At 39.4% G+C, this 71,718-nt stretch overlaps 3 protein-coding genes across 8 annotated transcripts; all 3 read left to right on the top strand.

Moving 5' to 3' along the window:
• The first annotated feature begins 31,588 nt into the window (after nt 1-31,588).
• LOC147556579 (uncharacterized) lies at nt 31,589-33,605 on the top strand. The gene is made up of 4 exons (XM_086664298.1): nt 31,589-32,186; nt 32,270-32,407; nt 32,491-32,846; nt 32,939-33,605. The coding sequence occupies exons 1-4, from the start codon at nt 31,589-31,591 to the stop codon at nt 33,362-33,364; spliced, it is 1,518 nt and encodes a 505-aa protein (XP_086520424.1). The 3' UTR covers nt 33,365-33,605.
• A 12,049-nt stretch (nt 33,606-45,654) lies between these two features.
• Nucleotides 45,655-49,765, top strand: LOC147556578 (putative xyloglucan glycosyltransferase 5). Of its 4 annotated transcripts, none has more exons than XM_086657473.1 (6): nt 45,655-45,697; nt 46,509-47,244; nt 47,500-47,808; nt 47,898-48,188; nt 48,266-48,379; nt 48,598-49,765. In XM_086657473.1, the coding sequence occupies exons 2-6, from the start codon at nt 46,522-46,524 to the stop codon at nt 49,246-49,248; spliced, it is 2,088 nt and encodes a 695-aa protein (XP_086513599.1). In that variant the 5' UTR covers nt 45,655-45,697; nt 46,509-46,521; the 3' UTR covers nt 49,249-49,765. The 4 variants fall into 4 exon arrangements, with proteins under 4 accessions (XP_086513599.1, XP_086513598.1, XP_086513600.1 ...); XM_086657472.1 differs by having other exon boundaries at nt 46,493-47,244; XM_086657474.1 differs by having other exon boundaries at nt 45,655-45,727.
• Nucleotides 49,766-61,911: 12,146 nt separating this feature from the next.
• Nucleotides 61,912-71,063, top strand: LOC147556577 (WD repeat protein). 3 transcript variants are annotated; one of them, XR_015233467.1, is made up of 10 exons: nt 61,912-62,490; nt 63,125-63,369; nt 64,550-64,612; nt 64,755-64,891; nt 66,342-66,379; nt 66,485-66,586; nt 66,651-68,611; nt 68,660-69,596; nt 70,028-70,192; nt 70,822-71,063. XR_015233467.1 is itself a non-coding variant. In XM_086657470.1 (8 exons), the coding sequence occupies exons 1-8, from the start codon at nt 62,212-62,214 to the stop codon at nt 70,974-70,976; spliced, it is 1,128 nt and encodes a 375-aa protein (XP_086513596.1). In that variant the 5' UTR covers nt 61,912-62,211; the 3' UTR covers nt 70,977-71,063. The 3 variants fall into 3 exon arrangements, 1 of the variants encoding a protein (XP_086513596.1); XR_015233466.1 differs by having other exon boundaries at nt 66,651-69,596; XM_086657470.1 differs by lacking the exons at nt 66,651-68,611; nt 68,660-69,596 and having other exon boundaries at nt 66,485-66,530.
• Nucleotides 71,064-71,718: the final 655 nt, after the last annotated feature.

Below are 71,718 nucleotides of genomic sequence, written 5' to 3'. Positions count from 1 at the left end.
AAATACCCTCCATGTCCCTCGTCTAAAAAATCCGGGGTTGTTAAATTTCGGAATGAATCCGGAAAGTTTCCCAAACCTAGGGGCGTGATTTGGGGGAGATATTTAGGTTACAAACTGAAAAGATTTAATAGGAAATAACGGATCAAGGATATTTTCCAAAACAGATTTTTCATAACAGATTTGGAAAACGAATATTTTCCAAAACAGATTTTCTCTCTCATCCTTTCAAATTTGGAAACAAAATCTATATATCACTTTCTCTCACTTAATTTTCAGATTTGGAAAGAGTATATTTTCTGAGATCAATTAGCGTGATTTGGGGGTTAATATTCAAAACATATATATCAACTTTCTCTCACTTAACTTTCATTTTTTACTCATACATAAACACAAATAGAATACAAATTATGAAACAAGTTCGTAAATTATGTGTTATTTATGACGAGGAAACCATCATTTGTCATGTATACAACGTAATTTATCATATGCGTGTGTGTCATCCATTATGTACCAGTGGCGGACCCAGAAAAATTTCTTTGTGGGGGCACTTTTATTTATAATAAACAATTGTAAAATATTCGAAAATCTTGGTATGACGTTCAAGCAAGTGACTTATATATCGTAGCTACATTCTCAACCAACGCGACTGTTACTAACTTGTGAGTTGTACTGACTGTAGTGTCAATAAAAATAATTAGTTTTATACACGTTCGAATTATATAAAAACGAGGGTATAAGCCGTGTTTCGGTGTTGGATGGGCACAACTATAATCTCAACTCGTAAAGATAAATTTAGGAGGCGTAATCTTTACAACTAAAAATAAGTTTGACAGTCATTTATGTCTTGAAAATGATCAATTTACTATGTTACAAAACTTAGGAAAAGAGAGAGATGAAACAACTTTTAGAAAAAATAGTAAAATGTATATATGTATATATATAATATAATATGTGTGCAATAAAAAGAAGGAATAACAAATAATATGGACACAAATAGTTGTAAAGAAGTTTACGGGAGTCAAACATAGAATTTATAGAGAAAGAAACAGCGAAGAAAAGGCATGAAAAAGATAAACATAGGACTAAAATGATAATTCATTAAAAACAAATATGCCCTTATAGTTGAAAAGAAAGTGGTTGAGGTTTGAGGGAGTCGAACCCATAACCTTCCGCTACCTCAATTAATCCTCTCTCGGTCTCCCCACTGGGCCAAAGTTAATAACATGACAATTTTCCCTTGTTTCTATTTATATAGGTTCTCCACTTGTATTTGGGTAATGGACTCAAATTTGGGCCGTGGGGGCACGTGACCCCACGGGCCCCAACGTGGGTCCGCCCCTGTTATGTACCATTGAATACTTAGATTATTTTCTGACATAAATTACTTGTTTTTTATGTCATGTTAGGAAATGTACCATTGAATCCATTATGTACCATTGAATCCATTATGTACCATTGAATACTTAGATTATCCATTATGTACCATAAATTATAGTAACTTGTTAGGAAATGTAAATCTGAAATCATGTTTTTTGTTATAAAGTATGTGATTTATCATAAATTATGTATACTGTATAGTAAATAACACAACCTTTTGTACGACTGAAAGGAAATTTTATTGAACAATAATCTGTGTTTTATTGTAAATGAAAAGAACATAGTAGACTATGTAACTTAAAAACAAACTCCGTCAGAATGTTGCCCGAGCTCTCGATCCTTACTGTCTTTGGTCTTCCAGGTTTACTGCGAATCAAACATGGTAGTGTTTTTGACTCTTCATTAAATGTACATGGTTCATCGAAGTTAGGGGCAGGGTTTATATGTTCCTTGTAAGTCTTCACGTAAGACTCCGTTGTCCAAACAGGATCATAGAAACAATCTTCTTTATCGTAATTTATACTTCTATAGTTTATGTGATGATTCTGTAAGAAATTCCATCAGTGCTGGTTTACTACAAGAAAAAAAAAACATATGTATTAGTTAAAAAAAATTATAATCAAATTTACATACATTAATAATGAAACATTTAATAAAAAACAAATGAGATGGATCATAAATAACAGGTACAGATTAATAAATTATGTATAATGTATGGAAAAGTACAATTGTTTATTAGGTTAAGAGAAGTTTTATATGCTTGTCATGGCCACTGTTCTGGTAAAAAAAGGACGTGTAATGTTGGATAAATTTTTCATACTTTACGAACCTTTGATCATTAATACGATCATCTTACATGAAATGTATGCAAATTGTATCAGAAAGTATGGTAATTTATCGTAAAGTAACTGTAATTTTTATTCTGTTACAAGAATCAGAAAGGATAAACATCAAGACATTATTAGCAAATTTTATCAGAAAACATGGAAAGTTATCGTAAAGTACCTGTACTTTATATTCTGTTATAGGAATAATTGTGGATAATCACAAAGATCAAGAACTGTACAGACAGATGATTCTGATCTGCAAAAAAAAACAAAAAAAGAAGAGGATTTAACGTAGATCTGAAGAAATATACAATGAACATTGGAAGGAGAAATAACATACTAACATTGAAAAAATCATTAAATAAGAAATAAACATCAAAGATCTTAAAGAGTTATGAAAGTTTTAGAGAGAGAAAATATAAATCTTCCATTCGAAGGTAGTTAAGATTACAACAAAACAGATTCAAAGTTATTGAAATGGAAAACAAGAAAAGAAAAACCTAAATCAAGATTTGATCTTTTAAATGATTCTATATGAATCTTTAACCTATAAGGCAATAAAGATGGGATTTTAAACCCGAATAACAATGGCTAAAATAAAGAGATAAACAGTATAAAACCTAAATAACAATGGAGGTTTTGATGAAAGCTCTTGATTGAATATTAAACAATGGAATTTTTAACAGCTGGTGGTGAGTTTAATTTATGTTTAATGAAGATTTCGTTTTTAGAGAGAGAGATGGAAAGTTACCGGATTTCAGTTACGGAATATTATCAACATAGTAGTTAGTTACAATTCAAACGTGATTGGAGAGAGAAAGTTGAGATAAAAATGGAAAAAATATCTTTAACAGTTTAGAATGTAAATCACGTTTTGATATTAAAGAAGGTTAATATAGGTATTAAATCTTTAATATGTATTATATGGATTTGTGTTTTCTCTCTAGATGAGACGAAAAGGACTAGATATCCATTTAAATTTTTATTTAGGTTTTGAAATCCTTTTTAGGATTATAGAGGACTATATCTCCTATTAGGACCCTATTTTTGGTCTATAAACTCAAAAATTATTTTAGAATCTCATTTTTCGTGCGAGCCATTTTACCTTGTTAATAGTTTGAGGTTAAAGTAGGGGACAAAATGGTATCTTCAAATATAACTACATAATTAGGCACTAAGATTACCATAGAAAGGTCTTAAATTTGAACTATTGTCTATTCGAGCCTCCTCAAAATCCATATCATGTATCTTCCATTGTTCTGTTTTTTGAAACAAGAAACTTTATTTCATTCATGCATTATCATTTTGGATACAAGATACAATACAATTAGGAATACTAAACCTATTCCAAACACCATAGACATTGTTGTGTATAGCTAATGCTGCTAATTCATGTGCCGCCTTATTGCAAACCCTCAGACAGTAGCAGAACTGAACTAATTCGAATGTAGCTTCCAGATATCGTATATCACTGAATATTGGTCGAAGTTGCCAAGGGATTAGTGTGTCTTCTTAGAGCAAGTCATTTATGAGCGATTGCGAGTCACTTTCTATAATGATCTTCGAATAATGCATGGTTCTTGCAAATTCCATACCTAGCAGAATAACACTCCCCTCTGCTTCAATAGGACTTTGACTAGAAAGACATTTCGAACCTCCTCCCTGGAAGATACCTCGACAATTTCTTGCCACAGTAGCACAGCTTGCCCTGTTGTTTGAGAATGCTCCATCGACGTTCAGTTTAATGAAAGATTCTATGGATGGAACCCACTACAGTTGGGGAGAATTCAGGTCGTGACTTGTAGGAGAGCCCTGAGTCTAATAATTTGGTAAGTACGCCAAATCCATTTTGATTCTGTGTATCACTTGATCGACATTGAAAGAAGTGGACTATACCAACTTTATCTTTCTCACTTATCCAAATTTATATATCTCATTCTCTAGAATCATGGCATCCTCCTCCCATACTATCCCTGATTCCGATGATGGAATTCTTTAACAACTAGCTACAGTTTCAACTAGGGGTGGGAATTCTACCCGAAAGCCCGATACCCGTCACGTTTACCCGCGCCCGACAATGTCCATGGATGCCCGCGCCCGAAGATGGGTACTACCCGCCCAGCCCGATGATTTTTCGTGGGAGGGTTCGGGTGAAAAGCTCTGCCCGCCACCCCGCCCATACCCGAGCCCGATATGCTCACCCGACGGGTGCCTATAGATGCCAATCACTTTGAGTGTCGATTATACTTCACTATATAGGCCAAAGTAGATTTAAGGTTTCTCCCAAGATATATAAACTACACATTGAAGCAACCCTAATAGTTTACCACATTGAATCTGAAATATTCGGTAGCATAGAGAGAGAAAAATAATCTACGTTATCTCTCTAGCCGTTTCTCTCTTATTTACTAGACCTTCTTGTGCCAACCTTCTTCTCTATTAAATAAGTTATTGGGATCATCTTCCATCTCTATGTAGTGGTCAAATTTTAAGATTATTTTGATGTGAAGGAAGAACTAATGAAACATACAAAGACAAGAAAAAAAGTGGAAGATAACCAAGTATCATGTTTGCATATATAGATTTATATCAGTTGTTGATTTCTTATGTCACGGAATCTGAGTATTTCTTTCATTCTTGATTTATAAGTTTTGTAAAGATTTGGTATCAATTTGTTTAGAGAAGCTTATTTGAACAATATCAAATTTCTAGAGTTTCCTGATCTGGTAGAAAAATATCAGATAAAGAGACCCGATGCCCGATTTGCCCGAAGCCTGACTTGCCCGATGCTTTAGTGGGCTTGGGCGGGCTTTGATCATAGGAGATTTCAGAAAAGCCCGCCCGAATCCGCCCGAGAACCCGAGTGGGCAGAGGAGAAACTTACCCGACCCGCCCGAGCCCGACTTAGAATTACCCGCGGGTGCCCATACCCGCCCGATTCCCACCCCTAGTTTCAACCCATAATACCCCCACCAACATTTTTGATGTCACTTCGGCAACAACTTTAATCTCTGATCACCGTAAATGTTGTAAGGTGAAATTTCTTTGTTTCAAGCCACTGTCAATAACGGTGCTTCGCGATAAATTAGTCAATACTTGGCGAACTCCACACAAGTTCTTCATTTAAAAAATCTCTGAGAACACTTCATTGGTTCGATTCAAAACTTTGGGGGAACTCGAACTAGTTTTGGAAGGTCAACCGTGAAGATCTTGTACTCATTGAACGATTTGAAGCAGACAAAGCACCGGAAGATTATGTATTTACTCATTGTTGGTTTTGGGTGCAGTTTCATGGTCTCCTAATTCAACATCGTAACATTAAATCGGTGCATCGGTTAGCATCATCAATTGGAAACTACCAACTTATTTCGATTGAGGAAGATAAAAAATGGAGTAGTTACTGCAGAGTTAAAATTGAATTTGACATAACAAAACCTCTCCCCCCTTATATCATCCTCAAATACTCGATGAGAACCAACGTCAAGGTCCTTATACGGTTCGAGAATTTACCGAGGTTCTGTTTTAAATGCGGTATTATTGGTCATTCACTGAAATTTTGCTCTGTCCGTTTGAAAATTAAGGATTTGTTGTCTGAAGTTGTTTTCGATGAGACTAAGGCCAAAATTAAAAATGCCCTTAAGCCAAAATACAGTGAAGATATCAAAGTTGTTTGTAATTATTTTTCATCGTCCTCGGGTCTAAATAATAATACGATCCATTAAGTTTCTGCAGGTCAGTGTTATATCCCACAGACTCTTTACCAAAGCCTTCCATAGCGACAACGACGATTTCTCTTGAGGCGGTTTCTGGCGATTGTCTAACAGGTGGAACAAGACAAGCAGCTGAAGCGGTTACTCTCCTTAATCAGACACCGGTAACCGAATATCAGTTAGAGGGAGAAATAATTAGTATAACTACAACATATTTTGATTTTCAAAAGTCAAAAAAAGTTTGCATGGGTCCAGAGATCGATGATCCAATTCAGATTCCTACTCATGGAATTGATGTTGAAAGTATCACCATCAAACTCTCCTTCATCTTCTAGAAGGTTCTTTCTAGAGAATTCTTTCTCTAGAATTATCCTTAACTATAAAAATATCTAGTATCTAGATTATTATTTTATTAGTGTATTCTAGAAAACTACTTCTAGAATAATGGTTCTACAACTTTCTAGAGAAACTTCTAGAAAATATCTTACATACTCTAGAAATATCCTAGGACTAGTATAAATACCTATGTAACCCTTCTCATTTGATCACCACAAGATCAAGCAACTTGAGAGGTTGTGTATAAGTGAGAGTATATAAAGAGTGAGTGTGGGTGTAGTTAAAAAGAGTGTTTGAGTTGCGAGTCATAAGTCTATAAAGCAAAGTGTTTGTAATTATCTTTGAGAAATAAAAGTATACATTTCAAAGATAAAGTTCTCATCTCAAAGACATTATTTTCAACAATCTGGTATCAGAGCTAGACGATCAAGGATCGTTCTTTATCCGTTAAGGCTCGCTAAGTGTTATTCAACGTTTATAGAACAGTCTAGGACTGTGAAGAAAATTGGTCTGGGACCAAGTTTGGTAATTTTGCATCATCAAAGCAATGGCGGATCTTGCTAGCTCAACTGGTGGACTCACTAAACTCAACAACAGTAACTACAGATATTGGCAGACACGTATCAAGTCTTACTTGGAAGGACAAGACTTGTGGGAGGTGGTTGGTGGTATCGAAACTACTCCACCAAAAGATAATATTAATGAACTTAGAAAATGGCGAATCAAAGCTAGAAAAGCATTATATGTGCTGAAGACTACAATCGAGGATGAACTACTTGAGCATATTGAAGACGCGGATACACCTAAGGTAGCATGGGACAGGTTTGCATCCCTTTTCTCTAAAACTAACTTAGCTCGTCTCCAACTCTTAGAAAATGAGTTGATGAGTACCACGCAAGGCAAAATGTCGATCAATCAATATTTTCTTAAAATAAGAAATATTTGTCGAGAGATTAATGAGTTAGATCCAAAGGCAAAAATCGACGAAGATCGGATGAAAAGATTGATTGTTCGGGGTTTGAAACCTGAATACAAGCAAACAATCACAGCAGTTCGTGGCTGGGCCACTCAACCATCTCTACTAGAGTTAGAGAACCTATTAGCTGAAGAGGAGACATTGTCCAAACAAGAATTTGGAGTCTCATCAAGGAATGAAGAGGAGGCACTCTTCAACAACAAGAGTAAAGGAAAATATGGAAGGAAAAACTTTACAAAATATGAAAGAAAGACAGAGAAGTCACATGATACGAGTTTAAGATCAAAGGGAACTCAAATTCCCAAGGAAAAATATCAGTCTACTAAGGGAGATCAAAGACGCAACAATGAATGTTTCAATTGCGGAAAAAATGGTCATTTTGCTAGAGATTGTTGGTACAAAAAGAAACCATTCGAAGGCAATGTAGTAACTTCGAGTGGTCAAAAAGATAGTAGTGAAGATGAATGGGACTTCCATGCTACTGTGGCAGTAACTGGGTCCGCCCAAGAATCGAGTGCTGGAGAGAAGATAAATCCAAGTACAAATGAAGAAGAGATAGCAGTAGTTGCAGCATCTGACCCTAAAAGAGTAAATTATGATGAAGATTGGATCGTTGATTCTGGGTGCTCCAATCATATGACCGGTGACAAGAAGAAGCTGTCAAATATGTGTGAGTACACAGGAGGCAGAGTGGTACTTACAGCCAGTAACTCAAGATTGCCAATTGCACATGTAGGAAAGTCAATAGTAAGTTCACGTCTCAGTCCTCAGCAAGTGCAGTTACAAAACGTCTTCCATGTTCTAGGAATGAAGAAGAACTTAGTATCAGTGTCACAAATGACATCATCAGGTAACTATGTATTGTTTGGTCCTGAAGATGTAAAGGTATATCACGACCTTAAAATTTCAGGGACACCAATAATGAAGGGGCAACGACTAGAATCTATTTACGTATTCTCAGCAGAATCAGCATACGTAGATAAGACACGAAAGAATGAGACTGCAGACTTATGGCATGCACGATTAGGACATGTGAGCTATCAAAAGCTGAAGATAATGATGGAAAAAATCAGTGTTGAAAGGTCTCCCACAATTAGATATTCGAGGTGATACCATCTGTGCGGGGTGCCAATATGGTAAAGCACATCAACTACCATACAAAGAATCAAAGTTCAGGGCTAAGGAGCCTCTGGAGCTAGTTCATTCAGATGTGTTTGGAAAAGTGAAGCAAGCATCCATCAGTGGGAAACAATACATGGTGACCTTCATCGACGATTACTCAAGGTATGTATGGGTATATTTCTTAAAAAATAAGTCTGATGTCTTCGGCATATTTAAGGAGTTTCGAGAAAAGATTGAAAACGAAGTAGGAAAGACAATCAAGTGCTTACGCACAGATAATGGGGGAGAATATACCTCCGAAGAGTTCTCAAACTACCTTAAAGAATGTCACATTCGAAGACAACTAACTTGCTCAAATACCCTACAACAAAATGGTGTGGCAGAGAGGAAAAATAGGCACCTTGCAGAAATATGTCGAAGCATGTTACATGCCAAAAATGTTCCTAGTCGTTTTTGGGCAGAGTGCATGAAAACAACTGCAGATATAATAAATAGACTTCCACAAGCAAAGTTAGGGTTTGTATCACCTTATCAGAAGTTGTGGAAAGCTAAGCCTGCAGTAAGTCACTTTAGAGTTTTTGGATGTGTGTGCTACGTGTTTGTACCTGATCATCTACGTAGCAAGTTCGATAAGAAAGCAATACGATGTATCTTCGTAGGATATGATAATGAAAGAAAAGGATGGAAATGTTGCGATCCTACGACCGGTCGTTGTCATACATCAAGAAATGTAGTATTTGATGAAGCTGCAAGTTGGTGGACGACACAACAGGTGGTGCTTCCAGACTCCGAGAGCTTAGAAGAAAAGCTCCAAGAAAAGTTAGGAGAAGATAAACAAAAGGAAGTACAACTTGAGGAGGAGGAGGAACTAAGTCCTCTAGAAGGAATCAGAGACGCTGAACTTAGTCCAGAAAGACTACATAGTCCACTGAAAACTGGGGTACACTCAGAGATTTCAGAAGAAAGGCAAACAAATCAACAAAATAAAGAAGCTGAGACAACACTTAGAAGGTCAACCAGGCAAAGAAAACCTAACCCTAAGTATCATAATGCAAATTTAGCCGAGGACATAGAACCGACGTGTTATGAAGAAGCTTCACAAAGGGTCGAGTGGCAGAAAGCAATGAAAGAAGAAATTTCTGCACTAAAGCAAAATCAAACCTGGGAGCTAGTTCCTAAGCCAAAGGATGTGAACCCAATATCTTGCAAATGGGTTTATAAGGTAAAAACTCGTCCTGATGGATCTATTGATAGATATAAGGCTAGACTGGTAGCTCGAGGATTCTCACAACAATATGGACTAGACTATGATGAGACATTTCGTCCAGTGTCTAAGATGAAAACCATAAGAGTCCTAATAGCACTAGCAGCAAGTAAGTCTTGGAAGATGTGGCAGATGGACGTCAAAAATGCGTTCCTTCACGGAGAATTAGACAAAGAGATATGCATGGAGCAACCAAGGGGATTTGAGAGCAAAACCCAACCAGCCTATGTTTGCAAACTGAAGAAGGCATTATATGGATTGAAACAAGCCCCGAGAGCTTGGTATGGCAAAATAGCAGAGTTCTTAGTTCAAAGTGGATATTCGGTTACACATGCTGATTCAAGCTTGTTCATAAAAGTACGAGAAGGAAGACTAACAATTATACTAGTCTATGTAGATGATTTAATCATCACAGGAGACGACAAAGAAGAAATCCATCAAACAAGAGAAAACTTATCAGTAAGATTTCAGATGAAGGAGCTTGGAGAATTGAAACACTTTCTTGGGCTTGAGGTAGATCGAACTAACCATGGCATATTTGTCTGTCAACACAAGTACGCCAAAGACATCCAAGCCCTTATTCAGTCTTAGTCGAAACTCGTGTATCAAATCATTTGAGCTGTTTATTCGAGTGAAACTGATAATCGTTCGCCCCCTTAGCTTCTCTCGTTGGGAAGCATTTGATCCCGGGATTTTACCATTCTAGATTATTATATATATGGTATCGCTCAGGCTTCTAGCCCATCGCTCAAGTAGATGACCAAGCACTCCTACTCGTACGAGAGGTTGAATTTATGACCGGTAACGATCAAGTTGGTATGCCTATAATTTTTGTAGTATAAAAGTGCTCACACAGTAGCCGGTAATCTCTTCTAGACGTCGGTTCATGATAGGCCTAAAATGGGTTTATTCCCGCAAGTGCACGGGATCAAGTTATAGTAAAGTTTGTAAATCGGGAAATCGTTCCAAGAGACAAGTAATTTTATCTAAATCTTAAATCAACACCACCTTTTGATTATTTGATTTGATTTTGAAAATAATAAAACAATGACAAACTAAATAGGAAGGGAGTAAAATGAGAAAGAAATCTAGGATTTAGAATCCACCATATTAGTTCACTTTTTAACACATATAATTAATCAACTAAGCCTCTTTCTTTATAACTCAAAATTTAATATAATGAACTATATAACTTTCGGGAGGTATTCTTGATAAAAGCATTTCATATTCATGTAATTAAAGACATTAAAGCACAATAAAAAAAAGTTCAATTAATCAAATCACATATCTTAAAAAGATCCATAATATGTTTCATCATAAACCCTAAATATAAGATTAGCTACTCATGGAATCTAAAGTAATATTCATTGAAATTCTTAAGTAAATGGAATTACAAAAGATAATTAAAAGAAATCACCAAATGGGATTTAGATCCATAGCTCCTTATGCCTCCATGTTGATGTCCAATATTAGCTCCAAATGTTTCCAAGAATATTATCCAAAACTCCAAATAATAGCTTTTTTAGAAGATGATAGAAGAGAAATAGAAGAAGAAGTGATTTTAGAGAAGAAGTTATGGAGAAATTAGGAGTTTAGATGAAGAAATTAGAAGTAGAAAGAAATTGTAGAGAAGAGATGAAGAAATTAGAAAAGAAGAGAGATTTGAAATAAAGATAAGAAAAGAGATTAGAAAGAAATTATGGTAGAATGGGTAGTAAAAGAATGGAGGCTAGAAGAGGAGATAAGAAGATGATTTTAGGGTTAGAGAAAGAGGTAGGTTAGAAAAGAATGGAGGCTAAAAGAGGAGAGGGAATGGTTTTAGGGTTTTACTACTACAAGAAAAAGGAGAGAGAGGCAAAGAGGGGAGGGAATTGAGAGGGTTTTCAAGTCTAGAGAGAAATGAGAGAGGTAGAGATTTATTTATAGATGGGTTGATGGTTAGGGTTTTAGGAGTTAATTGGGAGAAAATGGGAGAAAGAGGGTTAAAATAAGAAGTTAGGGTTGCTTTCTACTCAAGAAATAGATAAGCATTGGCTAAGGAATCAACTAGTACAATTGAGGCAAATCTGGAATTTCTGGTGGTAGTTGTGGTGAGAAGATGACCACTTGTCAATTAGTTACAGGCTGAAAATTAAGGAAGGACAAAAGGAGGGGCTAGAATGTAATTTCAGAGGGTTAAAATTAGAAAACCCTAAATGGATACTCAGCAACAATTGGATCTGATTTGTGCGGTAGCGAATGGATAAGATTAAAACGTGACCATGGGACTACGGAACTTAAGTTGCATTGGAACACTGTATCGTGGTCTTTAGGGTCCATTTTAATGTTTAGCAAAAATACCGAAATTGGATGCGCCGTCCGCCACAGCGCGCCACGTGTCTACCGCAATACCTTACGCCTGAATATCTACCGAAAGTGTCCCAATTGGTCAACAACATTTGACCCAACTTTGACTTTGGCTAACTCCCCCGTCCGGACTCCGATTTGACTTCCGTTTTCTCCTACAGGCTCATCTTGGACTCCACTTTCCACTCATACACTGATATTGGTCTAATTTCCTAGAATACCCTTGACTCCAAATGACCAAAATACCCTTCATGCATCTTTTTCTCATTTTTAACCGTTTTCACACCTAACTCTGCAAAAGACACATAATCAAGAAAACCAATCAATTTATTATAATAAAGACTCGAAACGGACTAACTCGGCTAAATTAAACGACTCAGATGAGACATTTTCACGACCCATGAGTTCACTCCTCGTTTACCACAAACATGTCAAAATTCCACAATCAGGAGAATGAATCAGCGCTTCCTGATACGGCATGCAGCTAGCTGCATAACTGATATATCTTACTAAGATATTTAAACCGTTGATTCAAGTGGAGAGAGAGTGGAATCCTTGGCTAGTATTTTATCGCTAGTTGGTTCGGATAAATAGATTGTTTTAGTTCGGCTTGGAACCTCGACGTGGTACCTACTAATGGTCTCGAATAAAGATTGTTAGTTGTCGTTGCTTGAACGCAAGGGATTGGTCTTGATGGCAAGGACTCACTTGATTGCTTTGAGCTCCCTGGGAATTGAAATGCAGATGCTTCCTCCCAAGCATTTGATGCTGTAACAGAAGACATTTGATCCAGCTTTGGGCTCAGCACCTCCATTAGGGCACAGACTCCCATTTATGTTGATTGGACAACTGACCTTAACGATGCTCTCTTAAATTCTCTCGTTGGGAAGCATTTGAGGGCAGGGGCTTCATTTCGGTGACCATCGCTGAAAAAGGGCCTCTCAATGCATTAAAACATTGTTGAATATGAGGCATCAGTGCAACGAGACATTGCAGAATAAGCATACTTAGTGTAATGAGACGATGTAGAAATGTGGTTATTGGTGGATTGAGACGTTGTAGAAATGTGATCACCGGAGCAATAAGAAGCTGGAGAAAGGTGGCCCACAATGTAAATGTTTTTTTTTTCACTTAAAACTATTATAAGTCCGATATGTGTTATATAATATATTAACTTTATTATTTTTTTTTAAGTTAAGTATGGTTTCTTTTTGTCTTTAACTTAATTCTTTCGTTAGTGGGGCTACAGACATAAAATAACTTATATTAATAAATTAGTAAAACAGAAAAGAAATTATTTACCACTTCTTGATATACGCTAGTAGGGGTATAGACAGTGCCGCGAACACCTGTGCTATAGAAAAACAATACAAATGTGTTTATGTAGCGGTTGACCGCCACCTTGTTACTGATCTGCATGATATAATACATTATTTATACTTGAACCATCGATGAAAAAGGGTCTCTCTATGCATTAAGATATTGCTGAATAGGAGGCATCAGTTTAACGAGGCATGCATAAAGCGTCCTCAGTGTAATGAGACGATCTAGAAATGTGGTCACTAGTGTACTGAGATGCTGCAGAAATGTAGTAATCGACGCAACGAGAAGCTGGAGAAAGGTGGCGCACAATGCAAAATAAATATTTTTCACTTGAAACTATTAAATAATCTTGATATGGGATGTATAATATATGATGTATTAATATATTAACTTTATTATTTTTATTTATTAAGTTAAATATGGTTTCGTTCAATCTTTAACTTCATCGCTTCTCTATTGGGGCTATAAACAGAAAAGAACTTACATCAATAAATTAGTAAAAGAGAAAAGAAAATTATTTACCAGTCCTTGATACATTCTAGTGGGGTTATAGGCAATGTCGCGCACACCTATCCAAAGAAAAAAAAATACAAATGAGTTTAGGCCCCTGTTGACCGCCACCTTGTTACTGATCTGTATAATGTAATACAACACTTGTACTCAGAGGCAGAGCTACGAATAGGCTGACCAACGCTACCCATTATTTAAAGAGAATAGTTGTTCAGTTTAGTTAAGGACGATCACTTCATTCCCTTTATTTTGTATACTCGCAAATTGTAAGGGTAGGTTTCGCTTTTATTTTAAATTTCTCTTTTACTGTTTTAGTTATATATTTTTATTCTTTATTCATATTTCCTCTTATTCTATAGATGTATCTACTTTTGGATCCTTTTATATTTTCTTTACCTAATTATTTTCGATCCGATTAAACACAACCTTTTATATTTTCTTTACCTAATTATTTTCGATCCGATTAAACACAATCTGAATACATATTTCAACATCAAATTTGCAATTCTCACTGAACAATGATTGCATTATATAGGGATAACACTATTTTATCGACAATAACTTAAACTGTAAGCTAGGGTCCGAATTTATCACTGAAGCCTTCTATTCGTAAATTAATTCACTTTTACGTACACAACACTATTTCTACCGCATTAAATTATATATAATTAGTCAAACTCACTAGATATTAGATGACAACCAAAAGAAACTTTTTTAATTTATTTTACATTTTTAGTTTAGCGACTTCAGTTTTCAGCCTGTCCTTACGTCAATTCCGCGCTCCGCCCTTGCTTGTACCAGAACTGTCGCTAAAAAAAAGGCCTCGCAATGCATCAAGGCATTGCTGAATAGGAGGTATAAGTGCAACGAGACACTACAGAATAAACGCCCTCAGTTTAATGAGACGATCATGAAATGTGGTCACCAGTGAAGTGAGACGCTGCAGAAACGTGGTCACTGGCGCAATGAGCTGGTGAAAAGTGGACCTCAGTGTAAGAAAATTATTTTCCACTTAAAACTATTAAATAAGTCTGATATGTGATATGTGATTTATAATATATGATGTATTAAATATATTAACTGTATTATTATTATTATTTATTAAGTTAAGTATCGTTTCTTTATATCTTTAACTTCATCGCTTCCCTAGTGGGGCTATAAACTGAAAAAAAAAAAAACTTATATCAATAATATAGTAAAACAGAATGAAAATTACAACCACCCCTTGATATATGTTAGTGGGGTTATAGATAGTGTTGTGAACACATGTCTATATAAAAACAATACAAATGAGCTTAGGCCTCTATTGACCGCCACCTTGTCACTAATATGCATGATATATTCTCCCTCAGTCCCGAAATGAACGACCTAATTTCTTTTTTGGTTGTCCCATTTTATTATCTCATTTCTAAAAATAAAGAATAGAACTTTTTGCTCTTTCCAATACTACTCATGATTATAAGTTTAATGACAACTTTATTTTAAATTAAGTCCAACCTTTACATAATATGGTAAAAAGTAAATGAGGGTACAATTGGAAAAATCATGTTATTTTTGAAAGTCAAACGTTAATTAATGATGTTCCCTTACAAAACTGAGTTTTCAAAATAGGTAATTCATTGTTGAATAGGAGATATCAGTGCAACGAGACATTGCAGAATAAGAGTCCTAAGTGTAATTAGACGGTCGAGAAATGTGGTCACCAGTGCACTGAGATGCTACAGAAATGTGGTCACTGGCATAATGAGAAACTGGAGAAAGGTGACCTCCAGCGCAAAAAATCATTTTCACTTAAAATTATCAAATAAGTTTGATTTGTGATATGTGATAAGTGCTATGTAATATATGATATATTAAATATATTAACTTTATTATTATTTATTAAGTTAAGTATGGTTTATTTATATCTTTAACTTAATCCCATCGTTAATGGGGCTATAGATACAAAAGAACTTTATATCAATAAATTAGTAAAGCAGGAAAAAAATTTATTTACCAATCCTTGATATACGCTAGTGGGGCTATAGACAGTGTCGCGAAGGCCTGTCTATAGAAAACCAGTCCAAATGGGTTTAGACTCTTGTTGGCTGCCACCTTGTTATTGATCTACATGATAGAATCCATCACTTGCACTAAAACTATCGCTGAGAAAGGGCCTCCCAGTGCATCAAGACATTGTTGAAGAAGAGGTATTAAATGGAGCGAGACACGCAGAATGAACGTCCTCAGTGTAGTGAGATGATCCAGAAATGTGGTCACCGCTGCAGAAATGTGGTCACTCGCACAATGAAAAGCTGGAGAAAGGTGGCCCCCAACGCACAAAGAAAATATTTTTCACTTAAAAGTATTAAAATAGGGGTTATTTCCCTAATGGCGCCCAACTTTGTGACCAGCTTCCTGCCTAGCCCCCTACTTTACGAGAAATGCCCATATGGCCCCCTCCCGTTATAACACCGTTACTCTCTCTCTTCCATTTCTTTTCTCTCTCTTCCAGCATGTTTTCTCTCTCTGCCACCTCGTTAAAACCTGCCAACTCATCATCTTCTCCGGGAAGGTCGTCGGCCGACCAATTTTCTGGCCGGCGACCTTTAAACCTAAAAAAAAATAAAAAAAAATTTCATCTCTCCTCTCTCTCAAAAAAAAATTTTTTTTTTTCACCTCCTTCTCTCTCTCTAAACTCCGTTACCCTTCGCCGGAACAGACCTTGAAGGTCTGCCGGAGGACCTTTGAGATCTGCTCGAGCAGACCTTCATGGTCTGTTCCGGCAGACCTTCATGGTCTGTTCCGGCAGACCTTCAAGGTCTGTTCCGGCAGACCTTCAAGGTCCTCCGGCGAAGGGTAACCCCCTTCGCCGGAGTTTAGAGAGAGAGAGAGGGAGGTGAAAAAAAAAATATATTTTTTTTTTAGAGAGAGAGAATTTTTTTTTTTAGGTTTAAAGGTCGCCGGCCGGAAAATTGATCGGCCGGCGACCTTCCCGGAGAAGATGATGAGTTGGCAGGTTTTAACGAGGTGGCAGAGAGAGAAAACATGTTGGAGGAGAGAGAAAAGAAATGGAAGAGAGAGAGAGTAACGGTGTTATAACGGGAGGGGGCCATATGGGCATTTCTCGTAAAGTAGGGGGCTAGGCAGGAAGCTGGTCACAAAGTTGGGGGCCATTAGGGAAATAACCCTTAAAATAGTCTCATATGTGATATATAATATATGATATATTAAATATATTAACTTTATTATTATTATTATTATTCTTTTTTAAGTTCAGTATGGTTTATTTCTATTTTAACACGATTTCAGGGGATAAGAAATTCTCGGGGGAATAAAGATTTTAGTCAGTAAATATTGACTCGGGGGCATATTTTTTTTTAGTCAAAAAATTAACTTGATCAAACATTGCCCATAATCTTCATCTTCTCTCTCTCTGCCTCTACCCCCTCTCCCTCTCTCTCCTCTCCTATTGTTCTCTCTCTGTCCTACTGTCTCACACCATGCATCTATCTCTTGTTCTATTATTTTTCTTTCCCTCTTCTTCTCTTAGTCTCTCTCTCTCGATTCCTCATTTTATATCTCTTACTAGCTCTCTCAATTACTTTCACTATCTATGTCGCTCAATCTCTCACTGTTTCTATCTCAATCTCTCACTGTTTCTTAATCGACTTTTCATTATTTCTCCCTCTCTCATACAAAACGGGAGAGAGAGGGTGAGAAAGACTGTGAGAAAGAGATATAAAGACTGCGAGAGAGATATAGACATTGAGGGAGATATATATATGTCTAGAGCGAGAGAAATAATGAGAGTGATTTAGGATGAAAAAAAGAGAGTGATCTAGGATGAAAAAGAGAGAGCGAGAGAAAGATATCTATAATGAGAACGACAAAGAGCTAGTCAGTGAGAGGGAGCAAGAGTGAGAGAGAGAGAAAAAAAACAAAAGCAACAAGAGAGAGTAGCAGTGAGTTAGAGAGGAAAACAGAGGAAAGAGAAGAGGTGACAATGGCGGTCAGAATGGTGCTGGCAGGAAGTTGTTGTGGTGAGGGTGATAAAGAGGATGAAGATTAGGAGGCAATGTTTGATCAAGTGAATTTTTGGACCAAAATAAAATATTCCCAAGAGAATATACAAAAAGCACATGGATTTCCTATAGAATTTATTCCGAGAAGATTATTCCTTATTCTGCAAAGTTGCGGCTAACGTAACCCTACGCTAGTGGGACAAGAGGTACTACCTCATGTGTTTGCAGTAGGTACTACCTCATGTGTTTGTCAAAATTAAACCAAACACTTTGTTTTTAGGACTAAGAACTCAACTCCAGAAGCCAACAAATGCTAGCGACCGACGCAAGTTCAGAACCTCTGCACACTAGTCTTGGAAACATTAAAGATTGGTTGCGGCTTTAGGGAATAAAGAATAATCTCCGGAGAACAAATTTTCTAGGGAATCCATGTTTTTTTGTATATTCTCGAGGGAATATTTTATAGTCCAAAAACTCACTTTATCAAACATTGCCCCCTTAATCTTCATCCTCCTTATCGCCTTCACCACAACAACTTCCCACCACCACCATTCAGGCCACCACCATTGCCACCTCTTCTCTTTCCTCTCTAACTCACTATTACCCTCTCTCTCTCTTGTTGATTTCGTCCCTCTCTCTCTCGCTCGTACTGACTATCTCTCTGTCGTTCTCACTCTAGATCTCTTTTTTTTTTCTCTTTCTGCCTCTCTCTCTCTCTTTCTCTCTCTTTTTCTCTCTTTCTCTCACTTTCTCTCTCTCTCTTTCATGGTAGATCACTCTCAGTATTTCTCTCATTGTAGACATATCTCTCTCCCGCAGCATTTATCTCTCTTTTTCGCAGTGTCTCTCCCTCTCTCGCTTTGTAAAGGTCTCTCTGTGGAAATCACAAAGTTCGTGCCCACAAAATATTTTGTGGCCATGAAATCTTCGAGGAGGGTTTCACCAAAAACCCTTCTCGATGTCAGGTTCCAAAGAAGGAAACATTTCCCCTTGCTGAAACGGTTCTGTGTGAGAGAGGGAGAGAGACAATGAAAGATCAATTGAGAAACAGTGAGAGATTGAGAGAGAAACAGTGAGAGATCGAGAGACATAGATAGTGAGGAGCAATAGAGAGAGATAGACAATGAGAAATCGAGAGAAACTAAGAGAAGAAGTAGAAAATAATAAGAGAGAAATTGTATGAGACAATGAGAGAGGGAGCAATAGAAGAGAGAGAGAGAGAGCCCTAGGAGAGAGATAGAGATAGGAATAAGAGAGAGGGAGAGAGAGAGAGAGAGAGAGAGAGAGAGAGAGAGAGAGAGAAAATATGAAGATTAGGAGTAATGTTTGATCAAGTTAATTTTTGGACTAAAAAGATGATCCTGAGTCAATATTTATTGACTAAAATCTTTATTTTCCGGAGAATATTTTTTATTCCCCAAAGTCGCGTGGCCTAAAGATTTGGGGTTTTATATATTTATAAAGCACCTTCATTTAGGTTCAATCTGATTTGAAGATGTGGGACTAAAGGCTCAAAGTCAAAGAAATCTTAAAAGCTTAAATAGTCCAACGTTGCCAACATAGGTTAAGAATAGGCCTGGGAAAACGGTCAGAGAATTTGAGACCCGATCCGTGGGAACCCGTTGACCGAAAGAGTCCGAGTTGGGCTTACCCGGCCCGTTAATTCGGGTTATGGTGGGCGGGACACGGACAAAGTTACTTACCCAGCATCCCGCCCGATAGGCCCGACCAATAAGAGCCCGCGAACCCACCCTAAGGAACCCGCATGCCTTGAAAATAATTTATACGGCTGAGATTATATCGTCTTTAAGAGTGAATCTCAACCGTTTGTTAAAAAACCCTAAGGGGCCACCATATGTATTGAGTTATTGCTATCCTTCTTCGTTCTCTTTGAGGAAAATTTTTTGTTTAAAGATGGGCAGCCTATGAACCAAGCTCCCTTCTCTGTTCTTCATTGTTCACCCTTGTATATTAGCTTATGTTCTCCTATTTCCCTTGGTCTACCCTTCTTTGTTTGTAAACAGTCTTAGTTGAAGTGTTAGGAAGGAAAAATCACTACTATCTTCTCTGAAACCCTTGCATACCATAAGTTTGTTATCTTCTTCCGGTTCTTCTATGTTCTTCGTCGCCATGAACCAAAAGAGATGAAGTGGTGGCAAAGACAAGAGAGAAAAACAAAGAGAGTTCTCTAATTAGAATCTTTATGTTCCTGTTAAGAAGTATTTTTATTTATGTTTTATTGTTTCCCTCTCTATCATATCAGATCTATTCATATCAGATCTATTATTTCCCTCTCTCACTTTCTCTCTGTTATCTCTGATCTCTTTCTATATCTTCATCTTTATGGCAGACAAAGAGAAGTAAATGCTCTATCGTGTTTTGATTTCTATATTTGACATTGTATTGATTGATATTTCCATTAATTCAAGCTTGGAAGAAAATTTTATGTAGTTTTTTTTCTCATCTTCATAGGTAAAGAAAAACTCCTAAAAATGTTTCTAAAAGAAACCCTAAAAAACGTTTAAAAAAACCCTAAAAAAAATGTCTCAAAAAACCACTAAAAACCTAGACAGAAAACCCGCGGCCCGACCGCCCGAGTCCGATCGGGCTCGTGGGTTCTAACGGGTCACGGACACTAAAATTTGGGAAATTATCGCCCGATAAGTCCGACTGTCACTAATGAGCTTAAGATTTTCGAGCCCGATTCTATCCGAGTCCGGAGAAAAAAGTATCTGCGAGTGTCTGAGCCCGACCGATTCCCACCCCTAGAGTTGAGAATGGGAGTGGACGCTCTTATAAAGAGTTAGGAATTGGTTGGGTTAGTTAAGTAAGGCTTAACCACTTTCAACAAAAAAAAAAGTAAGGCTTAACCAAATTAAGTGCATGTGGGCATGTAAAATATTGGCCTACCCTTAATTAAATTCATAATCCGACACTCGGTTGTCGGCAAACCGACTCGCCCGACTTTCTTTGTGAGTGTGGCGGGGCTTTGGTCACAAGAATATAAAAAATCACGTGAGTACCCTAATATCCATAGAGAAGGTATGCTGGATCTGTACCAGCTTAAACCAAAATACACGTGGACGCCCTTCCATTTTTCACCCCTACTTATGACTGTGCTTATAGTTTCACGAAAAAAATAATCATTTAAATCTAAATTTTTGTGATGGCCAATCAACATAAGCTATCAAAAATTTCCGGGAGCGATTTGTCAATCCTGCCGTATAATTGAACACCCCCTTGGCCACTGCCCGGAACCAGAACCATTCCCCCATTCAGATAACGATGATGACTCCAGTTATGAACCGATGGAAGACATCGAGGAAGACAACCAACCCCTCAGACCAGAAGCACCAATTCTAAGGGCACCTCCACCTTCGCCAGTGAGGGCCCCTAACCTAGCTCCCCTTAGAACCAATGCATCATGCAAACGTGTTCGAACTAGTTCCTCACACCTCTCTATCAGCTCCTCCGAGGACTCCCCACCCTCAAACCATTTGCATGCTCGGTTGGTGGAAGACTCGGAGGCCAGACAACTACTCGAAGCATCAAATGTCCTCTACCAAAGTCTTGAAATGATTAATGCTGAAGAAGCGGAGGGAGCCTCCATACCACCTGTCTAGTCAAGTTGATTGTGGGCTTAGCTCGTGATTAGTTTCCTTTTTGCTTTGTTTTTTCTTCTTGTCTGTTTTTTTTTTGTTTTTTGTTTTCCTGTTGGTTTGGTGCTGTTTGCAGCTGTCTCTCTTGATCCAGGTGCAAGAGCCTCAGTCATCCCAGAGTGACAGTGTGGTGGCTACGGCCCCACCATTTTGCGGCTCTTGCGGTTGAACCAGGAGACTTTTTGTTCGGGCACTCCCTCTGGAGTGCCTTTAGTCTGTTTATTTTGGGGTTTTATTTTCAATTGTTACTGTTTTGTTTATTCCTGTGGTGCCTTTATCTTTTGTGTGTCCTATCCTTCGCTTTTCGTTTCTCGGGGTGCCCATTGGCCTTCTGTCCTCTCGGGATGGCCCAAGCCAATTGGACCCTAGCGCGCAACCCGCCTCACCCCTCACATACCTCCCCCAACCCGAGCCCTATTACCCTCTTAGCCTGGAACGTCAGGGGCTGTGGTAGCTTTCTAAACCGAAAACACCTTTGGCTCTTACTCAAAGAACATAACCCTGATATTCTTTTCCTTTCCGAAACTAAATGCCTGAACATGAACATCGACAAATTACTCAATATCCACAAAACCTACAAAAAAGTGACGGTTGAGCCTCTTAACAAAGCAGGAGGCCTGGCTCTCTTTTGGAAAACAGAAGTTGACCTCACAGTACTTCAAACCTCCCACAATATGATCCATGTGTCTGTGTCTTTCGAGGAACAAAACAAAAATATCATGATTACGGGTTTTTACGGTTGCCCGTACACCAAAGATAAACTCAAACCCTGGGAAGCTCTTCAGAATCTCTCCCCCCAGCAAACCACTCCCTGGCTTGTCATCGGGGACCTGAATACCATCATGTATCCCTCGGATAAAAGTGGCCCCCCAAAACCTATTCCCCTCTTGGCTAGGAAAATTGTGTCCAGAATTCAAGATATGGGTTTTCATGACTTAGGTTTCCATGGCCCGCAATTCACGTGGTCCAATCGCCAATTCCAGGGTAAGCTGATTCAAGAGAGACTGGACCGAGCGCTAGCAAACATGGACTGGCTATCTACCTTCCCATCCTCCAGCATCACACACCTTCCGGGGGTGGGATCGGATCATCTCCCCATCTTACTCTCCACCCATTTCCCTGATCATCTGAGTGCCAAACCCTTCAAATTTCTTAGAACCTGGATGTCCCACCCAGATTGTCAAAATTTTATCAAGGAAAACTGGATCACAAACAATTTCTTGATTCAGCAAAAACTCAATCAACTAGCCATCAGATTGTCCCAATGGAATAAAAACGTTTTTGGTCATATTGAGAAAAAAATCAAACACCTTACTAACCTTATACAGGCAGCAACTAACCAGGTAGGCTTACTCCACCTCACTTCTCAACTGGAGGAGGCTTATAACCTGCAGGAGAGTATATGGAAAGAAAAATCTAGAGTAGCACATATTCAGCTGGGCGATAGGAATACCAAATTTTTTCATGCCAAGGCGATTACCAGGAATCGGAAAAATCACATCTCAGCCATCAAGCAAGGTGACAACTCATGGTGTTCGGATACTAGGGAGATTTCAAACCTCTTTACGGATAACATTAAACATATTTCAACCACCTACCCCAATCCCACATATACGATCAAATCTCTGTTCACCACCCAGATTTCGGTAATGCAAAACACCCTCCTTATTCAGATTCCTAGTGAGGAAGATATTAGAGCCGCCACCTTCTCTCTGAAACCTGAAGCGGCGCCTGGACCGGATGGTTATCCTCCCTTCTTCTATCAATCCAATTGGGATACCGTTAAAACAGAGGTCATCCAGATGGTCAGAGTCTTTTTCAACACCGCCACCCTCCCTCCATCCACCAACCACACCCACATCTGCCTCATCCCCAAAACCAAGGCCCCCCAAACAACATCGGATTTCAGACCCATTAGTCTTCTCAACACCACTTATAAAATCATCACCAAAATCCTAGCAAACCGCCTGAAAACCACTCTTCCGGACATTATCTCTCCATTTCAAGCAGCTTATGTCCCGGGTCGTCAAATAACAGATAACATCATCATCAGCCAGGAAATAACACACTCCTTCAAAAACAAACGAGGGTCGAAAGGCTTCTTTGGCTTAAAATTGGACATGTCCAAAGCCTTCGACCGGGTGGAATGGCTTTACCTTGAGGAGATCATGGTTAATCTGGGGTATGCCAATCATTGGGTCAAAATGATCCACACATGCATCTCTACATCCTCGATGGCAGTCCTTATCAATGGTAGACCTGGCCAGTCTTTCAATGTTTCCAGAGGTTTAAGACAAGGAGATCCACTTTCGCCTTTCTTGTTCGCCTTAGCTATGGAAGGCTTAAGTCGGCTTCTTGACTCTCCTGAGAGCCCTCACAAATTCATCGGATTCTCCACTCCCAGATCCATTTTCAAAATCAACCACCTGCTGTTTGCAGACGACTGCATCATTTTCGGTAGGAATACTCTTGATAACATCTCCAACCTCATCTCCATCCTGTCCTTGTTTGGTTCAGAATCGGGTCAAATTATCAACTACAACAAATCCACCATCTTCTTCTCTAAAAACACCCATCCAAAATTCAAAAGAATAATCACCAAATCTCTCAAAGTACACCAAGCCTCGAACTTAGACAAATACTTGGGTACTCAGTTATTCATTGGGGCCCAAAAACAACAGACTTTTGAACCCCTGCTGGTGCAGATTCAGAACAAACTCTCGAAGTGGCAAACAAATCTCCTCTCTCAAGCTGGGCGCACGGTAGTCGTCTCGTCTATCACAGCGGCGGTTCCCCGATATCAGATGCAATGCTTTGCAATTCCAAAGGGCATAAGCAGACGCATAGAGACCATTCAACGGTCATTCTGGTGGGGAAAATCGAAATCCATTCGTACCATTAACTGGGCAGCCATCTGTCGTCCTCGTAAACTCGGAGGACTGGGTCTTAGACAACCGGCCATTGACAATACAGCTTTTCTTTGCAAACTGGGTTGGCGATTACTCAAAGATCCCAAGGCGCCCTGGGCTCAACTCCTAAAAGCAAAATATTATCCAAAATCGGAAAAACCAACCTCTCCAAAACAGCATCATTCGTGGGTCTGGAAATCTTTGGCGGAACCTCTTGGTAAACTCTCAAAACTCACCTTTTGGAATGTCAACAAAGGTACCAACATCAATATCTGGCAAGACTTTTGGATTCCAAATCAGGAACCACCGCTACAAAACCAAAATAATTGCCCTTTGAACACGGTAGACCAGCTGATAACGAATAATTCATGGAACACGGCTCTACTTCAGAGTTACTTCGATGAAGATACTCGCAAGGCGATCCTAAGCATAAATCTTCACCCTTCGGCGCAGGATGAAATGGTATGGTCCCTCACAACCTCTGGCAATTTCACAATAAAATCAATGTACAGGTATATGAGTAATGGCACCAGAGACACAGAACCGATGGAGTGGGCTTTCATCTGGAACATCAGCACTATACCCAGAATAAAACTGTTTCTTTGGAAATGTTGCACAAATAGTCTTCCGGTCAAAGACAAAATTGGTAATTACATTGGTAACGATCACAAATGCATCTTCTGCGACGAAAGAGAAACCATTACCCATGTACTGCTGCAATGCAATTTTGCCAGAGCAATCTGGTTCCACCACAACATAAGAACAGATGAGATCGAATCAGTGATTGCCTGGATCACTAGTTGGGCCTCCTTGGAGGATGTCACGACAGAGCATCTCGCTAAAATCATGTGGTTCATCTGGAAAGCTAGATGTGACAAAACTTTCGGAAAGAAAGAGATCAAGCCTATGCAGCTGGTTCGGCAAATTCAAAGCTACACTACTCACCTTCCCAGGCTAAAACAAGATAAAAGTAACATAGTCCTACCCCAGTGGCAGACCCCCCCATCTCCCTTTATCAAAATTAATGTAGACGCCTCCTTCAAAACCTTCTCTGCCCCAGCAGGTATCGGAAACATCATACATGATTCCCAAGGAAAATTCATGCGGGCTAGAGTAGCACGTGTCAGAGCACAAACGGCAGAAGAATGTGAAAGTATCGCTATTTTGCACGCAGTCAAATGGGCGGAAGAGCTACACCTCACAAACGTAATTATCGAGAGCGACAACAAAAATTTGATAATGATCATTCTGGGTCGAAACGTCGCAATCAACTGGCAATCTCGTCATCACATTGACCAGATCAAGGCCCGTATCACCAATTTCGAGCAAATTCAATTTCAGCACTGTCCGAGAACATCAAATGATATGGCAGACGCTCTGGCAAAGTGGGGTAGGAAACACGAAGTCAAGAGGACGTGGCACAGTTTCGATAATTTAATGTGGGATCTCAGCTTGTAGTTTGTTTTTTCTTTGTTTCAACAAAAAAAAAAAAAAAAAAAAAGAGTACTAGCACTTTATTATATAAATAAATACAAAGATATCATTTGTAGGACCATCCCCTTGTATTATAAATTACATATTTGTTCCTATATACTATATAAAAATAAAATAAGTTATAACCAAAATATACCCTTCTAGATAGTGAAGGGATTAATAAATAAAAGCACCAATAACCCAATGTTTTTTTCCATTACTTATTTGGAAAAGTTAAAGAGACGTCTTAACAATACAAATAAAAAAGTTCTCTATTCAACAAAAAAAAAATACAAATAAAAAAGTTCTCACCAGCATTGACAACCCAGCAAGGCAGCAACATATTCAATTGATAAGGCAACAGTTACTTTTATTTTTCTGTTTTTTTGTTTTTTTGTTTTTTTTTTTGTTGAAACTTTCTGTTTTTTTTTGTTGCAATGGCAACACTTGCCTCCAAGGGTTTAAGTGGTACCTGTCCCTCGCTCTCTAGGAAAGTTTTACATTTACACTCATACCCATTTCAGTGTAACCTGCTAAAACTATATAATTATGTTAGTTGTTAGTAACTATTACTAATAAAAAATGTGTAACCCATCTTAAGTCTCTGAGGTCGTGGACTTTAGGCCTCTTTCATATTGTCGGACTTTAGGCCTCTTTCATTAATAGTTTAAATTAGGCGGTTATCGTGCGTATCATATGTTCATGATGTATTAATGTCTTGTAACGACTAGCGTAGATCGTAGTCGAATTCTCAAAAAAGATTAGAAAAGGATAGCTTATCGAAACATATAACCCTAAACCCTAGTCTGAGCATGTAACCCGTCTAATAGATTCAGTAATTCAGTTGATTAGTACTATTCAGTGGCGAATCCATGTAGGGTCTAGGGGGTTTATAGACTCCCCTCAACTTATACGATTTCATATACGATATTTAATTAATATATATATATATATATATATATATCTTATTAGTATAAGTAGATACCGGTTGCTACTAATAACAAGAACTGTTGATGGCTCAATGGTTAAACTGCGGCGGTATTGCTCTAGTTGGCGTTAGTTTGAATCCAGGCATGTTTTTTTTTTCTTGGAAGGAGAAAGCAAGTAATAAAGGTAGTATCGTGCATACTCACACATGACCTGAAGCTTCCCATAGTGGTAAGATCTCAAGACCAAATTGGGAGGGTAATAAGGGGTGACGGGCTCAATTCCCGGAACCTTTTTTGTAGTGAACTAATTTGGGTATTTAGGGTTTCTAAAATTGTCCGAATTTTTCAAACCGATTTTGTGCATTGTAAGTCCATCTAATTCATTCTCTCTTTTTGACAAGAACAAATTGATTCGTCTTGCTGAATTTTATCCAAATGATTTTAGTTATTTGACGTCATGCGACTTGGTGATCAACTTGAAAATTACATTGTTAATGTGCGTTCTAATAGCGACTTTTCTCAGTTAGATGAAATCAGTGACCTTGCTAAAAAAAATGGTAGAGACGAAAAGGCATGAAGTATATAAATTAGTCTATTTGCTTTTGACTTTGGCGCTGATGTTACATGTGAAAACTGCTACGGTGGAGAGATCATTTTCAGCAGTGAACATTATTAAAAGTCAACTGCAAAATCGAATGAGTGATGAATGGTTAGGTGATAGTATGCTTGTATACATTGAAAATGATACATCTATGGAGATTGATAACGAGATAATTATGAAGAACTTCCAAGCAATGAAAACTCGTAGAAGTCAATTATGAATGTATGGATTATAAAAGTATGAAACCTGTCTAAAATATTAAGTTTTTGAATCTCTTGGTATCAATTATTTGTGATTATAAATTTTATGAATAAAATAATATTATTTGCTTAAATTTTAATTGTAATTTTTTATATGGATTTTTTAGACCCTCAAAGTTAATTCTAGATACGCCACTGTTACTATTTGATAAGGTCTTAGGTGTATCAATTCATGACTCATTATATTATAAGGACGTTTGGGCAAAAAGTCCTAAAATGAGAGATTAATAAAGTGGAGGGTTCAAAGTCAAAAATCAATGAAACGCAAATCCAAAATAAGGCCAAGAAAAGCGAAAACCCAAAGCTTAGGTGTATTGCCACTGTATTGATCCGCTAGGGTCGTGAAGATGTTTGATGACGTTGATATTATCATTTTCAATATGCATATGTCTGAATTGTAGATCGATCGCCCATTGTATTGCACACGAGATAGCTATACATTCACATTCTTTTGGATTTTGCCATATGGTTGAAACTGTCAGGGCTGCTATGAAGTTTGCTTGGGCATCATACATGATGCAATCAATGCCTGCTAATTCTGTAAAACTTTTAAACAATGCATCTACGTTGATTTTGAGATATGGTGTTGTTGGGGAGCTCCATTTATGATGATGTTTATTATCTGCTCTGATGCTTGTTTTCAGTTATTTAGTTGACGTCGCTTTGATTCTCTTTATTACCTGTGTTGGGGTCTGTAACTGCGTAGTAAAACATTTCTCACATCTAGCCTTCTATATAAACAACATAATTCTAGCATATAAATTAACCAAATCATCATCTAAATCTTGCCACTAAACAATCCAATCACTAACTGAGTTAATCTAGTTCCTAAGTATATTAAAATAGAACCATATAGATCTAGCATGATAGCAATGTAATAGAGCATGATCAATAGTTTCATTTTTTTTTGCAGTTGGGAAAAACATTGTTGTTTCCAATATATTTATCAATTTTGTCTCTGACTGGTAGGCCATTCGTACAACATTTCCACAGAAAAGTTTGATTTCAGGTGTAGCATCAATGTTCCAGATAAAAAACCAGTCTATTGTATAGTTCTGATTTGAATATCTTGTAGTCTTGAGGTTATGATACATAGAACTGATTGTATAATTACCTGATTTTGGCAAATGCCATCTGACCGTATCTTCTTCGTTTTTTTTGCAGATTAATACTTAAAATAGCATTTCTGGTATCACTAGTTGTGGACGGGTAGAAAGTCACACGGTTAGAAGGATCGTCGGGTGGGCACCAGCAACTAGGCTTCGGGCCTTCAAATAGACGGGTTGACAGGCAGAAGGTCGGTTCTGGTAGCCGGGTAGACGGGTAGGCAAACGTCAGAGAAGGAGACAGCTACTGTCGGGCTAACGTCAGGGTAGAAAACGGGTACCGGTAGCCTGTAAACCTGCACAAGGGAAACACAACCGTGAAGTCCAAGGGGGCACCGGAGATGGTGTCGGCCAAGGACCCTCCGACGGTCAAGTCAGTAACTTAGTTCGATGTAATAAATTGAATAAACAGAAGATAGAGTTACTAATGATGGTAGAATCGTGGTAGCGTCGGGGTGGCACGACTCGTAGAGTGGCCGGAGCTCGGTTCTACGGAATGGTGAGTTGTGGTAGTTTCTAGACTACGTAAACAGCAGAGTAGACTTCTGGTTATGGAAGAGTAGGATTCTGCTTGCGGAAGAGTAAACCTCTGCTTGCGGAAGGGTAGTCTTCTGCTCACAGAAGGATAGACTAACGGAGAATGAGAGAAACGAGAAGCCTCTAGCAAGTTCCGATGTGGTTTCGTGGAAGCTTCTAACCGGAATCTCTGCCTTAGGCTAGCTTTAGACCAGAGGTCGTCGGGGTAGGTGATTCGTAGCCGGAGCTTAGTATAGAGTGAGTGAGGTGATCGGAGTAGAGCTTCTAGAGTGCTAAGTAGAGAATAAGTAAGTAGTTTTCGAGTGAGAGTCTGATCCCTTTTCCAAGAGTGAGGCTTCCTCTATTTATAGGGTGTAGAGGATAGTAACCGCTCTTGGGGGCGCAGGGTTGTTGGATCCGCAATAGTAGGATCACACTAGACTGCTTCCGTGGCCGTTGATCTCTTGAGAGAGAAGGGTAGCCTTACGATACCCGTTGCCCTAGCCTGTTCGTTGCCAGTAAAAATAGTCCACCACTCCTTTAAAGTAGCGCAAGACTCGGTCTTCCACCACGACCCCAACGTGTAGCAGAATGCTAGGATTGGACTGACCCAATCTCTAACAATTTGGCCACGTGTACGCACAACTAGCCGGAGTGTGGGTGGATCGTCATGGCAGACTTTATCTCGGCATGCCAGGAGCGTGGGCTTGGGTAGGCCTGCTTAGAATTTCTGGGCTTGCGAGGCGTGTTGGGCTTTCGGTGGGCTTCCTTGCTAGACCGTAGAGGCTACTGAAGGCACCCCTCATATGTTACACGAGGGTGGGCGCATAAGGAAGGCCCAATGCTGTTTTTTGCCAATACAGTTTGTCCCCCACTCCCTGAGTTAGCGAATGGCTGACTTAGGGAGTAGTTGTAGCTGGAACTATTAGAATCGTGCCCGGAAGCTTTGTATCGTTGTTTCGTTTTCCCGTGTGGTACGCCGGAGCGTTTTGACATGAGTCGGATGGAGCGGCACCGTAACCGGTGGGCAGCGAGTCAAGGAGGCTTGTAATTGGTAGAGAGACAGATGCCAGAGCGTTGGCCACATTCGGGACGTGGCAAGTCAGGGGGGAGAGATGGTCGGGTTGACCGAAGGAAGAGGAGCTGAGGCGGGCAGGCGCGTCCTGCCCTGCAGGAGCGCGCAGGGCAGGAAGCTTCCTGCCCTGTCCCGAGCAGGTTCCTGTCCCGAGCCTCTCTCTCTTTTTTTTTTATTATTTATTTATTTATTTATTTATTTATGTATATAATATATATGATACGTATATATTGGAGAAGGGTACCTGAAGTTTTTGTTCCCGGATCGTTGGTTTGGTTCGACAAGTAAGCCGGTTCGGCACGTGACGACCAGTGTCGTTCGTTCGACCTTGAGTCTTCGCAAAATTACCCCGCCAAGTTTTGCTCTTACTGGTGGCATCTCGTCCATAACGCCTTTGAAGGTTCTAGAGGAGCCGTGTAGCAATGAGATGTGTCGGACGACGTGGTCCGCTTAACTTGCTTTTCGACTCATATATAAGGGGATGAGGGGTCTTGGACCCTTGTGGTTTGTTGGAGTCATTTTTTGGAGTGGAGTTTGGAGAAAAAGCTAGGAGAGAGAAAAACTTGAAGATCTTGAGGTAATCTTCGAATTTTTCTTCAGCGTTCTTCGTGTTCTTCGTATGTTGGTAGAAAAACTCATATTTTGATCTCCTCGACAACAATTTGTAGCATGTTTTCCGTATTTTGATCTTGTGGTAGCGTAGGGTTCCACCAAATCATGTTTCCTGCTTGCCATGTTAGTATAGTGAACTTGACCCATGCATGCTAGAAAATGTGTAACGGCGGGGTAGAATCACGCCAGGCTTGTGGTAGTCGTGCAAGCTAGGGTAGGATTCCACCAAATCATGTTTCTTGCTTGCCATGTTAGTATAGTGAACTTGACACATGCATGCTAGAAAATGTGTAATGGCGGGGTAGAATCACGCTAGGCTTGTGGTAGCCGTGCAAGCTAGGGTAGAGATTTCTTACCATGACTATGTGGGCTAGGGTTACGTTTGCCTTGCTTTACTCTTGTTGTAGAATTCGGCCAAATTGTGTTCTCTGTGTGCTTTGTTAGTGTAGCGAACCTAACATATCCATAGCAGAATATGTGTGGTGACGCGGTAGGACCACGCTAGGTAGAAAAAGTGTAATAACAGGGCAGAATCATGCTGGTCTTGTAGTTTCCAAGTTATCTAGGGTAGGACCTTGTTGCCGCCACTGCTGGGGCTAAGATAGATCCTTGGTAGGAGTACCTTATTCTTACTCGAACGTGTGCTCCGTAGGATGGACGAACGGGTAGGCGACTCTTCTAGTGAGTACGCTGGGGCTTCGACACAAGACGGGGTTAGTTCGCGTGTTCCTGCTGGGCGACCTGTGGTGTTGATAAACCCTCCATCTGCTATTACCAACACATGTCTGAAGAGAATCAGGAAGAAATATAAGATACCTAAGGATGTGAAGCTTAGAGCTCCCGGGCCGTCTGAATTGGTAGACGGTGATACGCCAGGTTGGGTTGCTCTGTACAAGCATTGCTTCGAAACTGGCCTCCGGCTTCCAATCCCTACCTTGGTGTACGACATCATTAGGCGATTCGAGATTCACCCGTCCCAGCTGATGCCCAATGCTTGGAGGGTGCTGCTGTGTCTCGACCAGTTGGCTGGGCCGGGTAGGGTATTGCATGGAGAGGATGTGTCTGCATTCTACCTCCTGAAACTCGACAAGGGTCGGTATCAGTTTCGCATTCGAGATGGTAGGACCCATGTGGTGACAGGCTTGCCTACCAGCGAGAGGCGGCGATACGACCGGTACTTCTTCGCGCAGGGTCCTAGCTTGTTTGGTGGGCGTGACGTGTCGTGGATGCCTCCGGGGTGGAGACTTGCTAGTGAGTGATATTTATTGTTTGTTTGTCGATGTTGACGCGAGTTTTGTCATTTCCTGCCTTACCTGGTCCGTTGGTTCATGTAGATAGCGGGCAGGGCAACGAAATTGACTTTGTAGCACGGGACGCTGTTAGGCGTTTCGACTTCTGCCTGGCTCTTAGCCCCATTGAGAGGCATTGGGAGGTCATACTTGGCCATAAGAGAGTTGACGAAGTGACCCTTGGTATGTGCTTCATCCTTTTTGCATCTCGTTGTTCCGTTTTCTTGCTTTTGGAGCTTCTAAAGTATGTGCTTATTTTCCTTCAGAGGACGTTATGCCGAAGAAGAGGTATCGTATGCCCGAGGTTCCTGGTGCTAGAAAAGCAGCTGCCGCAAGTGCGGCAGTGTCGCCTCCTCATCCTCTGCGCATCCGTCTCAGGCCTTCTGCCGCTCCTTCCCCTTCTGTTGCAAGTGCCGAGCCGCTGCCTATGACCGTGGCTCCCTCGGCGGGTAGCGGTGGCAGTGTGGTGCATTTCGAGGTGTCACCCCCATCGTCAGCGCTTCACGATTCTTCTTTCGTGCCACAGGTGGTCCCTCAGTTGCTCATGGAGTGGGACAGGCCAGGTTTTAGGGAGATGGGGTATGGCGGGACCATGGAGTGGTCTATGACCCAGGCTTATCGGGTTTGTATTCCTTCTTTCTTACTTAGGTGTGTTCAACATTCCTCGTATCGATTTGTCATCTAACGTTGTGTTTTTATGTGCTTCCGTCGCAGGCTTTGTCTGGCATGGGTCATGCTAGAGATCTTCAAAAGGAGCAGATTAACGAGTGGAAGCAGAAATACCATGCAGAGCATCTTCTCGTCGAGGAGAAATCTCGCCTTGCTGAGGAGCAGACTCGTCTTGCCGAGGAGCAGGCTCGTCTTGTCGAGGAACAGAGGCGCCTTGCTGAAGAGTTCAAGGGCAAGTTGAAGGTGAAAACAGACGAGTTCGATGAGGTGGTGGAGGATCACGGGGCGCGGGTACAGATACATGCAAGGGGCATGCTTATGCGGGAGTACGTGGCGGGGACGTACCTTACCGACTGGGATCCGGCTGGCACGATTGCGCTTCTCGACCAGCAGGAGGCGGAGGATAGGGCGATCGAAGAGGCAGAGCAGGCTCAAGCTAGGGCTAGAGCGTCGGGTAGTCGTGCCCGTTGAGTTGTGCTACCCTTGGGCTAGCTTCTTCCACTGAGTGGTAGTTAGATTTTCTTTCTTTTGCTTGCCCATGGGGCTATGTCAGGAATACTGTGTCGTTAGTTTGTGTTAAACTTAGACTTTCGGAGGGCTTTAGTATCCCTTGTTGCCCATGGGGCGTGCTAAACTTTTGTGGGGTTATTCCCCTTGTTACTCTAACTTCTGGGTTTGACTTTTTTAAAAAATGAAGCTAGAATTGCTTTAACTATGCTTTATTAATGACTTGTGAATTTAGTAATCATTGAGTACAGTAATTCAATAAAAAGTGCAACAAGTATGTAATAGGACAAACAGTGGTGTTCTGGGGCAGCCTTAGGACAAGGAGTGGTGCTCCAGGGCAGCCTAGGGCTGGGGTAAGGAGAGGCACACATCAGGGTAGCCTGAGTCGTCGGCTGCGCACACTTTGTTAGTCTTTGGTGGAGTCGTTGATCGACGTTGCATGTCTTGTTGAGTAGAGGGTAGGTTGTGCCCCGCATTTTGCTTTGTACTACTCCGACCCGGGCAGGGATATGCATGCCAACGGCGGGGAAGCGTCATCTGGGCAGAGGTGTCGAATCGTCCGTGTGAACACTGTCTTGCCATTTATTGTCCCCCCAGCCTAAGTTTAGAGTTAATTTGCTCTGGACTTAGGCTGTCATTTTCGTTGGCGTCGTAGGATGGAGAAGGTTGTCCTTTTCCAGCTTGTCCAAATTCGCCATTAGATTGCCGACCATGCGCGCTGCAAGAGGGGTGGTCGATGGCAAATGCCATGGACCTTCGGAAACTCGAGTTAGTGAGTTTTTTTACATGTTAAAAAAAAAATAGCCAGAGGAGGTAGAGGTATGTGGTACTCTCCCTTAGACAAAGTCTTGGACCATGCTTGTCCTGTTATCCTCGTCGACATCGTAGGATGGGGGAAGGGCGTCCTTCCCCAGCTTGTCCAAGTCTGCCGTTAGATAGCCAGCCTGCACACTGATGGGTGGTCGATGGCAACGCCATCGACCTTCAGAAACTCGAGTTAGCACCGTCCTGAGATGACAAAGGAAAAATTATGTAAAGGAGGTAAGGGCATGTGTTACTCTCCCTCAGGTCGGACTAGGCTTGTTCTGGGCTTAGGTCGTCATCCTTGTTGATGCTGCAAGGTGGGAGAAGAGTGTTCTGTTTCCAGCTTGCCCATGTCTATCGTAGGATAATCAACCTGTACAGAAAAGAAGAAAGGGTGGTCGATGGCATTGCCATCGACCCTCCGACGCCCAAGTCAGTAATGTTCTGAGGAGAGAATAGATAATGGACAGAGGAAATAAGAATATGTGGTACTCCCTGCTCCCCTCTGAGGGGTTCGGTGTGGGCATGTCGTATGCTACCGAGTTATACTGGGGCCGCAACTGCCCTTATGCTCCTTGGTCTGGGAGTTGAACCAACTTCACCAGGTGTGTATATCTACGCTGGTAGACCAGCAGGTCTAATGGGGTGTGTCCCATTTTTTTGTCAAAAATCCTGTCACAAAATGGGTGAGAGGGGCAGTCGGTGGCATGGCCACCGACTCTCCGATGCTTAAGTCAGAACAAGTGTTTATTAGAAGCGGTAAGTAAAGTAAGGAGGTAGGGTTAGAAGTGGTACAACTTTAGATGAGTGGCGTTCCAACTGTTGTTGATATTGAGCCCATCTTTTGCTTGGAGCTTGTATGCTCCCTGGCCTATCACCCTGGTGATTAGGTAGGGGCCTTCCCAGTTGGGGGCTAGTTTACCTGCTCCAGCCTCTCTGGTATTCTGGAAAACCTTTCGGAGCACCCAGTCACCTACTTTGAAGGTACGAGCTCTGATGTTCCGGTTGTAATGACGGGCTACCTTTTGCTGGTATGCTGCATTCCTTATTACTGCCATATCTCGGAGCTCGTCGACCGTGTCGAGGTTGTGGTTGAGTTGATCCCAATTTGACTCTTCTGTAGTCCATTGACAACGTACTGATGGTACTTCAGCTTCTACTGGTATGACTGCTTCAAAACCGTAGGCTAGGGAGAAAGGAGTTTCGCCAGTTGGGGTTCTAGCAGTAGTTCGATACGACCAGAGAACCCCTGGCAACTCGTCTGCCCAAGCCCCTTTAGCTTTTTTGAGCCTTTTCTTCATAGTTTTCATGATGGTCTTATTAGAAGACTCTGCTTGTCCATTAGATTGAGGGTAGCGTGGGGTAGAGAAGCTAAGCTTGATTCCCCATCCCTTGCAGAAGTCCTGGAAGTCGAAACTAATAAACTGGGAACCGTTGTCGGTAACGATCTCCTTGGGTACCCTGAACCTGCAAATAACATTTTTCCAAATAAAATTCTTTACCTCGCGGTCTCTGACCTGGTGGAATGCCTCAGCCTCGATCCACTTGGTGAAGTAGTCTGTCACGGCTAGCATGTAAACTCTCTGCCCTGGAGCAGTGGGTAGTTTTCCCACGATGTCCATACCCCACTTCATGAATGGCCATGGTGAGAGTATGGAGTTGAGTTTTTCTGGAGGTAAATGGGAGGAGTTGGCAAACCTCTGGCAACTGTCGCAATTCCTGACGTGACTTATAGAATCTGCTCGCATGGTAGGCCAGTAGTAGCCGGCTGTGAGGACTCGACTGGCTAGACTACGGCTTCCTGAGTGGTTGCCACATTCTCCTTCATGAAGTTCGGCTAGCACGTATTTGGCTTCCTCTGGAGTAACACATTTGAGATAGGGTCCAGAGTAGGACCTTTTAAACAGTTGACCTTCCAGCATGGTGAACCTAGCTGCTTTTGCTCTTAGTCTACGAGCCTCATTCTTGTCTTCTGGTAGCTCGTCGGTGGTCAAATAACTTATTATTGGTATCATCCAATTGTTGCTGGAGTCTACACTTGCTACCTCCAGGGCAGGATTTTTCCATGTGGCTGGCCACTGGAGGGTAACTAGTGGGATTGACTGCTCTGACTTGGCTGGGATCGATGAGCCTAGATTGGCTAGGGCATCAGCATGCCCATTCTCCAGTCTGGGTACCTGTGTTATGTTGGCCTCTTCGAAGTCAGCTAACATACCTTTTACCTTGGCTAGGTAAGCGGTCATCCTGGCATCTCTGGTCTGGTATGCTCCTTGCGTTTGGTTGACTATCAGTTGGGAGTATGACTTTATCTCTAGCCTTCGAACACCCATTTCTTTGGCGAGAGCTAGCCCGGCGATCAATGATTCGTACTCGGCTTCGTTATTTGTGGCTTTGAACTCACATCTGACGGCACGCTGGATTTGGTCTCCCTCAGGGGATTGGAGGACTAGCCCTAGCCCGACCCCATTCATGTTACTGGAGCCATCAACCGACAGGGTCCATTTCAGCTTTTTCTGCTCTGCAAGACACAATAACTCCTTCTCGGCTTGAATTAGAGTACTAGGTGTAAAGTCGGCTATAAAGTCAGCCAACACTTGGGACTTAATCGCGGTACGAGGTTGGTAGGAAATATCATGCTCGCTTAATTCGACAGCCCACTTGGTCAGTCTACCAGATAGCTCTGGTTTGTGAAGCACATTCTTTAACGGGAATGTAGTAACTACGACTATCGGGTGGCACTGAAAATATGGTCTTAGCTTCCTGGTAGCCATCACTAAGGCCAGTGCAAGTTTTTCTAGCTGGCTATAACGGGTCTCTGCATCAAGCAGGGACTTGCTAACGTAATAGACGGGTAGTTGCTTACCTTGTTCTTCCCGTACTAACACTGCACTTACTGCTGTTTCGGAGACTGCTAGGTAGACATACAATTTTTCTCCCTCCTGAGGCTTGGATAGCAAGGGCGGAGAGGTCAGGTACTCCTTCAGTTGCTGGAGTGCCTCTTCGCATGCTGGAGTCCATGCAAATTCTTTGGCCTTTCGTAAGGTAGAGAAGAAATGGTGGCATTTTTCAGAGGAACGTGAGATAAAACGGCTGAGTGCTGCCACTCGACCAGCTAGTTTCTGCACATCTTTGATGCATGTGGGAGAAGGGATGTTCATCACAGACTGGATCTGATCTGGGTTGGCTTCTACTCCTCTGTGGGTCACCATGTACCCCAAGAACTTCCTTGAAGAAACACCAAAGGAACACTTAGTAGGATTAAGTTTCATATTGTACCTTTCTAGTACGTCGAAAGCCTGCTGGAGATGTTTGAGATGTTCTTCAGCCATTAGAGACTTGACTAGCATGTCGTCGATGTAGACTTCCATGGTGTCCCCCAGCATGCCTGCAAACATTTTGTTTACCAGTCTCTGGTAGGTTGCCCCTGCGTTCTTCAACCCGAACGGCATGACTTTGTAGCAGAAGATGCCTCTTTCTGTGATGAAGGCAGTCTTTTCCTGGTCTGCAGGGTGCATCAGTATCTGGTTATACCCAGAGAACGCGTCCATAAAGCTGAGTAGTTGGTGGCCTGCAGTGGCATCGACAAGCATGTCGATGTGAGGTAGCGGGAATGAATCCTTGGGACAAGCTTTGTTCAAGTCTGTGAAGTCGATACAGACTCTCCACTTCCCATTTTTCTTCTTTACCACGACTACGTCAGCCAACCAGTCGGGGTAGTTGACTTCTCGGACAGACCCATCTTCGATCAGCTTCTGAACTTCCTCATTTATTACCTTGTTTCGTTCTGGAGCGAATTTTCTACGCTTCTGTCTTACTGGAGGATGGCAAGGATCTACCTGCAATTTATGTACCATTACCTCAGGGTCGATTCCAGTCATGTCAGCATGAGACCAGGCAAAGCAATCGTGGTGGGTTGTGAGGAACTCGACGAGCTTGCTCCGTAGGGTAGGATTGAGCTTAGAACCAATCTGTACTTTATGATCCGGGAAGTCTGGGTGGATCTGGACTTCATCCAGCTCTTCCATACTTGGGCAGTCTGGATCGGTGCTACTGAGTTTCTCCTTCTGTAATTGCTATAAGGCTGACTTCGGGGCTTTCATTGCGTTTTTGTAGCAATTCCTTGAGGTACTCTGCTCCCCTCTGATCTCTCGGACACCCCAGGGAGTTGGGAACCTGAGCACCTGGTGGAACGTAGATGGTACTGCCCTCATGCTGTGGATCCATGGCCTACCGAGTATGATATTGTAGGCAGAAGGGCAGTCCAGTACGACAAACACAGTGCTAAGGTTGACTCCTCCTGCGAAGACGGGAAGTGTGACTTCTCCCAATGTGTGTTTCTGTTCTCCAGTAAAGCCTACCAGAACAGTAGAGCGTCGACATATGCAAGATTCATCTAAGCCCATACCTTGCAAAGCATTCAAGAAAAGTACATTAGTGGATGAACCATTATCTATCAAAATACGCTTAACTAGAACATTTGCAATATTAAGAGAGATAACAAGAGCGTCATGATGAGGGTTGACGAGCCCTGTTGCTTCATTGTCTATGAAGCTTATTGTCTGGTTGGTGTAGGCATGAGGAGTAGCTTCTGTAGAGTGGGCTAGAGGGTTGGCTGCAATTCTAGCACTCCTCTTGGCTGCAGAGTGGCTAACTCCACTCACTTCTGAACCTCCTGAGATTACTAGACACGTCTTCGTAGGAATCGGCTGCTCTGGTTCCTTGACTTGGGTGTCTCGTTGTGTCAGGGTACTCTTCCCTTTCTCTGTCAACAAGTCGGTAAGGTGGCCTCTTTTCAGCAACTCTGCAACTTCTAGCCTGAGGGCTATGCAATCTGTAGTGTTGTGGTCGTGATCTCCGTGGAACTCGCACCACTTGGTTGTGTCTCTCTTCTTGCCAGGAGTCTTTGTCTTCCCTGGCCATCTTACAGTACTGCCCATGCCCTTCATAACCGCTACTAGTTCGACTGGTTCAATGCTTAGGTTGTACTCTGGAATCCTGGTACGAACGGGTCCTTGAGGCTTCTCTGTTGGGCGACCTGATGGAGGGTCAAGTGGCCTTCTGTTCTCCCTAGGAGGGCCGCGTCTGGAAGTTGGGTAGGGCTCCCCTGGTCTGCTATCTGTTCTCCGATCTGGTCGTCTAGAGCGACGGTCCCTGTTCCTGTCATCATAAGAATAATATTTATTTCGGTGGGCTTCGTCTTCCTCCCACCGAATTTCTACCCAAGCGCGAGCCAGGGCATCCTCCATGGTAGTGCAGTTGAATTTAGCAAGCTCCTTGTACAGCTCGCCTTCTGGTAGTAAGCCTTTTCGGAATGCGTCAACTGCAGTCTCCTGGTTGCAGTAGGGAATCGATACCTTCTCTCGGTTGAACCTCCCTACGTAGTCTCTGAGTGGCTCGCCCCTTCTCTGGTGGACTCGGTAGAGATCGCCAGATAGCTTTTCTAGTTTTTTGCTACGAATGTGTCTGTGAGCTGGGCAAAAGAGGCGATCGAATTGTTGGGCAGATTTGTGTACCACTGCAAAGCTGGACCAACAAGGCTTGAACCGAAGCTCTTGCACATGCATGCTTCTCTGAGATCTCTTGGTATTGCAGCGGTGAACATCCTCTGCTTATATGATGCGATGTGATCGTCTGGATCGGAAGTTCCATCGTACATCCTCATGTTAGGGAACGAAAACTTCTTAGGCATTTCTACCAAGGCAATAGCATCAACGAAAGGTGAGTCTGCGTAGCTCTGGGGCAGACTCTTCCTTAGCGGAGCAGGAACTCCAGGGATTCTGGTGATCATTGCCTCCATCTCTGCGAGTTTCCTAGCCATGATCTGCTCCAGAGGAGTACCTGTAAAAGACAAGTTTAGGATGTCAGCTTGCGAGTTAAGGTTTGTCCCACCTGCCACAGTGTGTGAGGGGGGAACAGTAAACATTGAAGAGGAGAAAAGAGGAGCAGCAGTAGAGTGTAAGGGCAGAGTAGAGTGTAGGGGTAGAGCAGAGCTCTGGAATGAAGGCAGAGGCATCATGAAGGGTGTTGTAGAGCCAGCTTGAGTTGCAGGTAGTGTTGTAGAACCACTGACAGTAGCCGATTGCATGGGTGGTTGGCTGGAAGAACTTCCTGGCTCTGGAGTGAAAGGTTGCATCGAAGTAACAGGAGCTCGAAACCTTAGCCCTGTTGATCTTGGTACAGAGAGCTCGGTGATCTTCTCTTGAAGTAGCTGGTTTTCTGCTCTCACCAGAGAATTCTCTTCTTCTAGAGCTTTGAACTTTTGGGCATTCTCCTGTATTTGGGCTGTGAGAGCAGCTATCTGTGCTGAAACATCGATCGGAGTGGCTACCATGTCATCTGCCATTGCAAAGGTCGTCTTTGATGGTTGTTGCTGAGGCCCCACGGTGGGCGCCAAACTGTGGACGGGTAGAAAGTCACACGGTTAGAAGGATCGTCGGGTGGGCACCAGCAACTAGGCTTCGGGCCTTCAAATAGACGGGTTGACGGGCAGAAGGTCGGTTCTGGTAGCCGGGTAGACGGGTAGGCAAACATCAGAGAAGGAGACAGCTACTGTCGGGCTAACGTCAGGGTAGAAAACGGGTACCGGTAGCCTGTAAACCTGCACAAGGGAAACACAACCGTGAAGTCCAAGGGGGCACCGGAGATGGTGTCGGCCAAGGACCCTCCGACGGTCAAGTCAGTAACTTAGTTCGATGTAATAAAGTGAATAAACCGAAGATAGAGTTACTAATGATGGTAGAATCGTGGTAGCGTCGGGGTGGCACGACTCGTAGAGTGGCCGGAGCTCGGTTCTACGGAATGGTGAGTTGTGGTAGTTTCTGGACTACGTAAACAGCAGAGTAGACTTCTGGTTATGGAAGAGTAGGATTCTGCTTGCGGAAGAGTAAACCTCTGCTTGCGGAAGGGTAGTCTTCTGCTCACAGAAGGATAGACTAACGGAGAATGAGAGAAACGAGAAGCCTCTAGCAAGTTCCGATGTGGTTTCGTGGAAGCTTCTAACCGGAATCTCTGCCTTAGGCTAGCTTTAGACCAGTGGTCGTCGGGGTAGGTGATTCGTAGCCGGAGCTTAGTATAGAGTGAGTGAGGTGATCGGAGTAGAGCTTCTAGAGTGCTAAGTAAAGAATAAGTAAGTAGTTTTCGAGTGAGAGTCTGATCCCTTTTCCAAGAGTGAGGCTTCCTCTATTTATAGGGTGTAGAGGATAGTAACCGCTCTTGGGGGCGCAGGGTTGTTGGATCCGCAATAGTAGGATCACACTAGACTGCTTCCGTGGCCGTTGATCTCTTGAGAGAGAAGGGTAGCCTTACGATACCCGTTGCCCTAGCCTGTTCGTTGCCAGTAGAAATAGTCCACCACTCCTTTAAAGTAGCGCAAGACTCGGTCTTCTACCACGACCCCAACGTGTAGCAGAATGCTAGGATTGGACTGACCCAATCTCTAACAATTTGGCCACGTGTACGCACAACTAGCTGGAGTGTGGGTGGATCGTCATGGCAGACTTTATCTCGGCATGCCAGGAGCGTGGGCTTGGGTAGGCCTGCTTAGAATTTCTGGGCTTGCGAGGCGTGTTGGGCTTTCGGTGGGCTTCCTTGCTAGACCGTAGAGGCTACTGAAGGCACCCCTCATATGTTACACGAGGGTGGGCGCATAAGGAAGGCCCAATGCTGTTTTTTGCCAATACACTAGTAAACAAATGTTAATTAAATTCATATTTCACTCGCTGTTATTAATGAGTTGAGCCACCCAAGTCAGGTTAATGTTCATAGGATTGGGGATTGGAGGGGGATGGTCCGGGATCCAGTAATCATTCGAGATAGCAATATGAGTGCCCTGATTAACTTCCAAGAAGGTGAAGCTATTAACTTGGTTAAAATGCTTGTGGATGGATTTCCAAAGCCAGGAGTGATTAGGTTTAGGAGGAGTTAGTTTGAAAGCGTTCGGAAAAAGTTTTGGCTTTGAGAAATTTCACCCAGAGAGCTTGAGGGTTTTTTATCATGCACCAAGACAGTTTGGTGAGGAAGGCTTGGTTGTCTAGATGAAGAAGGCGGAAGCCTAGACCTCCCAATTTGCTTGGGAGGCATTTAGAGGGTCAGTTGATGGTGTGGCTGGTTTTGGATTTTCCCCCACCCCAGAAAGACCGTTGAAGGGTCTCAATTCGGTTACTTATGTCTTTTGGAAGGGCAGAGCACTGGATTTGGTATCGGGGAACAGTCGTTGCTATTGTGGAGACAACAAAAGAGCGACCTGCTTGGGATAAAAGGTTTGTTTGCCATTTGGACAATTTATTTTGGATTTAGTTGAGAATAGAAGAGAAAGTTTGCCTCTTGTTGGCAGCAATGAAGAGGTTTGCGCCTAGGTATTTGTCTAGGGTTGAATATTGACGAAAATTGAGACTGCGAATGATCATTCTTTTGAATTTTGGGTGTGAATTTTTTGAGAAAAAGATGGTGGATTTCACATAGTTGATCAGTTGGTCAGAAGCAGCACTAAAGCCCATCGTGGCTAATATGGGCTTCTCTAATCACTAGATTCAACTCATTCACTTTTGCCTGAAATTCCTCTCCGATGGATGTTCTTATCAACGGTCGCCCGAGTCCTACATTCGAGGTTAGCAGAGGACTTAGACAAGGGATCCCTTATCCCCCTTTTTGTTCGCAATTGCTACGGAAGACCTTAGTCGCCTCCTAGAGAGCAATGCGGACCCAGATCGTTTCGTCGGTTTCCCTGTCCCTAATTCCAGTTTCATCGTCAAACACCTTCTTTTCGCAGACAACTGCATCATCTTTGGCTATAATACGCTAGGGAACATTTATAACCTTAAACAGGTCCTAAACATAGAAGTCATTTTAGAGACAAAGATGTCACTGTGCACAACACAAAATGTCATTGTATACCGCTTCTTTCAAAGTGTATTGCTTCAGCTGACTTAGAACATCTCCAACCCCAACCTGTCTTAGGCCGAAAAAACTACTTTTTAACCCAAAATTTTTCAGCCTCAACTCAACCTCAAAAATTCAGCTCCAACCCAGCCTCTCTTGAAGCCGAAAATTTGAATTTAAAATTTCCCAACTTACTTCATAAGTTTGATTAAACAACATTGATTACAACTAATAACTAAAGATAACTAGAAAGAGTTTTTTGGATCTCTTGGAAGACCGGTTAAAGAAATTGAAAGAAATAGAAAATTTGAGATTGGGATGAGAATGAATGGGTTCAACCCCAACATGATCGTTGAGAGTCCCCAACGGTCATGTTGGGGAATTTCAGCCGACCCTTATCTTAGGGTCGGCTGAAGTCGTCGGTTGGGGCCAAACCCCAATCGACTATGCTTGGAGTGCTCGACTGAGGCCAACAATTTGAATTTTTGCAGTCTGGCACAGGTTGGAGTTGCTTTTAGAACAATGTTCTCATGTGTCTGACACAAATGTCGGATGGCACAGACATTTTCATACTATCTTCACATGATGTTTTTGCCCCCAAACTTACTTTTACACTAATAACTCTTCAAAATTTATCGTTGGTTTACATAGCATTGAAGTATAATTTACAGAATATGATATTTGAAGAGCAGTGTTTTGGTATTTATTGACAACTTTTGGATAATACCCTAAACGTATTTATAAGTTACAAAAAGGAGTTTCATTCTTATTTCCTTAAAAGACAACCCATAAATCTTATAAACTTCCAACGGACAAAAACCCTAGAAACTACATCTCTTTATCACCGTTGTAGTCACTTTTTTTCCTGTGAGCTCTCTCTCTCGTACATTTCTTATGAGGGTTCCGTCGTTTGAAAATCCAGACAAGGGTTCTCCTTTGTCTGGTTTTCCAGACAAGGGGACTTCCTTCATCTGAAAACCAGACGAATGTTCCTTTCGTCTAGCTTCCGGGTTTCCTTTGCCTGGATTTTCACACGGGGGCTTTAGGGTTTCGTCTCTGTCCCCTTTCTTCATCGGATCCAAACGAAGAAAGGGGGAAAAAAGTCAGACGGAGAAGAAACGAGAGGTAGAAGAAGAGAGTGAGAGAACGAGAAATAGAGAAAAATTCCAATCTTAGCTCCTTCGCCGCTAACAGCTGGTGAAAGATGAAAGAAAGGGTGGGTGATTTCGGGAAATAGAAAATTATCCGTGCTACAAAGTTTTGGGTGGAAACAAAAAAACTTTGAAACATTTTGTTTCCTCCAAACACTTCAACGTTTCAACTTCTTCTTCCTCAACTAAAATTCCAGGAACTCCCACCATATTCCGGCAACATCCACCATTAATGCGACCACCACCAAGTTCGTCTCTTCTCTCTCTATCTCTCTTTTCTTTCGTCTTTCTTTTCTCTTTTTTGTTTTCTCTCTCTCATTTTCTTTCGTGGTTTATAAGTTCAGGCGAAGGGGTTCTCTCCTTCGCCGGAACTTAAAGAAAGAAAGAGAAGCAAGGAGAGGGATGGAGAGAGAGAGAAAGAAAGAGGAGAAAGAGAGTTGTTGGCGGTCGTCGCTGGCCAAGAGCCAGTCGATGACTCTCTGTCGGCAACAAGCTAGGGAGGGTGTGTTTGGCTAATTCTTTTTTGTTTTTCACCCTTTAAAGTTTTATACCCCGGATACTTTTCTTATTTCCCCAATCACCCATGAAAGAAAGGTGAGAGATTTTGACTTTCAGTTTTGATTTGATTCCTATATTTGTTAGATCCCTAAATTGATCTTTAAATATTATGATGTTATTTAGGAAAAAGAAAAAACTTCTTATAGTTTTGTAAATATCCAAGTGGGCTCTGTAAATACCAGCTCCCTTTTCCCATATAATATTTTTTGAGAATTCGACTACGATCTACGTTAGTGGTTACAAGGCATTGATACATCATTAGGATGTGATAAGCACGATAATCACCTAAGTTAAACCAATGATTAAGGAGGCATGAAGCCCTGACAACAAAGAGGCCTGAAGCCCAACAACAAAGAGGCTCAAAGCCCGTCAGCAACTACTTTATTTAGTGCCTAAATTACATGAGATAAATCTTGAGGATAAACTGCTTCTATCGAGACTCGATCTCAAGATCTCATGGACTTAAGAGGGATGTCCTACCGCTACCCAAAGGGGGTGTACCTTTTCCCATATAATAAACCACAAAGATTGCAAATATTCCTGTAAAATAAATAAAGAAAAAAGGAAAAAAAACAAACCTAAAGCTAAATACTCAGACTAATTAAAAAGCTATAATTTACTCACCTTTTCCTCTTTCTGTTCTGTAAATATATTTAAAACAAATAATATATATTATTCTTTTCTTTGCTCCAAATTAAAGAGTGGATAGAGAGAGAAAATATAGAAATTTCCCCACTTACTTTTGCTCTTTATTAATTTTCTTACAACAGTATCAATTTCTTTTTACTGCAATAGTAATAAGATTAGGAGCTACCCTTTTCAAGAATCCAAACTATATTTAGAGAAACTATAGAAATGTAAAATGGTGGATAAGAAGCTTTGCCAAATGAGCTGAAATTTATTTTAGGTATGATCCAAACCAGTTGGGATCTTCAATGTCTGTAACTATTCCTTTCACCCATTTTTAATATTATTTTTTTAGTTTACTTTAATCTTTTGATCCAAATTTCTCTGTCATTTCAATTCCATCTTCTACAACCAAAACCACCCAAAACCCTAAACTGGGTTTTGTTTTAAAGGATTAGAGTGTTCTATTCTACTGACTTTGTGTGACAGTTAGGCTTCCTGTTTTTGTGATCTATAGTTATTTTCTTGTATCATTTTTTTTAAACAGAATCTATTCTAGAAAATATTCTTAGATAGTAATTTTGTTGGAAGGTTAAAGATGAATAGTTGCTTGTTGAGAAATATCAATATTCTTTAGACCTGTACAACTTCAGATACCTTCTCTCTTCATGGTGGTTTTCCAAGTTGAGTGAGTTGAAACTACTAAAAAACATTTCTCTCTCACTTCTTTATTTTGGGGTTCTCTTGTTACATGTGATTTTAACTGTGAAAAAGTTCAAATGGGTTCTTAAATTTTGATTAAGAGGGGTTGTTTCTAAAGTTTCTTGTCTTCATACTTGATGGTTGTGAAGTTTTCTTGATTTTGAGATCTGGGTTACCCAAATTTTGTGTGGGTTTCAGTTTTTTGGGGTTCTGTTTGTTAAGTGTGAATTAAGTTCATCATAAAGCCTGTGAAGATTTCTTCTGCATTTTGAGGTTTTGGGCTCTGTTTCTTCAGTTTGTATCAAATCCACTATATGTCTTGTTAAGATTTCTTGTGCATTTTGAAGTTTATGGTTCTGTTTCTTTAATTTAGATCAAATCCATCACAGAAACATAGAAGAAATGGCTCCTAGCTTGTTTTCTTCTGATTGGTGGGCGAAGGACACAAGGCGAGGCACTCCTGTTGTTGTAACCATGGAGAACCCTAATTACTCCATTCTAGAAATTAATGGTCCAGATTCAGCATTTCGACCAGTTGATAAGGATCGAGGGAAGAATGCGAAGCAATTAACGTGGGTTTTGCTTCTAAAGGCGAATCGAGCAGTTGGATGTCTTACTTGGCTCGCCACTGTTCTTTGGACTTTACTTGGAGCAATAAAAAAAAGATTGATATTTGGGCAAGGAATAGCCATGGAGAGTGAGAAATCAAGTAAGGGAAGGTTGTTATTCAAATTCATTCGAGGTTTCTTATTGATTTCATTGGCAATTCTAATTTTCGAAGTGGTTGCGCACTTGAATGGTTGGCATTATTTTGAGAACCCTAATTTACATATTCCACAGACTTCTGAGATCCAAGGATTGCTTCATATGATCTTCATTACTTGGTTATCATTCCGAGCGGATTATATTGCTCCTACAATTCAAGCTCTCTCTAACTTTTGTGTAGTTCTCTTTATAATTCAGTCCGTGGACCGACTAATCTTGTGTATTGGTTGCTTCTGGATCAAGTATAAAAAAATTAAGCCGAGCATTAACGGAGATGCATTCAAGTTAGAAGATTTGGAGGGAAGTGGTTATGAATACCCCATGGTTCTTATTCAGATTCCGATGTGTAACGAAAAAGAGGTAACCAACTATAATATCTTCAAGTTTTCCTTAAATATTTTATACACTGGTTTTTCTTATTTTTTTCAGATCTGATTATTTTGTTTCTTATGTTCTATTTTAAAAAAATAAATTATTTGATGGTTTTATGTTCATATTAGTGGTCATTAGTCTGAAGTTCTAAAGACAGTCATGTCGGTTTCATTGGATCTTTTTCCTTTTTGGATTGAATAGACTTTATATGTCGGTGTGGACAAATAATTGAACTTTCTTCAGGTATACGAGCAATCTATCTCTGCGGTTTGCCAAATTGATTGGCCGAAAGATCGTTTACTAATTCAAGTTTTAGACGACTCTGATGATGAAAGCATTCAGAACTTAATCAAATCCGAGGTCTATAAGTGGAGTCAACGGGGTATCAATATTATTTACCGACATCGATTGATTAGAACTGGTTATAAAGCTGGGAATCTCAAGTCTGCCATGGGCTGTGATTATGTCAAGGCATACGAGTTTGTCGCAATCTTCGACGCAGATTTTCAACCAAACTCCGACTTTCTAAAGAAAACAGTTCCTCATTTCAAGGTAAAATTTTTGTAAGAACTTATGAAGTATGTAATTTAGTATGTTTTCGGGGTTTACTTAATCAAAGAATTTTTTAAATTTTTTTTCAGGACAATCCCGAACTCGGGTTGGTTCAGGCTCGATGGGCTTTTGTTAACAAGGACGAGAATTTGTTAACTCGCCTTCAAAATATTAATCTTTGCTTCCACTTTGAAGTGGAGCAACAAGTCAATGGAGTCTTCTTAAACTTCTTCGGTTTCAATGGAACTGCTGGTGTTTGGAGAATCAAAGCTCTCGAGGAATCTGGAGGATGGCTTGAGAGGACGACAGTCGAGGATATGGATATCGCTATTCGTGCCCATCTTCATGGTTGGAAATTCATCTTTCTTAATGATGTTCAGGTAATCAATAACTTCCCTTTTTTTCAATAAAAACCCATATTTCCTCTTGAACTTAGCTCTCTAAGTTCGGTTTTCAGGTACTTTGTGAAGTTCCGGAATCTTATGAAGCTTACAAGAAACAGCAACATCGATGGCATTCTGGTCCGATGCAGCTTTTTAGATTGTGTCTTCCATCTATTATAACTTCAAAGGTATATTCTTTTTAATCTTCCGATATATTTCTCAAACCTTCTTTTCTTTTGCTTTACTTTTGCTTTATGTAGCTTATTAGTTACAATTTTTCTAAAGGTCCTATAGTGCCGTAATTGTTGAAAATATGATGGAACTTTTTCGCTTTTCTGTTTATCGTTGAATTAGGATTTATAATTAGACTCTTAACTGAAAACGGAATATTCATTGTTTATTGCAGTTGTCGACATGGAAGAAAGCAAATTTAATACTATTATTCTTTCTATTGAGGAAATTGATTCTTCCATTCTATTCGTTCACATTGTTTTGCATAATTCTACCTTTAACCATGTTCGTGCCAGAAGCCGAATTACCTATTTGGGTCATCTGTTATATCCCTGTTTTCATGTCATTTCTCAATATTCTCCCAGCACCGAAATCCTTCCCCTTTATCGTCCCTTACCTTCTCTTCGAAAACACCATGTCTGTTACCAAATTCAATGCCATGGTTTCCGGGTTATTTCAGTTAGGAAGTTCTTATGAGTGGGTGGTGACCAAAAAAGCAGGACGATCTTCGGAATCGGACCTAATTGCAGCATCAGAGAGAGAATCGAAAACCTTGACAGATCCACAAATATATAGAGGAGCCTCTGAGAGTGAGCTCTCTGAACTCAACAAATTGATTGAACAACAAGAAGCTTCTCCTACTCCATCACCACCCAAGAAAGTTAACAAAATCTATAGAAAGGAGCTTGCCTTAGCTTTCCTTCTCCTCACTGCTGCCGTCCGAAGCCTTTTAGCAGCTCAAGGTGTTCATTTCTACTTCTTACTCTTTCAAGGCGTGTCATTTCTTCTTGTGGGTCTTGATTTAATTGGCGAACAAATGAGTTAAATCGAAGAAACATTGGGTAGAATAAAAAGCCTATATAAAAGGTATATAAGAAAGAGACATGAAATCTATTACACCTCGTTCGATCTGTATTTCAGCAGAAAAGTTCAGTTGAAGAGTTACGATCCATCTTTCATGATAAGCGCGAATGATGGGTAAACCCCTGATCAAAATAATAAGTTTTCTTCTTCTTTTAAACTTATTGGAAGTACTATTGGCCATATTTGATTACATTTTTTTGTGCATCTGTTACATAGATCAGTTTTCTGCAATGATTAATGATGTTGTTGTTATTATAGTTAGGAGAAGCATAACAGTCATCTTGCTTGGGTAGTGTGGTTTGGTATTTATGATTCAAGCAAATGTTTGTATTCAATAATCTAAAAGCTTGCATGATTGAGAAGTTGTTTTATTTGGTTTCTTAGATTTAATGTTTTCAAATCATGATTATACTTGAGAAAAAGGATTTGTAACAGTTATCTGTATATTTTTCATTAATCTAGTGATATTTGTTCTTAAATGGATGGACCCTTTTCTTTTCTTCCTCTCTCATTTGTTATTTACTTGTTTTTGTATAGTGTCGGCAGGCAGTAAAAGGAGTGTGAAACTTTAGGTTTTGGGTACACCTACTTCTTTCTTGTTAGTTATGATCACATGAAAGAGAGAGAGAGAGTAGAGATTACTTGTCCAAAATTATGTAGACCCTCTTAAATCGTATCTTGAGGGTGACATGAGAGAACTAGTCAAATGCTTCTCTCATACATGTAGATGTAGGCATCCCAAAGTAACTATTTCTCTCTCTCTCCATATATATATATATATATATATATATATATATATGGAGAGAGAGAGAGAGAGAGGTCTAAATTTTGTTTCTCATACAAGTAGGACCATCTTAAAGCATCTTTTTACATCTTCTTGTGAAACAACACATGTGCAATGGGAGAGCAATCTTTTCATATACATATTCAAGTACAACCATAGTTTTAGAATTTACATTCAAACTTGGCAATACTTGAATTACTCAACCAAAATATGTTTTGAAGATTGGTGGTAATTTTTTTTTTTGTTGAAGAAGATTGGTGGTAATTACTTAGCCAAACATATACATTTATAACTTTGTGTGAATATCCATATTTGAACTCTCATCATTGATCTATTTATCATGAATGATTTTGAATAGAAAATAACATTTGCCTCTATAATTTTGTGCACATGCATAAAACTCTATGTTATGATGTGTACATTATCTATAGAAACCTCAACCAACCTTGAACAGGATGAAACTAAGTGACTACACAATGAGTGAACCACCCACATGAGTCAAGTCAATATCATGCATTTAATAGAGAGGGAGAGAGAATGCTTGCTAGCTAGGTGAAAACTTCAATAATCCAAAACACACATTTTGGGCGTTTTCATTCAAAGCTAAAAAGTGGCTAAATGAATGAGCCCTCCTCCAAGTGGTCAACCACATCCAACATAAATATTTAAAGAGGACCATTACATCTTTTTCTTTTAGTAATTATACTTGTAAGAGAGATGATGGTGATGATGAACCAGGGACTAAAGTCGAAGACAAATAGACCAAGAGACCTTAGAAGAAGAAGATCAGTTATTAAAGGATGAAGGTGGAATTAATCAGTTTCTATGAGCACTCCCACACACGTATTATTCACTCGTGTATTTTCTATTAACAGAATGGATTAGTCGAGTGTTAGTTAATTGTTAGTTATCCTAAAACTAACTTTCTCTCTCTAGATAATGATTCTATAATTCTGTTAATTGTTCTCTTAAAACTCTATATAAAGAGATCTCTTAGTATTGATTGAAGTATTGAATTCAAGCTTCTCTTTCATGGTATCGGAGCCCTAAGCGATTTTTTTTCGATCATCAGATCCGGGAAAGCGCAATTGGGACAATTTCAACGAACAAGATAGTTTTAAATCGATCAGAGGTTTCTGCTATTCTTTGTAAAATCTTCAAGCTGAATCTTCAGCTTCGAATTGGAAAAGAGTTGTTTCTTCTGTATCAAAGAATCAGGGACTCAATCTATTCCTGGAAATGGCTACAAATGAAAACCTTAATTCAGGTCAGTTTACTCATAATGCGAATATTACAAGTTTGATTTCTACTCGTTTAGATGATTCAAATTTTCTGGTCTGGAAGGACCAAATTGAGAATGCCCTCATTGGAAATGACCTAATTTCTTATATTGATGGTACAATTGAAGAACCTCCCTAGTTAATTGTTCTTGAGGGTAGAGATTCTGTAAATCCAGCCTATCTTCAATGGCGGAAAAATGATAGCTTTGTCAAATCTTTTATTAAAGCTACCATTTCTCAGTCAATAGCATCAGATATTTTAGGCTTAAAAACATCAAGAGACATTTGGGTCTATCTTGAGTTAATTTTCCTTCAAGAATTTGAAGCAAAGAAGTCCTCTTTGAGACATAGTCTTCAATCTATCAAGAAAGGTTCTTCTTCAATTTTTGTTTATCTTAGCAATATCAAAACCATTGCTGATTCACTTGTGGCTCTAAATGATAGAGTCTCTGACTCTGAACTCTCACGAATTGCTCTTCAAGGTCTAGGAAGGGAGTATTCCCAATTTGTTATTACAATCCAAAATAGGGAAGGTTCTTTAACATTTGCTGAATTAAGAAGTAGACTTCTTCACCATGAACATTGGCTTAAAGAACAAGAACCAATTGATGATAATGAGTCTTATTTTGTTAAAAGATATCCTTCTAGAGGTGTGTCTCGACCCTTTCCTTTCAGAGGTAACAAACCAATTTCACAGACTCAAGCTCTTGAGTTTGGGTCCAAGCTTCCACCCAAGGTTAATTCTCCTTCTGTCAGGAATAATTTCTTTGACTATACAACTATACCTTGTGGCATTTGCTATAAATGGGGCCACACAGCTAGGCAATGTCGAATGAGATTCAAGGACTTCTCAGAGTCAACTCCTGTTCAAAGAAATCAACCAAGAAACTTTGCTAATCTTCACTTACAAGAAATTGAAGAAGATGATGAAGAAGGAGATGAATACATAGAACAACTAGAAGAAGAAGAGGAGCAGGCTCATTTTGGAGCACTTATGAGTGATCTCCAACCACTATCCTCTTCTCCTGAACAGATTCCATCCACTAAGAAAGATGAGAAATGGATAGCAGACACAGGAGCCACTAGCCACATGACACACACCAAGGGTATTCTTATTCATAGCTCTCCATATAAAGGAGACAATGGAGTTATGATAGGAGATGGAAAGTGTCTTGATATTAGAAATACTGGGAAAGCTACTGTGATGACTGGGTCTCAGGCATTTGAGCTTAAAAAGGTACTTCATGTCCCAGCCATCCATAAGAACCTTCTCTCTATTTCTAAATTTACTAAAGAGAATTTTTGTAGTGTTGAGTTCTTACCTTGGGGGTTTTTAATTAGAGACCTCTGGTCTAAGGAGGTCCTAGCTGATGGTCCTATGGTGAATAACCTATATAGTATTGATTTTACTATGAGTCTCTGTGATACTTCATCAAATATACCTTTGGAACAAGCTTATAGTGTCAATGCCTCTGCTAGGACATGGCACAACAGACTTGGCCATCCCTCCAAAGAAGTTATATCAATTTTGGAAAGAGGTAATCAAATCACTATTTCCTCTAAAGATGCCTATGATGTGTGTCCTTCCTGTCAGCTAGGGAAGAGTCACAGGCTCCCTTTCTATCAATCCACAAGCTCTTCTTCCACTCCACTTAAGCTTATCCACTGTGACATCTGGGGTCCATCTCTAGTCCCTACAAAGTCTGGTATTAGATACTACATATTGTTTATGGATGACTATAGTAGCTTCTTTTGGATATACCCCATGAAATTGAGGTTTGACAGCTTGGGCTGTTTTCAACACTTTCAAAGGCACTATGAGAAGCTACTTTCTGCATCCATCAAGACATTCCAGAGTGATGGAGCTTTGGAATTGGTTAAGGGGGACTTTCAAGCTCATCTAAATAAATGTGGGATAATTTTCAGAAGCTCCTGTCCCTATACTCCCTGAAGGGCCTAAAAGGTTACCCTAAAAGGTCTCCACCCGCAAGTATACGGGCGTCAAGTAATAAGTCCGGTAAGACCGGTTCGTTCCTCAGAGACTAAGTTAAACTAAAATCTAACCTTAAAACTATTGAGATTTAAAAATGGTTTGATGGAGGTTTAATAAAAATAAAACAAAAAAAAATAAATAAACAAAGAAATAAGTCGGTATTCAGAAAAAGGGAACCTAGGGTTTTCGAATCCGTCTTCCTAACAATTCTAAGGACAAATTAATTTTGGTCTAATTGGATAGTTCTTTATATAACTCAGGTTTTCAGTCCATGAACGGTCTAAAAACCCGGAAGATATTATCGTTAAAATAGTAAAAACTGTAATAAATTTATCGTTAGAATAATTATTATAACTTCATCTAAACCCTAGATATAAAAGACTTAGCTACTCATGCTAAAAACGATAAATATTTAAAGTAATAGAAGAAAAAGAAGAAAGAAACTTACTTTTCTGCGCTTTTCCCACCAAACAGACCCTTAAGGAATTGATTTCCTTCTGTTTTTCCCGGAAATCTGCCAAACGCACCCTCTGGGAAAACGATTTTCTCGTCTTCCCGGAAATATTTTCCTCTCTGGAAATTTATTTTCTCACCTTCTTCAACCTCCTATTTCTCTCTTTATCTTTAAGTTTCTTTCTCTTTTCTTAATCTTTCTGTTAATTCTCTCTCTCTATCTCTCTCACAAAGACAAAGTAATTAAAATCAAAGAGATATAAAATTGAAATAAAAAATTACCTCCATTAAAGCTCTCGGGTTTCTCTCTCTCTCTACAATATCTCCCTCTTTCTTTCTCTGTAAAACTCTCTATCTCTCTGTAATCTCTCTATCTCTCACAAATAAAGAAATTACAATTAAAGAGATAAAACAAAAACAAAGAAATCGAAATATGAAGATGGTGATGATCTCGGTTCTCCCTCTTTCTCTCTCTACTGTTCTCCTCTGTTTTTGTTCTCTAAAACCGATCTCCCCTCTCTTTCTGTAATCTTCTTTCTTATATAGACCCCCAAAAGATCAATTCAAATCTCGGCCAAAACAGGTTTGATCTCTTCCTCCAATATCTCTCTCTCTCTAAACCGAACCAACAATATTCTTCAATCTTTCTCTCTCTAATTCTGTTTTGATTCGAACAGAAAATCACCTTCAATCTCCTCTCTCTCTAGTGTATAGACCCGGCAAGACAAATTCGAGTTATCTTGAATTTGAATTTTGAGAGAAGATAATGGAGGGAGAGAGAATCACGTACTCGGTTTTGGTTGATAAGAATGAGAGATTCTGTGCTTCGCGGCTGGACGAACGAAGTTGCAGCTCATGCTTTAATCCGCGGCCACGTTACTTGATTTTATTTCGTCCGTTAGATTACTTCGGGTCGCGCAAATATCTCCGTGTACCTCTGGCCGTGACAGAAGGTAGCCCGCGACTTCTCCGGGTCGTACGATTTCTCGCCAGATGCATGCCACTTGTCCTTCTTGACTATTGGTCCACCAAATTTGACCCGAACTTTGACTCGCTCTAATTTATTCATCCGGACTCCGATTTGACTTTTGTTTTCGCCTACGGGTTTGTCTTGGACTCTACTTTCCATCCGAGCACTAATACTGACCAAAAAGTCAGAATCAACAAATGATCAAAATGCCCCTAGTCTATATTCCGACTTTATCCGTTTTGCACGCGTAACTCTGTAAAAAGGTACCTGAACATAAAAGAGAGTAGTTCGTGAGAGTAACTGCTCTAGATAGATTAACTTGCCTAAATTAAGAGACTCAGATGGGACATTTCCATGTCTCATCACTCCCCAACAGAATGGGAGAGCTGAGAGGAAGAACAGGCACATTACATCTGTGGGCAACACCATCCTCTTTCAAGCTTCTATGCCCAAGTACTTTTGGTATCATGCATATGCCACAGCTACTTTCCTCATCAATAGGACTCCAAGTAAGGTACTTTCTTACAAAACTCCTTATGAGGTATTATTCAATAGGGTCCCTGATTATAATATGATTAAAGTGTTTGGTTCCACTTGTTATCCCTATCTTGAAGACATTAAGATTGACAAACTTAGTCCAAGATCAACAAAGTGTGTGTTTATAGGATGTAGTCCTACCCATAAGGGGTTCAAATGCTTGGATCTCACTTCAAATAAAGAGTATGTCTCTAGACATGTTATCTTTGATGAGTACTCTTTCCCTTTTAGTGAAATGACTTAGTCTCCTACTCCCTTATCTAGTGAGTCTACATCTCCTTATGAAGTTATTGTTCTGCCTGCTCTACCAGCCAGTTGTGACACTTCTTTAAGTGATCACCACACAAATTATCCTATTCATGATCAAGTTATTCCAACCCCTCATACTGAGCTCACAGAGAACACTCCCTCATTTAGTTTACCTTCAGCCACATCTCTTTCTAATACTCATTCAATGCAGACTAGGTCTAAGAGTGGTATTGCTAAACCTAAGCACATACCTTATTATGTGGCACTATTGACATCACCTCATACTTTTCATTCTTATTTTCTGGCTGCTCATACCCAATCTATCCGTGAACCCATCTCTTATAAGGAAGCCAGCAAGAGTGAGCACTGGTGTGATGCTATGTTTGCAGAGTTTCAGGCTCTTATCCAAAACAAGACTTGGTCTTTGGTACCTAGGCTTCCCTCTATGAATGTGCTAGGTAGTAAGTGGGTTTTCAAGGTTAAATATAGGTCAGATGGGTCACTTGAGAGATATAAAGCTAGGTTAGTAGCACAAGGCTACAACCAACAAGAGGGAATTGACTATCAAGAGACCTTTAGCCCTGTAATTAAGATACAAACAGTGAGAATTGTGTTAACTTTAGCAGTCACAAGATCTTGGTCTATTCTCCAACTTGATGTTTCAAATGCCTTCCTCCATGGGGACTTGTTTGAAAATGTATACATGAAGCAGCCACAGGGGTTTGTTGATCCTAATCATCCTGATTTTGTGTGTCACTTACACAAATCTCTGTATGGCCTCAAGCAGGCACCTAGGGCCTGGTTTACCAAAATAGCTAGCTATCTAGTTCAATGGGGCTTTACAAAGAGCTCTTCAGACTCTTCTATGTTTGTTTATAGTCAAAATGGTGATCTTTTGGTGTTTCTTCTGTATGTTGATGACATAATTTTGACTGGCTCAAGTACATATTTGGTTCAGACCCTAGTTCATGATTTGGGTACTACATTTGCAATGAAGGAGTTGGGTATTCTCCATTATTTTTTAGGAATTGAGGTACATAGGTGTCCTTCTTCCACTTCTCTTCAGCTTACACAAACCAAGTATATACTTGAACTACTTCAGAAGGTGGATTTGGTCAATTGTAAGCCTAGTGGGGTTCCTGTGACTCATGGGAAGAGAGTCTCTAAGCTGGATGGTGATCTACTTGGTGATCCATTGACATATAGGAGTATTGTTGGTGGATTACAGTATGTAACTCTCACCAGACCAGATGTTACTTATGCAATTAACTATCTCTCACAATTTATGCACAACCCTACCTCTACTCATTTGATTTTACTCAAGAAAGTTCTTAAATACTTGAAAGGCAGCATTGGAGCTGGCATTACCATTGCCTCAGGAGATCTTTCCTCTTTGTCTAGTTACTCTGATTCAGATTGGGGGAGTTGTCCAGATTCTAGGAGGTCTACAAGTGGGTATTGTATTTTCTTAGGCTCTTCTTTGATTTCCTGGTCTTCTAAGAAGCAGAATACAGTTTCTAGGTCATCAACTGAGGCAGAATACAGGGCATTGTCCTTAGCCACATCTGAACTTCTTTGGGTCTCTTACTTGCTGCATGATCTTACCATTCCTGTCTCTTTTCCAATGGTTCTCTACTGTGATAATATGGGGGCTAAGTATTTGGCTTCTAATCCTGTGTTCCATGCTATAACAAAGCATGTAGAGATTGATATACACTTTGTTCGTGATCTAGTCAATTTGAATCATTTGGAAGTTAAGTTTGTCTCTTCAGATATGAATCTTGCTGACATATTGACAAAGGGTCTTCTCCTTTCCTCCTTTGAGTTTCTCAGAAGCAAACTTATGTTCCTTCCTTCCTTGGAACATATGTTTGAGGGGGGCTGTAAGAGAGATGATGGTGATGATGAACCAGGGACTAAAGTCGAAGACAAATAGACCAAGAGACCTTAGAAGAAGAAGATCAGTTATTAAAGGATGAAGGTGGAATTAATCATTTTCTATGAGCACTCCCACACACGTATTATTCACTCGTGTATTTTCTATTAACAGAATGGATTAGTCGAGTGTTAGTTAATTGTTAGTTATCCTAAAACTAACTTTCTCTCTCTAGATAATGATTCCATAATTCTGTTAATTGTTCTCTTAAAACTCTATATAAAGAGATCTCTTGTAAACTAATTAGTATTGATTGAAGTATTGAATTCAAGCTTCTCTTTCAATACTAGTAGTTTTGGTAATAACATATCTCTGAAGAGCAAATGTCATCTCTTAGTTTTGTAAATTTATGATCAGAAGATGATTTTGGTCGCAATGAGCCTGTGCTCTACTCAGATACAATAATAGGTTCCAAGTTGAAAAAGGTACATATCCCATTGAGTCCAACTAAAATAAAAAGGGAGAATTTGTAGGCAATGTGTTGTGAAATATGTAGCAGACCAAATTAACACAAATGGGTATGTACAAACTAATGGAGGTGCTTGTTAGATAACTACTACAGTGTCTATAGAATGGTTCCTTACTTTCCAAAAAAAAATTCAGGTGCTAAATAAATGTATCACACCTCACCCATGCAAGTGATTAACTTGTTGGCCTTGTAGTAAATGAGATTGAGTATAAATACCCCGCTTTCGATATTCTTTGTGAGGTTAACTAATGAAATACGACTGATAACAACTTAAGTCTTTCTTTAGGCCAGCCAAAGATAAACGTAATACTAATAGAAAACTTTATTAAATGATTTCAAGATTCATATCATATCCTTAACTACTATGAACTCAACCATATATAAGCTGCAACCAAACAATTTAAACTCCAACTAGGACTCAATATTTAAAAAATATAAAAACTCTTAAATTACTTAGAAACTGTAAAATATAGAAACTTCTAATATCAAACATATATATATATATATATATCTTGGAATGATAGGGACTTCCAAATTTGAATTGGGAGCCCCAGCCCCCATATATTGGAATTTCGCTAACAAAGGCAAGACATGACAATCTCTAAAAGTGGGTAAAGATATTTAAAGGTATAGACGAAGAATTGTCTTGAATATTTTATGAAGGTTAGTAAGTTGTGTTATTAATTTTCAAATGTCAAAATCTTACTAATAGCAAATTTGCAATTGTCGACTTATTGGAAAAGAACTATATTACTTAGATACTTCAAACTCAATCTCATTTTGAGGAAAAGAATCTAAAAATGACTATAGTAGAGGATAATAACGAAACTTCTCAAAATCATGCAGCTACACCGAATTTTACCCGACGCCATCTATGCGAAGATCTAAAGTCGGACTACTTAACTACAAGAGACCCTATATTGTTATGGATCAGTTTAAAAAAAAAAAAGCTTTTGACCATTTAAAAATGGTTATTCTTCCTAAGGCTCTAATTGACTCGCTAAACTTGAGGTTGCAGGAATATAAAACTATTTCAGAATATAGTTTTATTATGTTTAAAATAACGACAAAGTTGACACATTATGCTTCTATTAGAACTTGCAGGAACAATATAGAAATATGAACTTTAAATGTCATTTTAATTTAATTTTCCTGATGTCAAAATTTATCTTTCTAGAATCAGTCAAGGGGTTGAGACTGCTAAGTTGAATCTCTCTTTGATCCTCTCGATCTTGGGGTGAGACCTGGAAGGAACTTGAACCTCTCTGACGCTCAAGACAATCAGATTGTCCGTGCAGTTAAATAATTGAACATTGGATGAACCCGAATTTTTGGAGTTGTTGTATTGTTGAGTTCATACCTTGTTCAAGTTGTAGCTTTACCTTTTATATGCCTTTGTATCCGACTGTAAATAAGTGGATGAGATGAGGTGGTTGTGATCCACCGTATTGTATTAGAATACTACCTCGTAATCTTAGATACTATGATTCTTTTTTGCGATTATCTTGTATCTTTGGTATTTAGAAGTTACCTTATTCAAAGATACTTCATAGATCGTGTTTCCAATGTTGCAGATCATTTATGCGAAGTTTCCTCCTATCAAAACTCTTGGAGCATCGGTTTGATAAATACTTAAGATCCTCACCGACTAGGATCTTTGATAAAATTTCAGAATTAAGTCGGTAAAGCATTAGACACGCTTCAACCCCCCCCCCCCCCCCCCCCCACACCCCGTCTCCATATGTTTCCGGATTTAGGTAACGACCTCACTTACGCGGACCCTCCGAGTCTTATCTTAAATCCCAAGCCAGACCTGGTTGTGTTTGAGCCAAGGCATAGGCGCCTAGGATTGTTGTACCGACCCCCAAGTTCTGGCCTTGAATGACACACCTCTATCGGATTCAACCTCCCTGTTGACTTGATACGGGTTGACCCGTTGGGCTTTCCAGAGCTTGTCAACGTGTTCAATCGTACGCGTCGGGTTTTAATGCCTTAACTTTTGAAGAACAAATTTCGCTCTTTAGCCTTTTTTATTTTCTAACGTCAGGAAGATGATCTCTTGATCACACGCTTTTTGAGTTTTCTTTTGGGTAACAGACTATGGTACCATCTCTGCCATACGTGAGACACGCGTCTCGCTTTCATAGATGTGAAACCTTAGATGGTTCTTGTCACATTAATAGTGTATCCCTTAGAAAGAGAGATTCGCTGCGATTTTCTTTTGCACGTTGATGGGTTTGCCCGTTTTCGACGTATTCCTCATTATTCCACAAAGACCTTTGCTCTTCATCTTCAATCTATAAATAGCTTGTTTGTTTCTTAGTTTCTCTTTATGGACAATATTTTCTAAGTCGTTCTTTTTTTTATTTAATAATTTTACTAATACTTTCTGAGTTCTCCAAGCTTAAGACGAGATCTTTGTTCGAATTTGACTTTGAAGTTGTTCATTCTCTGTTTTATTCAAGGAAGCCATGCTAAATGGGGATGTGATCAAGGAAACCATGCTAACCCCTACCGGTCTTCGTCGTCTAAGGTGATGGTGGTGAGATGGTTGATATGCGGTTAATCTTTCACAATTACCTTTTCCCCAAGTTGTTAAATGAAGGAGGGTAGAAGAACTAACATGGGACCATGTTGCTTGTATCCTCTAGTTGGCATTAGCAAGATGATGAGATATGAAGTTTCAGACGCCTTCCTTTTCTTCGGGGGTTCTACTTGGTCCTTTTGACTTTTTCTTCTCCCTTGTGCTTCTCGCGTATTGATTCGCTTCAGGTCTTTCATTCTTTGGTTCCTCTCTTGACAAGTCCTTGGAGAACTTCTTTTCTCTTTGCAGTTCTTCTCTTGGTAGGAGTTGGAGACCACTGGTTTCGAATCTATTTCCCATGAAGTTTTACACCCGTATCCGATCAAACCTTATTTTGAGTTTTTCGAGTTCGACTTCCTTAGACCGAAATATTTAAACCCGTTTATCTTGTTGCAATTTCTTTTGTAATGGATATATTACTCACCCCCCCCCCCCCCCCATTTTTTTTATTTCCTTTCTATTTATTTATTTTAAAGAAAACTCAAGAGAAACTCTTAACTTAAATAATATTCTTACACGCATTCATGCTCTGCTTTGATTGGGCTCATTACGTGCGAGATAGAGACGATGACTCCTGAGTCTTGAATGAAACGTCTTCCTAGGATGACGTTGTAGGTAGTGAGTTGTTCGACTATGATGAAATCCACCATACTTACTCGGTTTGCTCTTCCTTCTCCAATCCCAAAGGCAATGCAATTATTCTGCCATGAGTACTTGACTCTCACCGAACCCTGCTAAGTATGTGTGGTACAATTTTAGATAACTTGCGCTTACACTCAAATGTTGGAAACAAGCTCTGCTCATCACATCGGTAGGCAATATCAACAACCATTATTCGATATACACTCCAGTTTGTCATTGTCGCAGTGTTCACCAGAGGGTTGTTGTGCTTGTGCGAGGTAATTATTCTGAGTAAGTCGTCATCTGTGAAGATAATTCGAGGAGTTTCGGCCTCATGTTTTGTGTATATGAGAGGTGGTCCCCTAGCTTCATTCCCGTATCTGCAGTGAGCATTTTTGGTATTTTCTCCTGACGCCGGTCTTCAAACGATTGTGTTGATTGTTCCTACTGTCTTGAGCTCCGAATCTTCTTCGGGTTGTTTCTCATTTCCTGAATTATTCTTTGCAGAAGTAAAGTGAGTTTTGGTGGCTAACCTTGACCCACTCATTTTCTAGAGGACTTCTTTACTTAATACTCAGACGCTTGAACCCAGTATTCTTGTCTGACATATTTGTCCAACTTTCTTTTTCTTACCAAGTCATTTATGATGTTTTTAGGTGCCTGCAATCCATAGTTTTGTGCCTATATGCTTTGTGAAAGGACAGTGAACTCCTGATACACCAAGCTACAACAGACGCAAGGAGAATCTCAATTTGAAACTCAACAAGGAGAATTTCTTATTCAAAACTTAAGAAGGAGAAGTCCTCTTCGAAACCCTAACAAGGAGAAGTCCTATTCGAAACTTAACAAAGAGAAGACACTTTCGAAACTTAACAAGGGGAAGTCTAATTCTAAAAAAAAAACACAAAAAAAACCTGATCGGGGTGGAACCAGGAACAGCTTTCCCTCCCTCTGTACAATCTCACTTCTATCTTTTGTGTGCACAACTGTTTCTCCTCTCTCATCAAAACTCTGTACCTTCTTTTCTCCCCTAAAACCTCCTACCTCAAATGTTAACTCAAACCCACTCACTCTCTCCCCCCTCTATCCTCACTGCTGCCGCCACCACCAACTTCTCCTCTCCAAACCCTACTTTATATTCAGTCAAACCCTTCACAATCACCCAATTAAACTCTTTTAACAAAACCCCATATCTCACTTCTTCATTTAAACCCTTTAACTTCACTGCTTCAATTGCTACTCTTTCTACATTAACCCCACATATCTTCTGCTCAAGTAGTTCAAATTTGCAATTTTCTCTTCATACAGGGTCTAGTTTACATGTTCAGGTAATTTCCTTTCACTTTTTTCTATTTCCAACTTCCTCTTCCAGTATTACTTTTTTTCTTTGTTTATGTTTAAACAAGCAGAATAATTTGAAATCCCATGGTTGTTGAAATTCAGTAATTTGTTGCAAAGATCATGACTCTGAGATTCATGGTATATTAAATTTTCTATTTAAATGTTGAAGGATTTCATTATTCAAACATAAATTTACTAATGTAATCTAGAGAAAAATTTTTGGAAAGGAATATGTAATTATCAGGAAAATAAATCATGCCAAACTAGGGACATTTGAAACCTCATAAACCAATGCTCATTAGCTCCTTCTTTGGATTCTAGGAGGCGGAATTAGGTTTTGAAACTGAGGTTGTGTACCATGAATTTTCCGAGTATCTCGATCGAGGTAATGCTTAGGTTATGATATGGAGATGTCTTCTTTAAAATGCTTTAAGCCGAGCAACTTTTTTGCTAGCTCCTTTGAGTTTGGAAAGATGTGAAATTTAGGGTTTACTCAATTAATAGTATATACTCTGATAACTCTTTGGACTATGTGTTGTTGCACATTAGTATACAAAAAGAATCCGTATTCTATGTTCTTCAACTCCTTCATATTTCATGTTTTTCATATTGGTTTTTCAGAGAAGGAATCTTTTCCGCTACAGAAAACTTCATTTTCGTAGGAATACATCTTCGTCAGGAGAAATTAGAGCTGTTAGAGGACACAAAGAAATAACTTTATCACCCTGGGATGAGAAACCATACGAATTGTCATCTGGTGGAAAAAAAGTTTATTTTGATGAGCAAGATATTGTTTCATTTCTTGATCCCCCAAAGGAACTGATTCCTTTGGACCGAAGTTCTTACAATCCAGCTGCATATCTTTGGTGAGTTTCTTACTTCTTAATTAACTGTCGTTTATCCTAAAAAAATTATGCTGGATTATGGTGGTTGTTAATTACCCAAAACTTATAGGAAAGAGATTTTCAATACTTAGATTTATATGTTATAAAGACTATGCAAGAATGTTGATAATGCATGTACAACTCTTGGTATTCTAGGTTAGGTGTATTTCTCTTGGTACTTGGTAGTTTACCCGGAAGTCATGGCTTTTCTGTTGTGAATCTGCTCCTTTTACAGTTCTATCTTTGGTTTGGATGTAGTCATTAATACTACCAAATCAACTTCTATATCTCAATATCCTCTTCTGTCTTAGTTTGGGACGATGTTTTTAGTAAAAAGGATATCATCTAAGTTAGAGCATCTCTTGTTCGAATATGAGACTTGAAATCGCATTTTGAGTGGAGTAAGAAGCATCGAAACTCAAAGTAGTAAATTGATTGGACCCACAAGCGATCAACTAAATGCTGATAATCCCCATTATAGGCATGTGTATTAAGTATAGAGACTTTAGCGATCAACTAAGAAGCATGTGTATGAAGTATAGAGACTTTAGAGATCTCCATTGGAGACCAACAAAAATTAGAGTGTCTCTATATTGACATTTAGGAAAGAAAATCTCTTTTGACCCTTGACACTTAGGATTTTTAGAGTGTTTGTTAAGTGTCCCATTGCTTAAGGGCATAGAAACTCAGCATCCTTTGTATTACCACATTTATTCTTTTGAAATCTATTGCATGTCCTAGTAGGAATCCCCTTTTTGATATTAGGAAATGTTGTTTGTGGTCTTTAATTTTTGATGAGTCAAATTTCATGTTTACCCACTTGCCAATTATTAAGTAGCAGTCTTCATTTTATGGTGGGCATAAGTTTTGTAGTATCACTAGCTTTCGCCACCAGAAAAATGCCAAAAGTGTACGAATTGTGAGATTCGTGAAGTGATGTTATCATTACTCATTAGTGCATTCTTTAAAATAAACTCGATTTAAGGTTTATTTGCTATATAGTAGAAATATGGAGAAAGGTAAGGAAAAAATATGTACATTATAAGTAGCAATTTAACAACTGAAACTATCTTATAAACTTATAATATCTCTTATGAGTTATGACGTGCACATGTTTGGAGTATTTTCTTCTTCTTTTGACTAACCTATTATTTTGTTACAGGAAAAAAATTGATGATATTCCAGAGGAAAGGCGACATCGGCTGCTACATTTGCTGAATCAAAGGTTGTTTTTTGCAAAAACTCTTTTAGTTGCACATCCTTTTCATCTAGAGCAAATTCTTTTCTTGTTATTTCAGTGACTAAATAAGCATGGTATTTCGTCATATACTTGGCTAAGTGTAACTGAGTGCAGTTTCCTTGTGCAGGCTTACTTCAAGGGTTTGGGAAATAGCTGGTATGCGATACGAGGATTCAAAACTGGCAAAGAAAAGTGCTTCTAACTTTCTAACTAACACAGAAAACATAACGTCACTTGAGTTTTGGAATTGTCGAACAAGTGGAGGTAATTTTCTAATTTTTGTTTATACACTCTTTAAGGCCATGTTTGGTGCACAGGAATGGGATGCGATTATTAGGAAACGCATTCCCAATGGTGTTTGGTGCACAAGAATCGCATTTCCGAAGGGGGAATGTTATTATTCCTCAAGAATGAATCCCCAACCCAAGAATGAGTTGGTTTGCATTTCCCTTCCGTTGGAGTAATCTACGAACAAAATTATTCTTATCAATCCTAATCTTGACCAAACCAAACAATACATTAAGGTATTGCAATTCCCAGGAAACACATTACGTGATTGTTCTTCCTGGGGTAATTGCATTCCTTTCCCGCGGACCAAACATAGCCCAAGAGAATTCATAAACCATTTGTGAACTAAAAAGTGGAATTTAACTTAAATCATACTTTTCAAAAAAAAAACTTAAAGCATAAGTTTTGGAATGTTCAGATTGGTTTAGAGGAAATTTTGTAAAACTCCCTACAAATTTTTTATTTTGAGGAAAAAGGATGACTCAATTTCTTATAATCTTCAGCTCCCTTGGTATTTTCGTAATTTGCAAATGCTTGCAAGAGGTTTGCAACAACTTGCAAAAGGGTTGCAAGTTTGCAACTGTTTGCAAAAAGGTTGCAAAGAATATTATGTTTTTAACTAACAAAACACAAATTTTTGGGTTTTTAACCAAACGAAATACAAATATTGGGGTTGTAACATAAATTTGAAAGCATGAGATAAGTGAGAATATGAGCGGATACGTGGTTAGTTTTTTATGAATAGATATGTGAGTGGTCAAAAGCGTTGTATTTGAACTAATGAATAGAACCGCGGGCCAGCATGAGATAAGTGAGATTGTTAGATATTGGTTGTTGAAGGAAGTTTGTGGGTGAAGCAGTAGAGAGACATAAGGTCGATTAGATAAGTTGTAACTGTATGTGTGAGACAAATCATGAGAGAGAATTTGGGAGAAGCTGTAACCGATCTTGATATGGTGGTTAGATCATTTAAACTCAACCGTTAAATCTCAAATTTTATGATCAAAATCCGAGGTTGTGAATATCCAGAAATAAATCAACTGTTGAGCTCAAAAAAGGTCGTTTTGATTCATTATAAGGATTATACAAGTACTTATATTTATGAAATACTAAGCCCATAATTCTGTGGATATCATTGTTCCTCATAATGCAAGCCGAGCATCCCCAGTTAACTTATGTTCTGAATCTTCTGTATTGGGATAAATTTCTATAGGTCGAGGAAGATATTATTAGATTGTCAGAAGTCAAGTAGAAAAAAAAGAGGAAAATTGGAAGAAGAAAAAAAATAGAAAGAAAAGATAATGGTTTCTCCTGTAAATTGTTCAAAGTTGTAACTCTCCAGTTATTTCTTCTTACTGCTCTAGTACTTGTTCTTTGTGGAATATCTAATGTGTCATATGATGGGTATTTCAAATTCATTGCACAGGACCTATCCCTATTTCCTGGATGAATTTCTTCAAAAAGGTCCGCTCTCTGTTCTCTGATTTGTAGAGTCGTCTGCTACGACATTCTTTAGTCCCTCCCTCCATTTTTGTAAATTATTTAACCTTCAAAGTCAACTTCTTGTAGGTAATATTTCGCAGAGATGGGCAGACTTATGGGCGCATACTTGTTGGTAATTTGTTAATCTTTATTAATTGGTCATTATCTATATGGAGTATTTCAAAGAAAGTATTTGGTAATTTGTTAATCTTTATTAATTGGTCATTATCTATATGGAGTATTTCAAAGAAAGTATTTAAAGATGTTCTTAAATGCTGTTTGGTGTCTATAATTATTGAGTTTAAAGGAGTTTGTGGTCCACTTTTTACGTCTGCCCCTTTACGAGGGGCATGCATCTAATTTGCTTTAGAAAATAATGCATTTAAGTATCATATCAATAGGATGAATTCTCAAAACTTGTCTTCGTTTGCAACCTAACCTTATTACGTATCTTATGCAAAAGTCGACCATGTGTAGTGCCCCAAGTCCCGAATTACCTTAGCTATTAATTATTATGTTTATGAATCCATGGCAAACGTAAACCATGGAGCTCATAAAGAATTAATAAATCAAACTAATAATAATTCTAGTAGTTCCAAAACTTCAAAGTAACTAATTACATCAGCCTCATAAACAAATCTGGAAAGAACTGCTACGAACGAAAGCTCTGAGCTAACAGTCTAAGATCAAGCAGGTGAAGCCTCCTGGTCTCTCACCTAAAAAAATTGGGTCAAAATCCAACAATTAGATTTCTAAATACCTAGGATCTCAGTAAGCTAGTCAAAGGACAACAACATCGAACATAAGCGGCAATAACAATATATATTCGTGACATAGTGAAGAAGCCAACAATCTTAACCACAACTATGAGGTTGAAGATGTTCATACATTTCAATTTCCATTTCCATTTCGACAAGTTACTCTAAATTTCAAGGTCCACTGGAAAGACCCCATTTGACATCCGTGTTTGAATTGACTTTATCCTATCACTTAAACAATGGGGCCTTCTCATCCCCGGCACACCAATACATAACTATGTCACGCTGCGGTCATCGCACATCAAGAATGAGCAGGAATCGAGCCAACCTCTAGTTGGTATTATCACTTTCCATCCACTAGGTAATTTGACTTTGTCAGCACACTTGTGTTTGCATCGGCCTCCATGTCGAGCCAATCACCACTTGATACTGATTTACAATTATCCATCCAATAAGAACTCAAGTCTTTGGTCCATTAGGTAGTTCAATATCGTAGTGCCAAATCTGTGTTTGCATTGACCATCATGTTAAGCCAACCAACACTTCTTTATTTATTAACATTTGTTTCGTAGGTTAACATCCAATTAAGTGGTAGCCTGTCACACATTAGCGAACCCGCGTCTTCATCGACCCTTGCGTCGAGCCAAATCCTAATTAGTTTAACCTTCTAGCAAGAACTATTTTCAGCTGCTACATTTTAACTACTTTTCTGCCACTGGGGCATAAATACTATATCTCATAATAGACGTTGTAAGGGTTCTCGATACACCACGAGGCACTAATACATTTTAGATAGTTTTTTCATATGCACTGTATTTCATCACAATACAGAAATATAACATATATGCTCATATAAGCCAACACACCATATAAACCTTAGTCTCTTTATCAACCCTACACAAGAAGAATTTTCAATATTGTTTTCAGGCATCGGTACTATCAAGTGTCTCGTGCAAGTACTTACATAAAGTCCATTAAGAATATCATGTATGTTCATTTCATTGCATAAAAATATTATATGTATACATATCACTAAATGATAAACATGATTTACCTTAGTTATTAACTAATTTAACATGACTATATATCAATTTTCCAGCAACTAATATGTCACTCTTACTTAGTTATTGTACGTTTAAAGTAACCGTATACATCTATAAATTTAGTATTGTTTGTTCACATCGATGGTGATCAATAACAGGTATTTATCATGATGTAAATCGTAACATCTAATAAGAGAATTGATATTGACATTAGTTTATTGTACTGTTATGTTATCCGGTGATTATTAGAAGATCCAACTATCACTGGACAATTTGGATATTGAAGTTAAAAAGGGCTAGGAAAACCTTAAAGATCGAGATGCCTACATCATTGCACCACACAGGAAGGGGTCCTTTCTCTGTTTTGTAAAACCGCCAAGTTGATTAGAGTTTTGAAAGTAAAACCCAGAAGGGTTATAAGCTTTTTTGTCGATTAGAGTTTTGAAAGTAAAACCCAAAAGGGTTATAAGCTTTTTTGTTTGAACCCCACATAATATCTCATTGTTACACCATTATAGGTTGTTTCTATAAATTCAGCTAACTGGAGGCAGGATTCAACGCAACCACATGATTAGAATCCCAATGTAGCTGAGTTAATTGATTCATGATAGATATTGGAATTTAAAAAAGTTAGCGAACTCCAAATACTGAACATTGTAAACTGAAATAGCTGTTGAGGTCGGAGGAACTTATGTAGATATCAATACCAGTGGGAAGTCAAGTTCGATATGTTGCATATCTGAACTTTAAGGGACTTGGTTTGTTCTTGTAGCAAGTATGGAATATTTAGTTAAGAATCAGGAGTTAGATAGTGCAAAGATTCAAAAAACTAAGATAAGGAAGATAAACCCTAAAGGATTGATAAGCAAGAACAAAAAGAATTTAGATAGTGCAAAGATATAAAAACTAAGATAATAAAGGTAAACCCTCAAGGAAACTTGAAAAGCTAAGTATAAAAATTATCCTGAAGCAATATAATAGTTTATTAAAAATTTAATGTACAAATGTAAAGCAAGATAAAACCCCTCCTGGATCCTCAATATGATGACGTCAATGAAGCCCATTTGTGTGATTTGCATCATTCTCCCCTTCTTTGAGAAAGTTCGTCCTCGAATTTCTTGTTTGCAGCTTGCAGGATTCGAAAGCTTGAAAGAATGTTCTACATATCTCGGAACACTAAAACTTATCTATACGGCCTAAGTCGTTTGTCCCAAAAATTGTTACATTGACAGCCTAAGTCGCCATTCTATAGTTTCAACTCTCAATTCTTCTTTTTTGATGCGCTATTTGTTGCAAGCCACAGAATGCTAGAGTATCTGCATGTGACACGTAGAACGAAGACACTAGCTAGTCGAGAAAGAAAAGAACACTTAGAGAAGTAGCACCCAGCCCTACAAGGTAGGTCTCGAGTTCAAACCCCCTCAACTGTCCCACTTGAGTATTATTCTTGCAATTCATGAACAAGAAATATACAACAGTACCAATAGCTGTTGAGGTCTTGACATCCTTCGAGTTAGGAATTTAAGTTGTAGTTCATCTAAAAATTTCCTTACGAGGAGCTGTCTTTTGGACAACTATTGTTTTGCTCTTCTTTTCTTCCTCATTTTGAATAAAATATTTTGAAAATAAATATCAAGTATATAATGAGGATCGTCAATATGAAACTAGAAATAAATTTTGGTCTCATCAGCCATCAGGTAAGCTACTTCTATTTAATTCGACAATAAGATAAGATACACTCTCTGCATCTGCCCTGTTTGTTGACAGGTTGCAATTTCACCAACAATTTATAATCAAGTAACGCATTTTAATTATTAACATACATGCAGGTGGACCAGTTCTAGGAGGGATTGCGAATTCCTTCAGTACATTGTATTTCACAGTGAGAGAACATAAAGAAGTAATGTCAACAGAACAACCTTGTGATTTGGCATATGAATTTGGAGATGGACTTTTGGATCTCCACGATTATCCACAAGGTTTTCCTAAACCAGGTACTTTTCCTGTTATGATTCTTATTACCATTTTATTATGTGAAAACAGAGTGGTTGACGGTTATTATTTAGTTATCTGTCAACGACCTTAATTCTCTTAGAAGGGATGTAGCAAGCCTAAATTTTGCACAATATCTCGTAACGTAATTGGTCAGATAATCAAGCTCTAGTTGACATTTGAAATACCAAAGACGTGAAAGTAGGTCATTCAGTAGGTTAGCCACGGGTTTCTAAGGTTAAGCCAAGATATAGATTTTTTTGGTATTGGGGGACTTCGTGAAATTAATCTCTAACGTATAGATGAATGTACTTCAAGGTCCTAGATTTGAATCCCTAAATTGAAGCGGTTAGGATTTTTCCCGAGCACTGGTTAATACTGCTTCCTTTGGATCCTGTCAAGCTGCAGTGAAGTTGATGTAACTATAGATATATGAGTAGTTCTGCGCTTCTTCTCTTACACTATTCCGTTTTTAACTAATCTTATACAGTAAGTTGTCTATCAGACTCGCGATCTTATTGTTCAAACCAAGGTGACTTGTTAAGTTATTATGTCTTAAACGGTGGGAGTGTCTCACTATTTTTCAGAAGAAAGAGTACTAACGAAGTCATTATGTTGTTTCATTTTGTAGTAAAACATTCATGGCCTTTCAACGATCATGTCGTGGTTTATGTTCGTCATGTTGGACCAGGAGTTTTGGTAGGGCAAGCATGGCAAGAAGGGAAACAACTTGAACAAGTTCCTAAAAAGTTATGTGGTGAAATTTTAATGGTGAAGGATTATTGAGAAAAGATTCATAATTTTCTGTTTGCTTCACAATTTTGATCCGAGGACCAATTCATGTTATAGGTAAAGAATGAATTATCCTCTCAACTATGTCTGTGTAAATCAAATGTGATTATTTACACGAACTATGCAATACTAGTGGTGCTTACCAGTCTGGCACCGGCCTGTTTTGTACGGCCCTGTCAGTATGGAAAACGGCCTAGATCAACCCAGGTTTTATCTCAGACTGGGCCTCTATTTTGAATCCGGCGGGCTACGCTTGGCCCGACCCACTAGGAACTAGATTGCGCAAAACCCAATTCGACCGGTTTTCTTTTTTAAGTTTCTTTACAAATGTTATATCATGTAATATAAATAAGAATTTTTTAGTGTAAAGTTCAAAAACAAAGGGAGTAGTTACTCGTATATCCACTCTTAAATTAATAAACACTACAAGACCAGAATAAAACATGAAACGCAAAATAAGTCTAAAAGTGTACTTTTTGGTGGTCTCATGCTTTAAGTTATTTATTTCCTCTCACTATTGTTCTTTTATAAATACATTTTAATTTATAGTAAACCAAAGGTTTCTTGTGGTTGAGTTAATAAATATATTATTCGAAAATTTAAGGTAAATTTTTTTTCTCAATATTTATTGTCAGAGGTTATAGTTCCAAGACTAACGTACCAAATCAGTCTTTCTTGTCCTAAAAAATGAGATTTCCTCTCTCTCTATATATATATATATGTTACAATATTTCTT

This window comes from Eschscholzia californica, unplaced genomic scaffold (genome assembly GCF_041429995.1).
Source record: "Eschscholzia californica isolate CP2 unplaced genomic scaffold, dmEscCali1.0.p SCAF_2, whole genome shotgun sequence".
Lineage (NCBI taxonomy): Eukaryota > Viridiplantae > Streptophyta > Magnoliopsida > Ranunculales > Papaveraceae > Eschscholzia > Eschscholzia californica.
The sequence above is the reverse complement of the archived record's forward strand: the minus strand, read 5'-3'. Positions and strand labels throughout refer to the sequence as shown.

Coding starts and splice junctions, on each gene's coding strand:
- LOC147556578 (XM_086657471.1), top strand. CDS start 45,700: ATGATCCAAACCAGTTGGGATCTTCAAT. Junction 45,728..46,492: donor AACCAGTTGGGATCTTCAAT/GTCTGTAACTAT, acceptor TCTTTAATTTAG/ATCAAATCCATCACAGAAAC. Junction 48,189..48,265: donor TCTTTCTTAATGATGTTCAG/GTAATCAATAAC, acceptor TTCGGTTTTCAG/GTACTTTGTGAAGTTCCGGA.
- LOC147556577 (XM_086657470.1), top strand. CDS start 62,212: ATGTTAACTCAAACCCACTCACTCTCTCCCCCCTCTATCCTCACTGCT. Junction 66,531..70,027: donor TTATGGGCGCATACTTGTTG/GTAATTTGTTAA, acceptor ACATACATGCAG/GTGGACCAGTTCTAGGAGGG. Junction 70,193..70,821: donor ACAAGGTTTTCCTAAACCAG/GTACTTTTCCTG, acceptor TTCATTTTGTAG/TAAAACATTCATGGCCTTTC.
- LOC147556579 (XM_086664298.1), top strand. CDS start 31,589: ATGGACGAACGGGTAGGCGACTCTTCTAGTGAGTACGCTGGGGCTTCG. Junction 32,408..32,490: donor AGTTGACGAAGTGACCCTTG/GTATGTGCTTCA, acceptor ATTTTCCTTCAG/AGGACGTTATGCCGAAGAAG. Junction 32,847..32,938: donor CTATGACCCAGGCTTATCGG/GTTTGTATTCCT, acceptor CTTCCGTCGCAG/GCTTTGTCTGGCATGGGTCA.